Source organism: Macaca fascicularis, chromosome 2 (assembly GCF_037993035.2).
Source record: "Macaca fascicularis isolate 582-1 chromosome 2, T2T-MFA8v1.1".
Classification (NCBI taxonomy): domain Eukaryota; kingdom Metazoa; phylum Chordata; class Mammalia; order Primates; family Cercopithecidae; genus Macaca; species Macaca fascicularis.
This window is the reverse complement of record NC_088376.1, coordinates 129,810,786-129,882,874: the sequence shown is the minus strand read 5'-3', so window position 1 is coordinate 129,882,874 and position 72,089 is coordinate 129,810,786. Positions and strand designations below refer to the sequence as shown.

Below are 72,089 nucleotides of genomic sequence, written 5' to 3'. Positions count from 1 at the left end.
AGGCTGATAGGAGCTATGCTCAAGTTACTGCACTTCAGCCTGGGTGACAGAGAGACCCCATCTGTGAAAAAACAACAACAAAACTCAAAGATAGATAGATAGATAATCTCCTAATGGTTCTGTTTCTCTGAAGAACTGTGACTAATACAGATTACCCCTGTCCTTTCCAGTCATCCTTCATCTTTGGGCTTGTCATAGTCCAACATGGCAGCCACAGTTTCTGGTGTCTCAACCACATTCAAGGGCAGGAAGCAGAAGGTAGCCAGGGAAGCAAAAAAGGTTGGGGAGCTTAATGAAGGACACTCTGCATGTCTGAAAATAATTTTTTCTCAGATGCCTCCTCCAGAGATTTCCTCTTATATTTCATTGCCCAGAACTGGGTCATAAGTCCTTGCCCTCCCCTGTGTACTTCCTGATGGGACACTGACAGTGACAGTGACAGCAGGATTCTGGCTTTCCTACCCTCTGTCATTAAACACCAGCTAGGAAGAAGGAGCCTCTTGGTACTGGGAAGCATCCAAGAGTGTCTGCCACCGCAGCTTACGTGGAGGAAGCCATAGCTGGGTTGGGTCTTAAACAGTGATGAAAAGGACATTTATTAGATTGTCTCCCCAGTGTAAGTAGGAGCTGCCCAAACCATATAGTATGTTCCCATTCTCTGGGGATACATTGTAATAGATTTTAATAGATCCTGCCAAATTACCGTTTTCTTTTGTTTGTTCCTCTCTAGGGGCGTTTCTCGCTTTCTTCCTTTTATTGAAGCTAATTGTGTAAGCATCTCACTCCTGCTGTGCTGTCCGTTTGACATTGTTAATTCTCTGTGCTTAGTTTCCTGTGTTAGTCAAGATCCCACTTATTGTATTAGAGTTTAACACCAAGTATTATTAAACATGTCTTAGAAAACTGAAAAGGCAAAAAAGGAGCCCAGAGTATTACACGGGAAGTAATCGCAGGAAGCTGCTACCACCCCAGCTGTTGGAGGAACAAAGAGGTCAGGATTGTTAAAACTTAACGGAAAACCTTAAAAGAGAAATGAGGGTAGAAACGGGGAGAGAAGGTAAAAGGCTTGGGAGAGGGACCCGACAATGCTGGATCTCGGACTTTTGAGGAGGGGATACCTGCTGGTGCCAGCATCTCTGAGAGAGTTTGATGCACCTGGTTCTGATAGTGGGAAAAACTGCAACTTGGAACGAGCTACTGCTCCTGGAACCAAGGACTTGCCAGCTTTAAACCCCTGATGCTGGAGAGATCCCGACTGCAACAGCAAGCCAGACCAAGAGGGATGAGTCCCTTTCCTCTCCACCTGCAAGCTCCCTCTAGTGCCCCCTATTGGTGACCTAACAAAGAGCAGCTGGCAAAACAGAAATTAGGTTTGTTGGTATCAGCTGCAGCATCACGTGATGGCAGAGGATGGAAGATTTAGAGCTAAGAGCTCCAAACAGCACAGCCTTTATTATTATTATCACATCCTTATTAAGTAGAAGTAATAATAGAAGTTACCTCATAGTGTTATTCTGAGGGTTAAATGATGTAAACCATGAGAAGTAAACAGCTGAGTACCTACAGCCTAATAAGCACTCAGGAAGTATTAGCAGATGTTTTGGTTTTGTTGTTGTTGTTTTGTTTTTTGCTATACTGTATTCTTCTTTTATTTCATGCATGCAAATTTAAGTTTATTAAGTCAATCAGTAGTGCTACAACTACAGACATATAGCTATACTGACAATTTTTAATATGTGGTTCACTTTTAATAGTAAACATCTCAGTATAATATTAGTTCAGAAATTTAATTGTTAGACGTTAGCTAAAATGGATCTTTTTCTGAAACAGTGCTGCCAGATTTTAAAAAATTAATAGACATTGCGTAGAACAGTTTGGAATTAACATAAAAATTGAAGAGGTAGTGCTAAAAGTTCTCATATTACTTTTACACTATTTTTTTAAACTGCATCCTTTTAAACATTTCAACTTTTATTTTAGATTCAGGGGTACATATACAGGTTTGTTACCTAGGTATATTGCATAATGCTAAGGTTTGGGTCACTCAGATAGTGAACATAGTACCCAGTAGATAGTTTTTCAGTCCTTGTCTTCCTCCCTCTCTCCTGTCAATAGATACTTGTAGTACTCAGTATCAATTGTTCATGTGTATGTCCCTGGCCCAGTGTTTAGCTTCCACTTATGAGAGCATGTTATATTTGGTTTTCTGTTACTGCATTAATCTCTTAGGATAATGGCTCCAGCTTGTATCCATGTTGCTGCAAAGGTCATTATTTCATTCTTTTTTATGGCCATGAGGTATTCCATGGTGTATATGTACCATATTTTCTTTATCCAGTCCACCACTGATGGGCACCCAGGTTGATTCCATATGTCTTTGTTATTGTGAATAGCGCTGTGATTAACATACGAGAGCATGTCTTTCTTATAGAATGATTTCTTTTCCTTTGGGCATATACCCAGTAGTGGGATTGCTGGGTCGAATGGTGGTTCTAGTTTTAGTCCTTTGAGAAATCTCCAAACTGCTTTCCTGTTAGTAGATGTTATCACTATTTATTCAACAATTATTTCTTGTGTGCCTACTACGTGCCAGGCACAGATCTAAGCCTTGAGAATACAGTGGTGATTCAGATAGATGAGGTCACTGGCCTTGTGGAACTTGCATTCTGGTTAGGGGTGGTCTGTAGTAAACAAAATCATTTCAGAAAGTGATAGGTGGTGAGGAGAGAATAAAACAGTCCTGCAGCTGAGAGATGCAGAGAAGAAAGTAGCTAAACTTCAGACAACAATGAAAAGACAAGCCACAGACTGGGAGAAACTATATATGAAACACATAACTGATAAAGGACTTGTATCTAGAACAGTCATGTGCCACTTAACAAGGGGGCTACATCTGAGAAACAGGCTGCTAGGCGGTTTTGTCAATGTGCAGGCATCGTAGGGTGCACTTCCACAAACCTACATGGTATAGCCTGCTACACACCAAGGCTATATGGTATAGCCCATTGTTCCTTGGCTCAAACCTGTACAGCATGTTACTATCCTGAATACCCTAGACAACTGTAACACAATGGTAAGCATTTGTGTACCTGAACACACCTAAAGATAGAAAAGACACACTAAAACTATAGTATAAAGGAGAAACAATGGTACACCTGTATCGTGCACTTACCATGAAAGGAGCTTGCAGGACTAAAGTTTCTCTGGATGAGTCAGTGAGTGAGCGGTGAATGAATGTGAAGGCCTCGGACATGACTGTACACTTTGTACACTGTAGACTTTATAAACACCGCACACTAAGGCTACACTAAACTTATTTAAAATGTTTTTCATTCTTCAGTAATAAATTAACCTTAGCTTACTGTAACCTTTTGGCTTTTTGTAAAGCTATACAAAGATATTTTCTTTCTTTATATCCTTATTCTATAAGCTTTTTTTCTATTTTAAAAACTACATTTGTACTCTTTAAATTTTTTTTAATTAAAGACTAAGACACAAACACACCCTAGGCCTACCCAGGGTCAAGATCATCAATATCATTGTCTTCCACCTCCACATCTTGTCCCCCTGGAAGGTCTTCAGTGGCAATAACATGCAGGGAGCTGTCATCTCCTGTGATGACAATGCCTTCTGGAATACCTCCTGAAGGACCTGCCTGAAAGTGTTTCACAGTTAAATTTTTTTAAAGTAGGAGTATACTCTAAAATAATAATAAAAAGTATAGTATATTAAATATATAAACCAGTAACATAGTCATTTATTATCAAGTATTATGTACTGCACTTAATTTTATGTGCTAGACTTTATACAAGTGGTAGCTCAGTAGCTTTGTTTACACCAGCCTCACCACAAACACATGAACAATGCACTGCACTACAATGCTAGGATGGCCATGACCTAACTAGGCAATAGGAATTCTTCAGCTTCATTATATTCTTACCGGACCACCATCGTATAGGCAGTCCATCATTGACTGAAATGTTGTCATGTGGCACATGACTATATATAAAGAACTGTCAAAACTCAATCATAAGAAAACAATCCAGTTTAAAAATGGGCAAAAGGTTTGAAGAGACACTGCATCAAAGCAGATCTACAGATGGCAAATAAGCCCATAAAAAGAGGCACAACTCTATTAGACATTAGGGAAATGAAATAAAAACCACAATGAGATTCCACCACACAGGTACTGAAGTGCCTTTTTAAAAAGCTGACAATACTGCTGACAAGGATACAGAGCAACTGGAACTCTCGTATATGTGGATGGGAATGCAAAATGGCACAGCCACTTTGGCAAACACTTTGGCAGTTTTCTAGAAAGTTACACATACACTAACAGTATGACCCAGCCATTCCTGTCCTAGGGAAGAATAGTTTTACATATTCATTATTTTTTAATCTATATATACATTTTCCCCTTACTCTTCCCCTCATTTAAGCAGATAGCCGGTTCTGGGCTTGGGAGCCCCAACTAAATTTTGTGGCAGAGCAGAAAGCAGGGTAGCCTATCTTTTTAAGGGCAGAGGCAAAGAGGGTAGCAGTTGAGAGTAGGCTTGAAGAGGCATGAAGAAGAGTCCTATGGGGCCAGCAGGAACAAGGACCAGGGTTCAACTTCCTGGCAGCACCCTGAGAAGATGGCAGAATCCCAGAGAAAAATGGCTCCATGGAACATCTCAGGCAACACAGCAAAGGAGTTCTAGTCCTCAAACTTCACATCAAAGCATCCACAATCTTTGGAACCAGCCTCCGTGGATGACGACAATGGTAAAGCTTTGTGGCTATCTGGCTATGTGACCTTGGAAAAAGTCACTTAATATCTCTAAGCCTCAGTTTTCAAAATCAGTGGAGAGGAGGAGGTGAACCATACACCCGGAGCTGCCACGAATGGTTGGGCAAACCATGCTTTGCAAGCACGGTGGCTCACACCTGTATTCCCAGCACTTTGGGAGGCTGACGCAGGCGGATCACTTGAGGTCAGGAGTTGAAGACCAGCCTGGCCAACATGGTGGAACCCCATCTCTACTAAAAATACAAAAACTAGCCAGGCGTGGTTGCGTATGACTATAATCTCAGCTACTTGGGAGGTTGAGGCAGGAGAATCACTTGAACCTGGGAGGCAGAGGTTGCAGTGAGCCGAGATAGTGCCACTGCACCACAACAGAGTGAGACTCTGTCTCAAAAAAAAAAAAAAAAAAAAAAAAAAAAAAAAGAATGCCCAGTCAAGGGAGCACAGAAAAAAACAAGCCCAGAAGTCCAGCCCATCCTCTACTCATCAGTCCTGTGTTCTGGGACACACAAATTTCATTATAAGAAAGTTGTTACCATGTCAGGTACAACCTCCAGGCACCCTAAAGATACCTGCAAAGTAAGACTATTTCCTTTTTTTCCCCACCCTAATTTCTTGATACAACAAATGAACAGGGAGATTTGTCCAGTCAATAGCAAATGAAATTGGATAGTAATCCACCTTCAGGTCTCTGGTTAGCAGGCCTTGAGGGAAACAGAGGCTACAGGGGAGTTTCAGGTCCAGCCAACGGGTCTTCAGAAAAATACGCTCTTTTAGTTCTGTTTCTGAAAACCACACTGACGGTCTCAAGCTGTGGGGATCGGGGAACTGTTGTTGCCTCCTTCCAGAAGGCCTCCTCCCTCACTTGGAGAAACAGTTCTGAAGTTGCAGCAACGCGGCTCAGCTGGGGTTTCTCAGAAGCCCGGCATTCACCCATGACTGAGTCCTGACGGAGCGCTCTGTAGGGAAGCCAGGCAGCGAACACATCCTGGGGAAATCATTGTCCTGCCCCCTGCTTGGCCACGGAAGGCGGACACCCGGTTTCAATGTTGTCTTTGTTACCAGCTCCAGTAGGCGCTCTGATGTGCATTTTAATGAAAATGGGACACCTGCGGCAGCTCTCTCGGATCAACAGCAAGGAGGGAGAAGCCCCAGATATGGACCGGAGTCCGGGGGATCCCCTTTCAAAAGGCAGCCGGGCATTCCAGAGAGGCTGGGAAGAAACGTCCCTTTATCTGCATCGGGCCAGGGCCCTGCCCCGGGGGCCCCCTGGCGTGTCGCCGGGACCCTCAGCAGCGTGTCCACCGCTTCCTCCCGGCCCCCTTGCGGGGCTCCCAGGAGCAGCCGTAGGAGCGCCCTGGGGTATTTTTTCTATCTTCTGGCTTGAGCTACACGAGGCAGTTGAATTAGAGTCATTACTGTAATTTAATTTCTCCAAATTCAGAGCTATTTTCTTTCCAAATATATCGGGGGCCGGCAAACGTTCAAAGAATTGGAGAAACCATTCCAAATTCAGAAAGGTTAAAAGGAAGACCAGTCATAGGGTGAACACTACTACTAATATCATATTTCATAATAATTATATATTATGCAACTGAATGTATTATATGGCATGTAACATATATTATTACTTATGACAATGTATAGTAATAATCCCATAAAGATATATCATCATTATCATAGTATGTTATATATTGTGTATAGACACATAATGTGTCTAATATTCCACCCTAATTTATTGATACAACAAATGAACAGGGAGATTTGTCCAGCCAGTAGCAAATGAAATTGGATAGTAATCCACCTTCGTGTCTCTGGTTAGCAGGTCTTGAGGGAAACTAAGGCTACAGGGGAGTTTCAGGTCCAGCCAACGTGTCTCCAGGAAAATATGCCCCTTTCCTTCTGTTTCTGAAAACCACACTGACTGTCTCAAGTTGTGGGGATCGGGGTCCTGTCTATATTATGTATAGATACAATGTGACTTCTTTCACTGAGCATAATGTTTCCAAAATTCATCTATGTTGGAACATGTATCAGTACTTCATCTTTTTGATAGCTGCATGGTAGTCATTGTATGGACATACCACATTTTGTTTATCCACTCATCACTTAATAGACATTTGAGTTGTTTACACTTTGGGGCTATTATGAATAATGCTGCTATAAGTACTTATGAGCAAGTTTTTATATGGATGTATGCTTCTGTTTCTCTTAAACATACTGTGTTTCACCCCATTTTACAGATGAGGAAATTGAGGTTCAGAGATGCTATGTAACTTGCCCAAGGTCACACAGCGTGTGAAGGCTCTGAGACTCAAACTTAGCTCTGTGTGATGCTCTTAGTTACTCTGCTCTGTTGCCCTCCATTTTATCAAAGGTTAGTATGTGGAGGGCAGAGACTCCTATCCCTCCTGGGTCTCTCAAGAGATACTGAAGAAAAACAAAGCAGGAAGAGTTTCTGCTGGAGCTGAGAATGAACCTGCTCCTGTTAAGGGTAGTTAGTTAAGCCTGGAAGTGATTGCCAAGAAAGTAGTGAATTCCCTTTTGGGGATGAAAGATCCTCTGTGGGGTGGTTCAGACACAGCAGGGATGCCTCACTCCCAGGAATGGGGTTTGGCTCAAGCCTGTCCAAATGGCAGCCCTCATTCTGCATCAGGTGTCCAAATGGTATGAGAGGGGCCAGGCTGCATTTCAGGCCTCCCTCACTGCTTCTCACCCTCACCCCACCCCAACCACCCCAGCCCCCCAAGCCTGTGTCCAGGGTCTTGTCTCTATACAAGGTCCCCCAAACCTCCTTCCCATACAGCTGGAGCCCTGACCTGCCCCACCTTCCAGTTCCCTCCCACTGTGGAGGCAACAAAGGGAGATGGCCAAGGTCCAGCTAAACCAGGGCTAGGGTTGGGTGTTGGTGGGGGAGAAAGGTGATGGAGTGCAGGGAGGGAGGGATGAGTGGGAGGGCCCAAAAGGGCCCAGAAGCCTCAGATTACCCAGGGCAGGACAGGGAATCGGGAGAGAAGCCACAGTGCCTCCTCAGGGGAGATGCTGTTTATCAGAGCACATGATTATAAAATGAGACCTCTGTGCCTATGTGGCTGATGAAACCAGTGCCGTTTGAAATATTTCAACAGAGCATGGGGTTTTAAAAAAAACAGTCCTACCATAAACATCCTGAATCCTAAAATTGTAGTTGTACCCGTCATAGAAAAAGCAAAATCTACAGGTTTTTTTTGTTTTTGTTTTTGTTTTTTGGTGTAGGGGTGATGTGGACCTAGTCATGAAATGTGGTAGAAACCATTTCAGTTTTTTTGTTTTTGTTTTTTTGTTTTTTTGTTTTTTTTGAGACGGAGTCTTTTTTGTTTGTTTGTTTTTTTGAGACGGAGTCTTGCTCTGTCGCCCAGGCTGGAGTGCAGTGGCCGGATCTCAACTCACTGCAAGCTCCGCCTCCCGGGTTCACGCCATTCTCCCGTCTCAGCCTCCCAAGTAGCTGGGACTACAGGCGCCCGTCACCTCGCCCGGCTAGTTTTTTGTATTTTTTAGTAGAGACGGGGTTTCACCGTGTTAGCCAGGATGGTCTTGATCTCCTGACCTCGTGATCTGCCCGTCTCGGCCTCCCAAAGTGCTGGGATTACAGGCTTGAGCCCATTTCAGTTTTAAAGTCAGTGACAGCACCTGTCCCCCCACTGGCTATATGACCCTGAGCAATTTTCTTAACCTTGCAGATCCTCAATTGTTTTCACACATAAAATGGGAATAACAGCAATACCTGCCTTTTACAGTTTCTGGCGCATGATCAAATGGACCTATGCAGCTTTCCCCAGTGTATGTTCTTAGCAACCACACTTCTATAGGTTATTGTAATGTGAGGAGCACAGAAGGCCCACAGGCTGGTGATTTGGGCGAGTAGTCATTTAAACCAAGCTAAATAGCTTCCATTCTGACACTACTCTCCGAGCATTTAATATTGACCTTCATCAAGAATATTGAAGAAGGATGCCATTGTGTTGCATTTTGCAAATCTAACCACAGAAATCTTGATATAACATCCAATGTAGAGATTGAAAGCCAGTGGTCCACGGGCCAAATCTGGTCCACAGATGTGAAGTTTTTTTGGCCAGCACAGTGTTGCCTTCAAAAGTTTCCCGTATTTAAATATAGTGAGATTTCACACATACATCACAAGATTTCACATAAAAATTAACTTTCAGCTTCTCTTGAAAAACCTAAAGATTAGAACAAGCTGCGTCCTCATTTTCACGCGGTGACACTTAACCATAGTGGATGATCCACCCAGGCATCCAGTTTGCCACTCCGAGGGTCTAGTACTGCTCAAATGCTGAGATAAGACATGTAAAAGGGTGAGTTTTGGCCGGGCATGGTGGCTTACGTCTGTAATCCCAGCACTTTGGGAGGCTGAGTCAGGTGAATTCCTTGAGCTCAGGAGTTCGCGATCAGCCTGGGCAACATGGTGAGACCCCATCTCTATAAAAAATAAAAAAATGTGCCAGGTATGGTGGCACGTGTGTGTAGTCCTAGCTACTCAGGAGGCCGATGTGGAAGGATTGCTTGAGCCTGGGAGGCAGAGGTTGCAGCAAGCCGAAATCGTACCACTGCACTCCAGCCTGGGTGACAGAGTGAGACTCTGTCTCAAAAAAAAAAAGAAAAAAAAAAAAAAAGGGTGAGTTTTATCTACACACCCCTGCATTTAAAAATTGTTGAATATCTGCTTTTTATATCATAGTCATGCATTATTGAACATGATATGTACATTATAAAGAATAATTTAACCAAGAATAATTTAACAAGATGAGATGAAAAATAAGCATAAATCAGAAGTTTTACTCTTCACGCTTCACCCTTTAGAGGCCACTGGTACAGCTCCTCATACAGAGTTGGGGCTCATTAAATTATTATAGTTACATGTAATTCTTGGTTGATGGGATCTGAGGATGTCCAACTTCCCCATTAAAATGAAAAGCTAAGCCTGCGACCACCACCCCTGCTGCTGACACTGAACTTGGGTCTTGTGTTTTGGCACTCATCAGTCCTTACAAGGAGATTGTGGATTGAGTGCTATTTGGCTTTTAGTTTGCCCTGGAGGGTATTTTTTTCTTTCTTTTAACTATGCCCAGTAGCATAAACAATAGTTTTTTGAACCCAGGCCGTGCCTGAAATACTAATTTAGGCAAACGCCAATCTAAACAAACAAACAAAAAATAGGTTCACCATATTTTTTTCTTTCAAATATTAGTGAAGTGCGTGCTTTAGCCAGAAAGAGCCAGGAGAAAATTATACAATTTAAAGGGACTCTTCGAGTCTCGAAGCAGCCACACTCCATTATAGTTCCCAAGGGAGTAATATAATAGTAAATAGTAACCGCTTGTGAAGTCGTCTGAGAGTTTTGGATGAAAGACCATGCAGAAACATGAAAAAGTGTTATTTAGTGTGCCAGTTTCAGGGTTAAATGTTGGATGTTTCAACCTTATCCCCTACCAAATTTTCAAAATAGCAAGCAGCAGTGTGACTGGCAATATTAGATTTTCCTCCTCTTAAAACCTAGTAATGAAGCCAAGGGAAGCAATTATGACTGGGCAGTGAAGCCTTCCCCTCCCCACCTTGCACCAGAACATTTTCAGTGCAGCTTCGGGGGCCTCCCAAAGACTGAGGGAATCCCGGTTTCTTGGGATCCTGCTGTAGCTGCAGCCCATGCTAAGACTTTGGGTGCCACTGCTTTGATAAGTTGAAAAAGCAGGCATTGCATGCTTCCTATGACATGGAACCTGTCAACAGGATAGCCTCATGGTCGAGACTTTCGGCTCTGAAGTCACCCCTGTGTTCCAATTTTCACCCTACCACTTGTCAGCTGGATGACCAGAGCAAGTGATTCAACATCTCCAGGCCTCCATTTTTTTTTTTTTTTTTTTTTTTTGAGACGGAGTCTCGCTCTGTCGCCCAGGCTGGAGTGCAGTGGCCGGATGTCAGCTCACTGCAAGCTCCGCCTCCCGGGTTTACGCCATTCTCCTGCCTCAGCCTCCCGAGTAGCTGGGACTACAGGCGCCCGCCACCTCGCCCGGCTAGTTTTTTGTATTTTTTAATAGAGACGGGGTTTCACCGTGTTAGACAGGATGGTCTCGATATCCTGACCTCGTGATCCGCCCATCTCGGTCTCCCAAAGTGCTGGGATTACAGGCTTGAGCCACCGCGCCCGGCCTCAGGCCTCCATTTTCACAGCTGTAAAATGATTACAATCATAGTACCTCACTTGTGGAGTTTAAAAGAGAGAATGTATGTAGAGTGCTTGGCAAAGTAGTCAGGCGCATGAAAAGTACCCAGTATGTATCCCTTCATGTGTTGCAAACCAGCCGTTTCTCTTGCTCTTCTGCTCTCAGGATCAGAAATCTAGTTGTCCTCGTTTAATTCTTTGAAGTTCCTATTTTTCAGCTACTTTGACCCATGTTTCAGCAGCTTTGATCCATTTATTTAGCTGCTCTGTCTCCTTTATTTAAGCAGGGAGTTAGAAAATGTTTTCCATAAGGGGCCAAATGGAAAATGTTTTCACCTTTGTATTCCATACAGTCCCTGTTGCAACTACTCAACTCCGCCTTTGTAGCTAAAAAGCAGCTAGGGTCAACAAGTAAATCAATGGGTATGGCTATGTTCTAATAAAACTTTATTTACCAAAACAGGTAGCAGTAGGATTTGGCTGATTTAAGCTCTGTTTCTCCCCGAAATACGCCAAAAGCAGTCAGGAGGCCACTTGAGAGAACCAAGTGTTCAGCACATTTTCTTCCAAAGGAACCAGGGAAATAAGAGTAACTTGTGTGAAATTTTTTTTAAAGGGAGAAATTGAGACCTCTCTCCCAGCAAAAAAGTCACCTAGACTCTCTGCAGAGCAGAACAGTCTCCAAGTGGAAAGACAGGGGCCGTTGGGGCAGGGAAAGTGAAAGTGATGTTTGGTGCACATCAGACACCAAACTCTTAGACTCTGCTCACAGGGCTCCATGCTCCTGGCATATGGTGCTACATTCCCCAGTGTTCAAAATCCCTGGCAGATGGAGGAGACATCTGCAAGTGTCTGCATCAACAGGAGCTTTGAAAGGGTTCCAGAACAATCCCCTCAAAACGCTCTTGGTTTTGCTATATGGAGAAGGTGCCAGACATTCCCAGAAGCCTGCTGAAATCTTTAAGAAATGGGCATTTGAGAAAAATACTTCCTAGTATTTGTTTGTGTCCCTCTCTAATAACCCTATACCTTTGACTTCCTCCGACATTATCTGCATAGGGCAAATATCTTCTCAAATCATCAGTTCCCCGTGATGGAAATCATTTATGCCTGCTCTGTTTCCATTTTTCTCTGAAGGAGAAAAATCTTTTCTCGCTGCTCCCCACAACCTGCCCCCTTCAAGCTCTTGAGTAGAGAAAGAAATACTTTCACAGGATGAACCAGACAGCTTCTCCTTAGAAGTGGCACTACCTCCAGTGCTCTTCTTTTCATCTGCCCTGCCTTTGAGACCAGAAAACATCTGGAAGTGCCGAGTGCCTGGTGTGTCACAGATCCCTGAAATGGGATCTTCATGTTTGGGGAAGGATCTCCAAAATGAAGTAAGGCTTCTCTACCTCCCTCCCACCTTTGGTCCCCGTTGATCTCCCCCACTAACCCTCAACATCTGGCATAGGTCAGGTTTTTGGTGTCACTCTTCTGACACTCCAGAAGGTATCTCTGTGGTGGCATGCAGGGCACAGGCTCTTGGTGGTTTGCTTACTTGTGTGTGACTCTTGGAAGGGTCCCTGTGGTACTAAGCTGATAATGGAACTGGGATTCCGCCTTGAGTGGAGATGTTTATTTTCCAACTCTCCTAACTGGGGTAGATGTTTGATTAAAAGATGACGGGTCCCCATGGGAGCATGGATTCCGGTTTATCTGATGTGAGCTCAGGTAATAATCAAGCTGAGAAATTTCCAGAAGTTTATATGCCCACCCTCTGGGCTGCCCAGACAAAAGCTCTGCTTCTGCACACAAAAATGATAATAATAGAAGCAATTTTCCATAATCAAGAGGTTTTCAGACTTGAGTGTGCATTAGAATAATCCAGAATGTATCTGGAATAGAAGAAAGACAAAAGAAAGTCACTAGGCCCACCTTTGTTAGGACTGGGGGAGAGCCTGAGGAACCCCATCTTCAATATGTACTCTGTCCACCCTCTCACTCACCTAGGTCATCTTAATGTGGTGAGTTAGGAACCACAGTTAGAGACGTGCTTGCTTTACCTGAGGATGGGGAAAACGACAGGCTAACTCTGAGACCTGATTCTTTAGACCTCAAGTGGGTATTAATGGCCTGTGTTGTAAGGATGGTTCTTGCCAAAACCTAACAACTCCCAAAACTTCCTCAAGGAAACTAACATAGGAGGAATCTAAAGACACAAAGAAACTTGAACCAGATGGCTTGAGAATCTTCCTCTATCTTTCAAATTCATCAAACCACACAGTGTCCAAAGCATTTTCACATACATTATCTCATTTTTATTAGAGTTTCTTGATTCCTGGAGTCCGTGGACTCACAGGAATATGTGAATCAATTTCAGGGAGACTAAACTTAGATGAGAACTTTTTTTTTCCCACTGAACTCTAACTAAAACTTAGCATTTTTTAAAATTATGAACATAAGTAACAAGTCACAGTCCTGGCAGTACCTGTGACTTTGACTTTGTCACCAAATGAAATCAGATACTTTCATATCACATCACTACTGTTGTAGATACCTCAAAGTATCATTTAGACTCATCACCAGCTTGAAAACACTGTGGTTTTTAGACTCACTGCTAAATCTTCTTATTTAATGCACTAATAGAAATTTATTTTTATATTAATTGATTTAATACTTTGATAATTGTGTTTTAATACAATTGGTTTTGCTGGCAGTCCTATATATTTTATTTATTTAAAAACACAATTCTGAGAAGGGATTTTAAAAAAATAATTTAAAATCCCTCATCAGATTATTACAATTATTTCTTGAAGATGGCCAAGTACTTGCTATTATCCTCTCTCCAAAGATGAGGAAGCTTAGGCAAATCTCAACTGACATGTCCAAGATGGTAAAACTAGTGGGTGACAGGGCCTGAACTCAAATTAGGTCCTCAGGGTTCCTTACTGACCAGTTAGCTCTGTGGGAGGGAACCACAGCCCCTTTCGGTGCAGTAGCCAGCACATGGAGCAATAGGGAAGAAAAAAACATTGAGAAATTCTTGCATCTGGGGAAGGCTTTAGAGTAATCACCGGAACAGCCGGAGGATGAGCTGCAGCAAAGAGCCGGGCCTGTCACGCTGGGGTATGGTGATTAATTGGTGCGGGGGAACACAGCCAAGAGCAGAGAAGCCACACCAGGCCACCATCCATTTGTCCATGCCCTGGGGTCAGAAATGGAGCAAATGGAATCTTTTATAAGAGAGGAAAGGGTGGAATGTAGCCATGGGGGAGTTCTGCAAGGAATTCACAGGTGCTTTCTTATTGCATTTCCCCTTCCCTAAGGACCTCTGTGTGTGCAGTTAGCAACAGAGAGAAGGGGTGGGGGTGTGGCTGGGCTGGGCTCTGCAATCTCTCACGCACCCCTCCTCCAGCTCTGTGAGCTATGGTACTTTCAATTGAAATAGCAGAAACCATGTTCAAGTCACAGGGAGCTGGGTCACTGGGAAACTCATTGAATTCTTTAGATAATTTCAATAGGTGGACATGGTGGGCCTTGGGTTTTTGAGGCAGTCATTTCAGTAGGGTCACTCTAATCTGGGCCATGAGCAGACCTCTTCCCCACTCTGTAAGTCACCCCATCACAGTGATTCTGCAGATTCCAGTTCACGAGCAATTCTGCCAACTTTCCTTTCTCTTGAAGGAAGCAAGCAAGCTACAGAGGTTGGTTCAGTTCATTTCTTCCCATTGAAATGCTGGCAAGAGCATGTTGGTAATTGATATTCAGAAGCATTATTGATGTGGAGGCACAGCTGCTGTGGATCAGGAGGTCATTGTTTTCCCTAACATTTATTTGAATTATGAAATGATAGAAGATTTGGGAAAGTTTTTTTAAAAAAACAAAAATAAAAATCACTTTTAATCTTACCCAGGAAAGCCAGTATTACTATTTTGGTGCGTTTTTTTCTGGACAGACATGCAGAGAGGCAACCTCCCTATGCCCATAATGTTTAGAAAGCAGGCAAGTACAACCATTAGATCTATTTTTAAAATTCTCATTAGTAGGCTATAATGAACACAGAGTCCTACTACGTTGCCTTTTGTGCCAGGCCAAATCAGGTTACAGATTTATTTTATTTTATTTTGAGATGGAGTCTCGCTCTGTCGCCCAGGCTGCAGTGCAGTGGCGCAATCTCGGCTCACTGAAACCTCCACCTCCTGGCTTCAAGCTGATTCTCCTGCCTCAGCCTCCAGAGTAGCTGGGATTACAGGTGCATGCCACCACACCCGGCTGATTTTTGTATTCTTAGTAGAGACGGAGTTTCACCATGTTGGCCAGGCTGGTCTCAAACTCCTGACCTCAGGTGATTCACCCACCTTGGCCTCCCAAAGTGTTGGATTACAGGCGTGAGCCACTGCATCCAGCCAGGTTCACAGATGTTATAGGAGGTCTTCCTTCTTTCTGTTTCCCCTCTCTTCCTCTGCTCGCCTCTCCATAGCTTCTCAACTTCATCTTCTATCCTGCAAACTGTTATTGTCAGAGACTTAGTAACAGAGCACAAATTCTAACCTAGATCCTCTAATTTGGGAGCCCTTATCTGCAGCAGACCATATTTTCCCTGTAGTCAGCAGTTTCCTCCAAGGGACCAGGACCAGGCGAAGGGTTTCAGATTCTTTGGATGAGAAAAGGTACGAGACTAATAATCCCTTCCCTTTTATTCCAGTATCAGTCATCTCTTACAGTGTAATCTAACTTATTATTATGCTAAAGGACCCTTCGTTCCCACTAGAGAAAGGAAAAGATGGAAGTGGGTGGTGAGAACAGAGCATCCCCCAGCTACATTATATAATAAAACCTGACTTTTTAGGCAGTTAACATGTGCCAAGTACTATTCTAATTGTTTGATATGTACCTCACTGAATCTTCACATCAATACTATGAGGAAATTGAGGTACAGGGAGTTCAAGTCTTTACTAGCCCAAGGTCATACTCACCCAAGGTTAGCAAGTAGCACAGCAAGAATTCCAACCCGGGCCAGCTCACCCTGAGAGCCCCTATCTTGGCATATTGTCTTTTCCAAAGATGGCGGCATCAAAACATATATCTCATCCCACATGACATTTTACAAAGTATTGTGACACCTCTTCATCCAGCAGGGAGTCTGTTTCCTCTCTTTGAACCTGGGTAGACTCTGCTAACTGTCTTGACCAAGAGTTTGAAGGAAGTGACACTGTGTGACTTCCAAGGACAGATTATAAAAGGCAATAAGATTTCAGCCCAGCTCTCCTCTGTCTTCAAACGCTTCCCTTTTAGAATCTAGCCACCATGTTGTAAGGAAGCTCAGGCCACACAGAGAGGCCCTACAAGGTGTGTTCTGGCTGACAGCCCCAATGAGGCTTCCAATCAAGAGCCAGCATCAACCAACAGAAAAGTGAGTAAATGGGCTTTTAGATGATTCCAGGCTCTAGTTTTTGAGTCTTTCCCCTGAGGCTCTAGACACTAGCGAGCAGACACAAGCTGAAGTTACTATGCCCTGTTTGAATTCCTTATCTACAAAAATTATGAGAGATAATAAAGGATTACCATTGCTCGAAACCACTAGGTTTTGGACTAATTTGTTACATAGCCAGAGTATGGGAATGGTGCTCCTAACTATTACAGTAAGACTAGCATACGCTCTCAGCAGCTCTCCATCCCCACCTTTATCCTGGCTGGCTCAGGCATCACCAAGCTTAAGGTTGCCATGAGAGAAATTTTGCATAGATTTTTCTTGGTCCAACTCCTTCCAGGGAATTAGTCCCATTAGACTTTTTATTGTTTAAGTCTTTGCATTTTCATTAGTCTTCACAGGTCTTTTCTTGGGGAATGAGAAGAGGTTGCCTCAGAGCCTGCAAGCCAAATGCCATTTTAAGACAGATGTTAAATTGGCCTCTATTAGGAAAGTGTAGCCCTTCCTTCAATAATTGTTGAGTAAGGACTTACTGAGACCAGTGCTGGGCTTTGTCCAAGTGAGTTTTTCAGGCAAGAGGAAAGCTGTACAATAATATTCTTTTTATAAAAAGTAGAAATGTGCCAGGTGCTTAAAAACTTGACCATTAGATCTTCTCTATGCTGCCCTGTTCTGAAAAGAGAAAAAGAAAGATGGAGGTGGTAGGTGGGGAATTAGCAAACCAAAAGAAAAATGTAAAGGCCCAAGAACCAGGTGAGAGCAATCTGCTAATGTTAAACTGGATTGCAGGAGATTCAGAATGTTTATTTCAAGGCTTTGGACTGTAAGCTTGTTCCCCAGCCCCCACCCCAGTTCCAGAGCTTTCGTACATCTTTAGAGTTTTGTCATTAGATATAAGTAAGGTTCACTTCTTTTAGCCCTCTGCTCAGATTTCTTTATGAAATGTTGATAGGTGATGATATACTTTCAATGGTTTTGTGGGGAAATAGGGAGTAAAGGTGGTAGCAGATAATCTTCTCCCACTAACATAAGGAAAATCTGTGTGCCAGTTTCACATGGATTTTAATGCCCAAATTGGCACCTCTAGGTGTACATCTATTTGTTTATTTTATATCCCAGGTTGGACAGTTGTACTCCCTGATAAGTTACCTCCTGAAATCCTGTATATGGCTCTGTATACATATTCCTACACCCTCACAGTTCATAAGACTGGAGGGGAGGGGAAGAGGACAACTAGAAAAAGAAAGCAGACCAAAATTAAATGCATAAATACCCTGGTTTAAGTTTTTAAAGATTCAGTATCACTGTACTAGCTCAGGGTCCCAATAGGGGCAGATGGCACACACAAAATAAGATAATTTGAGGAGGAGGTTTTATTTGCGAAGAGTCTGTTTACAGTGGTGTGAGTGTAGGAAACCACAGGGGATAGTGCATAAACTGGGTACTGGCACTAGTGAAGTTGTCATCACCCATAGGCCTGAAGGGGACACGGAGGCTACCAGGACTTAAAAAAGAGTCACATAGAACAGGCTGCTTTGACCTTCTGTCAAGATATAGTTGAGAAAAGAGGGAACCTGGGGAATGAGTAGTACCCTGATCTTACTATCTTCTCTCCCTTTTATCTTCTGGAACTTTCCTTCGGCCACCTACCTGAAAGCCAGAGGGCCAGGAGGCTATTGAACTAACACATAGAAATAGTTCCTGGGGCAGACAGCAGGATATGGAGGGAGAGTGGAGCCTGGGGGCTAAAAGGGAACAATCCAGTACAATTGCCACCCCATACATAGAAAAGGTTTTTCAAAACCAGAGAATGCTTGCTTGGAGACAGCGCTAAACACTATTAAGAATGCCTAAAAAGTACAAATGCAACTTTAAACCAAATATAGATTCTAGAAAGACATTTACAAGAGCCCAAGGTTTATCACTCATCCCTTGGCTCAAATATAATTGAGTACTCTGGGTGTGTAGCAATAAACTCCATTCTGATTTATCTCCGTGTGGTTGATCTTCACAGTGATAGCAACTACTCTATAAAGTCCTGGGCATTGTGCCTCGGTAAGTGATCGTTTTAAGATATAAGTCCAATAAAATTTCTTTTCTCTTAACCACCCTCCCTCATGGCTTGGAATAAAAATTATAGTCTTTACAATGGCTTACAAGACCCTTGATAATAAGCCCCTGGCTATTTCTCTGTACTTACCACTACTGCTATTCTCTCTCTTGCCTTCTTGACTCCAGCCACACTAGTTCAAACACATTCATTATAATCTGCCCCTGGGCCTTTGCACTTGTTTTCACCATTCTTTCCCAAATACAATGTGACTCACTCCCTCACTTTCATGGGTATTCAAATGCCACCTTTAGAGAAGCCTATCTGACAACACTGTATACAATAGTAACTATAACAAATGTCTTTCCAAAAATGGCCATACCAATATTTCTGGTCCCACATCATGTTTTGGAAACTTGCACTTGCCATTAACAGGTGGAGTCTGTCTTCCTTCCCCTGGGGAAAGACTTGCAACTATCTCAACAAGTAGAATGTGGTATAAATAATGCTGTGGACTTCCGAAACTAGGTCATAGAAGGTGATATGGCTTCTTTCTGATGCTCTCTTTTTTGGGAAATTGGCTCTTGGAACTCACCCACCATTTTGTAAAGACGCCAAGGCCACATGAACAGACCGCACCTAGATCTTTCCTTCATCAACCCTCGCTAAGGTCTCAGGAATAGCCAGCATCAATCAGCAGACATGGAAGTGAGTGAGCCATCAAGTGGTTCCAGCCCACAGCCTTCAAGCAACCCCAGCCAAGGCCAATGGAGTAGACAGAAGCTATCTCTACCAAGACCTATCTGTGTTACAGATTCATGAGTGAAATAAATGAATATTTATGCCACCGTTTTCTGGAGTAATTTGTATACAGCCATAGCATTGGATCATATTTTTTGTGTCAAAGTAAGATGTGGTGGCAATAAAAAACCATGTGAGAGTGGCTTTGGGACAAAGTAGTGGGCAGAAAAGAACTCTAAGGAGAGTGTTAGTGAAAGTCTAAAGGATCTTAAAGAGGCTGTTAGAGGAAGCCTCATAACCCTTGATGAAGCTGTTAATTAGGGCTTAACTAAAAGTGAGGAAAATGTTATTGGAAACTGGGAGAAAGGAAATCCTTGTTAGTAGTGGGAGAAAGTTTAGCAACACTGTTCCCACAATAATTGAGAAAATCGAAGACATACCTAATTAATCAGATGATCTAGCTAAAGAAGTTTCAGGCAGAATACTAAAAGTGCCTCTTGGCTTCTTCACATTGTCTATACTAAATACGAGAGGAAAAAGATGACCTTTTATAAAAGGAATTATTTACTCTTCAAGTAAAATTTAGAGAAAATATAGGAACCAGGACTTGCAGTGTTCAAAAATAAACTCTTATTTAATCCCAGCCTCTCTAATATTCTGAAATTAAGAGAGGGCTTCCGAGCAAAGATTAAAGATTATACCCATAATATTATTTGTTAAAACCTCAGAAATACCTAGGGCAGTGCCTCAAGAACTGTTTAGTTCAGACGAAGGGACCTATAAAGATCGTCAAGAAGTGCTTCATAGATTTTCTCTGTTAACCACTAGAACTCTTAAGAATTTAAGGAGTCCTTCTGCAGCTTTATAGCAAGCCCAAGGTGGAAAATCTTTGCAAGATTTGTGGATGTAGCTTTTGTCTGATGGAGTGTATCAGAAATCAATTCATAAGAAATCCACAAGGTTTTTAAAATAATTATATCAGCTTACACAAAAAAGATGCTTTAATCAACATTTTACATGCAGGAAGCTGACTGAGAAAACTATTCAACTGCAAAATGGGCCACTTTTTATGGAGAAGGAAAGAGGATATGGAGGGCATAACGCAGAGCCACAGTGAATTATATACAGGCAGTAGGACTGTACCCTCACCAAGGAACTGGCAACAGGAACCCGGCTGGATTTCAAAATGGTTACAGATTCCTGAGTGCCTCCTGTTTCGCCTTTTTTGAAAAGGATGCTCGATGGTAGTTATGCTTGTTTCACCATTACATGTTGCATCTCTAGGGAACAAGCAAATTGTTCCTTTTTTTTTTCTTCTTTTTTTTTTTTTTTTTTTTGAGGCAGAGTTTCACTCTTGTCCCCCAGGCTGGAGTGCAATGGCACAATCTCGGCTCACTGCAACCTCCGCCTCCCAGGTCCAAGTGATTCTCCTGCCTCAGGCTCCCAAGTAGCTGGGATTACAGGTGCTCACCATCACACCCAGCTAATTTTTATTTTTTTTTTAAATGGAGTCTTGCTCTGTCACCCAAGCTGGAGTGCAGTGGCGCAATCCCGGCTCACTGCAAGGTCTGCCTGCCGGTTTCATGCCATTCTCCTGCCTCAGCCTCCCGAGTAGCTGGGATTACAGGCGCCCGCCACCATGCCCAGCTAATTTTTAAAAAATTTTTAGTAGAGACAGGGTTTCACCACATTGGCCAGACTCGTCTCGAACTCCTGACCTCAGGGGATCCACCCATCTCAGCCTCCCAAAATGCCGGGATTACAGGAGTGAGCCCCCACGCCCGGCTGCAAATTATTTCTGGAGGTGACAAATCTTAAGATAAACAAGAACTGTCTCCAGAAGCTCTCTTTGAGGAACCAAGCTTAAGGAGCTTCAGGTGGACGTGAACGTGATCTTACTGGCAAGATCTTAGACTGTGAGCCTGAGCTTTGCAGACTGTAGGGGAGAAGGTAGGGGTTTTCTTTTGCATATGACAAGGACATAAATTACTGTGGCCAGAGGATAGGCAGTAGCAAAGTGTATTTTCCAAGAATAGCCACAGAAGTATTTCTGGAGCCGCATACTTTGCCAGAAGCCTGCCACTTGCCATTAAGAGGTGGGGTCTATTTCTCCTCCCTTTGGACAGAACTTGAGAAACATGACACCCATAGAAAAGCAATGATAAACTGCTGTTGAAATGCTTAAAAGAACACTGAAATAAATGAAGAAATATTTATGGATAGGATGCCTCAATGTTATACAAATGTAAATTATCCCCAAATTATAAATTCAAAAATTTTGAGTACCATTTTAACAGGACTTTTCGTAGAACAAACCGAGCTCATCCTAAAGTTCATTCATCCTAAAGGAAACCGCTACGTAAAGTCAGGGCAGTCACAAATAAGAAGAAAGTGGGATGTGGAGGGAGATATTTGCACTGGCAAATAATAAGATTATACAGCTAGAGTAATAAAAACATTGTGGAATTAGGACACAGATAGATAGATCAACAAAACAGACTTGAGAATCTGGAGATATTCCCTTGGACATATGCATACTTGATTTATGATAAATGTGGCCATACAGAGCAGTAGGGAAATGGCAATCTTTTCAATAAATAGTGTTGGGACATTTGGGTATCCATAAGGAAAAAATTTAAATACAAATTCTCTATTCTAATTCCAGGTGGATTTTAGAACTAACTGTAGGTAAAATTATAACATTTTCAGGATATTATATAGAAGGATGTATGAATGACTTCGAGGTAGGGAAGCATTTCCTAAACAATACACAAAATGCACTAATTATAAAGAGACTGATTAAATTGACTACACTAAAATTCAGAACTTCCAGTCATCCAAGGACACCAAAAATAAGATGCAGAGAAGCTCACTGACTAGGAGGAAATATTTGCAATGTATATGAAAACCCACAAATAATTATCATCCAAGACATATAAATAATCCCTTTTCATCACTAGGAATTAGGAAAATGCAAATTGAAACAAAGATAAAATACTATTCAGAGCCCTCAGGTTGGCAAAAAATTTTAGTCTGTCCACACCAAATGTGGGCAAGAATGTAGAAGAAAGAGAAATTTCAAATATGCTAATGGATTATAAATAGGTCTTTAAAGAGCAACTTGGCAGTCTCTAATAAAGTTGAAGCTGCACATGGTATATAACCTAGTATTTCTACTTCTAGGCATGTACCTTATGATAAATTTCTGCATACATGCACAAATTTTCATGTTCAAGAATATCTTGTAGAGGCATTGTTTGTTATAAGAAAACACTGGAAACAATCTACATGTTCATCGACTGGAAAATGGAAAAACAAATTTTGGTTTGTTCATATAGTGGAATGTTTTATAGCAGTTAAGATGAGGGAGCATTTAGCTACATATAAACATGGATAAGTCTCTATAATATCAAGTAAAAAATCAAGTTGCAGACTGATGTAAACAGAATAATCCACTTCTATAAAGTTTAAAGACATTCAAAGCAATACTATAGTTTGTGATACCATCTGTGTAAGTAAAAGTATTAAAACATCCTTAAGAATGACAAAAATAAAATCCAGGAGAAAAACAAAGTCCATCTGGGAAACAAAGGGAATAGGAATGGAAGAAGTAAAAGAGAGTTTCAAGCATATTTGTGTTATTTTGTTTCTTTAAAAGGAAAAGGGGTGCCATCTCAAAATGTTACGATTTCATCAAGTTTTGCTGTGGGTAAGTGAGCACTCCATATATCATTATCCTTTTCTGCTGACATACTTTTTCAAAGAGCTTAATGGGAGTCATAAGCTTCATTGAGTTCATATGGCTTGTGGTCTTATGTGTGGATCTAGTAATACATTTGTTATATAACTTCTGCAGACAATATTCTAAAGGTATGTATGAAATTCTGTTCATATTGTACTCTAAAGTCAAGTCTACACATTGTCAGCAAAGCTCTTCCATTTTAGTTAAAATGAACAATCGGTTATTCTCCCTTTCCTGACAGAGGAGTTTCTTTGAAATTTATCATCAGAAAATCCACTCAACAACCAGTTCAATCTCCATAAGAAAGATAGGATGTAATCAAACTCTCCCCTAAACTGTCTAAAGACCAGAATGAAAAGAAGATCTCAGCATATCCACTGTGGTTACTAGGCCATATTAAACATCAATTTTTGATTTTCCACAATGAGAAGAAAGGTTGAATCATCAAAGATGACTATGGGGGCTTGCACTAAGAGTCTACAAAGTCTTCATTATTGGAAAGTTTCTAAGAGGTTAGTCCTTCTCCCTGGCTGCTTCTACATCTGGATTTGCCTCACCGTTTTAAGAATAAGAGTAGTACAGGATTGGACGTGATTATCAGGAAACAATAGCAAGTAGATAGCTTTGTTTTATGTTATTTCTTTCTTTCTTTGTTTTTTCATTTGTAGATGCAAAGCCGGAAGATATACTCTTTGGTTGTATTCTCTAAAAGCAAACCCTTAGGAAAGGATTTAGGTGAAAGCAATTCATCTGGGGAGGAAATCCCAGGCAAGACAATGAAGAAGTCGGAGAATGAGACTAGGAAATGAGGAAAAGTAATGTAGAAAATGTGAATGAGCAGGTTGCTGCTGTGGGCATCGGGGGCTCATTTGTGTAGAAGACTCTTTGAGAGACTGCATAGAACAATCCTTACATTCGGCCAGACAAAGTATAAGGAAGCAGGGGTATTTATCCACCAATTCATGATTTGATGGCTATTCTTGGGGATTTAACTCTGCACTCCAGGCCTGGCCCTCCTGCATGCTAGCCATGCAGGATCCTATGGGCCATAGAAAGACCTCAGGCTGAGTTCAGAAGCCAGCTGCATGCAAAGGAATGGTATAAAAATTTCAGATGGCATCCTGCATGGGCCAAAGGAATCTGCCAACAACATCTGTCAAAGCTATCTACAATAGAGTATGTTGTATCATGTTTTCCCAAGCATGAGACAAGTACCGCCAGTGGTTCAGGAGATGATTTTAGATGGTTCTGGGTCATGGAATTAAATAACATTGAATTACATGGTCGGGGAGTTCTTTTCTTTTCACTTCTCTCTCATTCCTTCTGACTATCCAAGGACAACCTCTCTTTTTGCTACTAATTATGGCTTTATTATACCTCCAATCCTTGCAAGCTTCCAGTTTAAGCAGAGAGTCAGACTTGGGCCCTGGATGTTTACTGACAACCACATTTGGCTGCAATGTGCTGACACGTTCCTCTTTTCATTGTATTTATTTTTCCAATCACCTTCAACCTATGGCAAGTGATATTATTTCTTCATTACCAGCAACAATGCAAAGTTAGCTTTTTGAATAAATTTATTTCATCTTTTAAGCCAGTCAATTTAAAGAATAATATTGAGCAAATAATAGAACCACAAAGATGGTATGAAATGCTAAATTTGGGGAAATTCCATGAGCTCACGAGCTACGTGTTATGATGGAAATTTTGGGGAGATCACCTAACCCCTCTAAGCTTGACCCTCCCTAATGTTGCAACCCTTCATTGGGTTGTTGGGAAAATTCAAATGGGATATTTGTCAGGCAACAAGCCCTCCACCTGGAAGTAATACAAAATCAGTAGATGTTAGTTCTCTGTTCTTGAAATGTTTATAAGAAAATATAGGTATTTTTAAAAATAGACCCTAGGGAGTTTATTAATCAGATATCAGGACACTATTAATCAGATATTTATCAGGTTTAATGTGATTTTCTTTAGAAAAGCTCCTTTCCCATCATTTTTTCCCATCATAAGAAACTAGGTACTGCCAGCTGGGCATAGTGGCTCGTGCCTGTAATCCCAGCACTTTGGGAGGCCAAAGCGAGCAGATCACTTGAAGTCAGGAGTTCAAGACCAGCCTGGCCAACATGGAGAAACCCCATCTCTACTAAAAATACAAAAATTAGCCAGGCGTGGTGGCAAGTACCTGTAAGCTACTCGGGAGGCTGAGGCAGGAGAATTGCTTGAACCTGGGAGGCAGAGGTTGCCGCAGTGAACCAAGATCATACCACTGCACTCCAGCCTGGACAACAGAGTGAAACTGTCTCAAAAAAAAAAAAAAAAAAAGAAAAAGAAAAAAGAAAAAGAAAAAGAAAGTACTGCCATTACTGGGTCCTTTTGATCTGTTTGGAACTGCTTATTGTGGTTGGGAAGATGACATTGTACATTGGAAAGCCTACACATAACTGGAGTAGTGGTGTAGTCACCACTTAAGTCTTGCTGTAGCATATTAATGCATGCATTTTGGTTGTAATTCTTGAAATGAACCACAGTGTTTAAAACTGTTTTTTCTATGACTTTTTCTCTCAACAGAGGAAGAAGTCACATTTTTAAAATCCAAATAGAAGAGCAAGGGGCGCCCTAAGAGCCTTCCTCTGGTGCCAGAAGGGAGGACTTTTCAGTAGAGAAAAATTCATCATTTCGGAAGTCTTGAGATTTGTTCTGAGAACGTAGTTTGTCTCCGTGTTTTTCAAACGGCAAAAATGTCAATTCAGAATACAATGTGATGTTTCTTTCATGGGGGGTATAAAAACTACATGCAAGTCTCCAAAGTATGAGTTGTTATTGTCAGGTTTGTTTCTTGTTAGAATGTTTCAGTTTGAGGTTTTGGCTTTTTAATGCTGTTGCCTCCTAACAGGGACGTATTGAAGGTCTGGCATTGTGTCTAGAATCCCTTACCTGCTGGCAGGATTTTCAGGAATGTTATCTTCAGTCATTCAAAGGGATGCAATTCCTTTAATGAATATGCCACCTATGGTGAGTAAAGGAAAGGTGGCTCTCAGGGAAAGTGAGGAGCTGAATGCTAGGGTGAGGAGAGGATGTAAATAACCGAGTCCTATCTGGCCTTAGGTTATTCTTGAAATTAATCAAATTCCACCATGTGGTAGACTCTTGAGCAGAAGAGATCAGCAATTTCCAAGAACATAAGAGAAAAAGTCTTGGAGCTTGCGTTCTAGTACGGGATTTTAACCTCTTCTTGTGCCATGGACTCCCATGGCAGTTTCATACAGTCTATAGATCCTTTCTTAAAACAATATTTTCAAATGCGTAAAATAAAATATGTAGAATTCAAAGAAAACAAATTATATTCAAATTCAGTAACTTGCCACACTGTGCTTGACCTGTGTGACTGTGCAGTCTGTTAGCAATGTTAAAGAGCATACTTCAGTAATTATTTCAACCATCAAATATATTTGAATGTTTATTCTTAGCCTGCACACTATCCTTGTTGTAAAATGCCATGTGCCCTTATGGAGAATTAAGAATTCTCATTTGAACTGCCCAGTCTTACTTCAGTTTAAACAAACAATAGACACAACTCATTCCTTCAATGTATTGATAAACATTGTAAGTAGGAAATACTAAAAAGCAATGAGGTGTCTGGGTCACTATCACCAACACAATTTGGTGACTGAATGACAACCAGGCATAGAGCTGCGCTCTAATCTGCCAGCTGCACCTCATGAGGATCTCTAAAAAGGAAGGCTGCAGTCACACGCCATCTACCTGCATGTGCCTAACGACTACCACAATTTCAAAGCAATCAGCACAATTTATATTTCAAGGTATTGTCAACAATTGTAATGTCATAGGAAACACATCTGCGACTTCTTGTTGATAACAGGTCACAGGCACTGCTAAGTCATGAAGTTTTCCATCTCTACTCATAATTAAAGGAAATGCTCAATTTCAGTTAGAAGATAGTCAAAACAATGATACGATTATTTTCCTAGCCAAAGACCTCCTGAAATCCCAGGTTAACTCCAGGTAAATGCCCCTTGTGGAGAAGTTGATAGTAAATAAATAACGTACAAGGTGGTGGTAAATGTAATATAGGAAAATAACGCAAAGGGGGATAGAGAGAGCCACGTGTGGGTGGTGGTAAATGTAATATAGGAAAATAACGCAAAGGGGAATAGAGAGAGCCAAGTGTGGGGAGAGGGAGCAATAGACAGGGAGCAATTTTCTTGAGCAATGTTTGTGAATGATGAGAGTAGGTGGAATTCAGTACAAAGTGGAAAAATCCATCCTAGAAAAGAACAGGAATGGTTTATCCATAGTAACAGGACAGAAGTAATAGCACAGAGCAAAAACATAGGTGAGTAAATATTTTCTCAGTCAAACTGGACTCACGGTCTTCAGCTAACAGTGACAAGCAGGGAATGCATGTTGGCAAGAGAGGAAGGTATTAACTAGTTGTCTAGGTTACTCCTCTTGGGGGAAAATGGTCTGGTGTGATGGCATGAGCTGCAAAGCTTGGGGAGAGAAGAATGACCAGGAAGAGGCAACAAGCAAGGAGGATACCTGTACCCTCCAGGTCCAGCAGCTGTGAAAAAAGCAGCCACATTCGAGAGGGTTGTCCGGGAAGCAGCATCCTTAAGGGAGAATCAGTTTTCAGTTGGAGCAAGAAGGTGAAAGGACATTCAGAGAAGAGGTGGAAGATGTGGGGGCTTTGCTGAGAACACACCATGAGTTCCAGGGGCACAGAAGAGTTTACTTGTAGGGGAGGGGTGGGCAGGACCCAGATGATAATAGCTATTCTGTGGTTAGTGAGCTTCATATGGTGTCTCTGACAGAGAATGATATACGGGATATGATGAAATTAGTCCTGATGGTTCTTCAGGCCGGTGCAGTGGTGAGCTTGTTCATATTGTTGGGAGAAATTGGGGCTTGCTGGGGCACCTATAGCTCTCTGAAAAGGTCTGGTTTGAATTCCTGCCAGCAGCCTGGCTATCCTCTCAGCTTCTTGGTTACAAGAGCAAGTAATTTCACTTCATCTTTTTTTCAATATTATATCATGAATCGTTTCAACATACAGCAGTCTAAAGACGTTTTCAGTGAATACTTAAAGGCTATCTTTTATATTTTGCCATACTTTCATGATCATATATCTATCCATATATCCATCCTTCTCTCAGTCCATCAATTCAACTTATTTTTGATACATTTCAAAGTAAATTGCATGCAGTTTACCGTATATAAAATGGAATCCTTCTCAGCAATAAAAAGGAATGAGCTCCATGTAACAGCATGGATGCATTTGAAAATTATTATGCTATATTATTAGGAGATATACCTAGTGTAAATGATGAGTTAATGGGTGCAGCACACCAACATGGCACATGTATACATATGTAATAAATCTGCATGTTGTGCACATGTATCCTAGAACTTAAAGTATAATAAAAAATAAATTTTTTTAAAAATGAAGGCAAAATAAAGACTAATAATTCAAGAAAAAAATTATATGCTATATGCTATTGTGCTTCAGATGGTGTGTCTGACAAGAATACTACAGCATCCACATCACTAACTAAATACTTTAGCATCCATGTTATTAAGTGGAGATCAATATTTATTTATAATTTTATCTTTTGAAGTAAAATTTGTATGCCATGAAATGCACAAAACTTAGTTGCAATTTGCTAACATTTTTGTTTTTGTTTTTGAGACAGTGTCTCTCTCTGTTGCCCAGGCTGGAGTGCAGTGGCAAGATCACAGCTCACTGCATCATCAGCCTCCCAGGCTCAAGTGATCCTCCTGCCTCAGCCTCCCAAGTAGCTGGGACTACAGGTGTACACCATCATGCTTGGCTAATTCTTTAAAATTTTTTTGAAGAGACAGGGTCTAGTGCCTAAACTGGTCTTGAACTCCTGGGCTCAAGCAATCCTCCTACCTTGGCCTCTCAAAGTGCTAGGATTACAGGTGTGAGCCACTACACCGGGCCGACAAGTTTCTACGTTTTGACAAATGTATACATCTATGTAACCCAAACCCCTACAAAGATATAGAACATTACCGTCACCTTGGAATGTTTCTTCTTGATCATCCCCCATCCGAAACCTCTAGAGGCAACTACTTTTCCAATATTTTTCCACATAGTTTTGTCCATTTTTAAATTTCATATGTGTGGAATCACATAGTATGTATTTTTTGTGTAAGGTTTCTCTTAGCATAATAGTTTTTGGATTCGTTCATATTGTTACATGTAGCTTATTTCTTTTTGTTGCTGAGAAGTATTCCATTTATGAAGAGACTACAGTTCAGCTGTTCTTCTACTGATAGATACCTGGGATGTTTCCAGTTTTTGTGTTCTATGAAGAAAACTGCTATGAAGATTCTTGTATAAGTCTTTTGTGGACATGTGTTTTTATTTCTCTTGGGTAGATACCTACAGATGAAATGGGCCAGTGGTTAAATCTTTTTATTTCTAAAGACTAGTGTGAGTTGAGTTTTCTGTTGCTTATATGCCAATACACACTCCATAGATGAATTACCATAATCCACACTATCCCTAAAGTGGACTGGGTCTTCAGTGGGTGCCCCTAATGCCAATTCCCTTATTAAGAACAGTATTTACTATGTGTTCTTGACACATTATCCTCTTAACAAATGCAGAAGGTTTTTATTTTTCTTTTCTCTTTTTTAACCAGGCTAGCCCCAATATGAACCACAGAACTCTGTCCTTATAAATCTCCAGGGTTCTGAATTTTCCTACCACCGAAGAGGCTGCTTTAAGGTAAAAGACCTAGCTTGAAGAAACTGAATTATTTTAAATATGTTTATATTTATACACACATATATCCACATATATTTACATATGTGTATAGTTACATATATGTAGAGATATTATCTACATTTGTGTATATTTACATACATGTCAATATACATACACATAAATATACACACATATCTGTGTATTTATATACACATACATACATGCACACACCAAATCCTCGAATGTCATTTAGTTCGATGTCATTTAGTTAGGATGTCAATAAGAAAATATCACATCCCAGCCAGGGCCACTGTGTCGGGTCTACACATTCTCGTTTCTGTGTAGGTTTTCTCCGGGCCCTCCAGTTTCCTCCCACATCCCAAACCTGTACATGTTAGGTTAAGTGGCATATCTACACTCCCAGTGTGGGTGTGTGAGTGTGGGTGTGTGAGTGTGCCCCACAATGGGAGGGCAACCTGTCCAGAGTGGGTTTCTGTCATTTGCTCTGAGCTGCCAGGATGGGCTCTGGCCACCCAAGACCCTCAACTGGAATAAGTGGGTAAATCATTATCTTACTTGTTTTTATGAATCTTTCCTAAATGTATGTATAACTCACATTTATTTCAATGTTTAATATCAGAGGTGTCTTGGTCTTTATTTAGAAGTTTGGTGATGTTTTTGTGACCAGAAATATGCTGTAGAAACTTAATTCTTGTTTACCAATTGGCCTATGATAAAATTATCTCAAGTCATTTCCTAAGAACCTATCAATGATATGAACGGAAGACTTACCATATATTTGTTGAGACCCTTCTGTGTACCCTGCACAATGACACTGTTCTAGGCATGTGGGATTTATCAGTGAACACAGCAGACAAAAATTGCTTCTCTTATGGAGTTTCCATTCTGGCATATGGGAGAAAAACAATGGCGTGAAAATAATTAGGTAACATAATATTTCTAAGTACTTTGGAAAATAATAAGCACACCACAGTAGGGCAGTCAGGAGTGCTGGGAGGACTGGAAAGGCAGGTTGCAGTGTTAAACAGAGTCAGGGAAGGCCTCACTGAAACGTGAGCTGTTAGAGATAAAGGAGTGGGCCATGTGGATATCTGGGGGCAGAGGGAACTGCTAAAGCAAAGGCTCTGAGGCAGGCACATCCCTGGTATGCTCAAGAAACAGCAAGGATAAGCGGGGGTGCAGGGGCGGGAATCCATAGATGAGGTCAGAATGCACAAGGTCAGGAGTTTTGAGTCTTGAAGTCCCTGTAAGGACTTTAGCTTTTACCCTGAGTGAAATAGGGAGCCATCACAGAGTCACAAAATTTAGAACTGAGAAAAGGGCATCTCACTGTTGACACATGCTAGGAATTTCATTCTGTAAATTCATTCTCAGATACTATATTTTTGAACTAAAATGCAGAGATAGCCTGAACTCATTGTTTCCAAAACCAGATAAGAAAACTTGAATCTCTCCTAGAGGAATAGTAACAGCAGAAAAGAAAAATGGGAGCATGAGCCAAGACCAAGATATCAATCTTCACAACTGCAACTCAAGAAAGGGGGACTAGGCTCACCTGAAGACGTTCTTCATGTTCTTGGAAAAGATTTCAAATGGACTGAAGCAACCTTGCTCCAGGATCCCTTGGGGCTTGGAATTCGCCCAGACTTGGTATTTGTAGGCCCCGAAACACTGACTGGGACTTCCCACAATACACTTGATGTTGATTAATGATAAAAGGCCTCCCTGTTCTGTTCCTCTGAGTATAGGAAAACCCCTATCTCTGGAGATCTGATCTGCTGGCTGGAAGAGTTATTCTTTATTATACTGCAGACCCTCAAGTGGTAAAAGATTCCAGCTCTCATGGAGACCTAGATTGGAGAATCTAACCCAAGGGCTAGCCAATGGCAGTCACGTCACCAAATCCGTACTGTTTGAGTCCAGCTGTTAAACCGGAATGGTTCCTTCTCAAATTGGTTACAAGGCTACCATCTTCATGATGGAACCAACTCACCCAAAGGATGGGAAACAAACTTCCCAAGAAAGGCACTCACTACCTCTCCAATCACGTCACTCTTAATTCAGGGCCAGAAGATCCAGCACAAACTTCTTTTATATGCAGGGGAGGTAAAACCTGCCATTGAAAGCAGGTTAAAAAAATACATATGTATATATAAGTACTATTTTGGATTACTGGGCTGGCAAGATGGCCTAATAGGAACAGCTCAGGTCTGCAGTTCCCAGGGAGATCAACACAGAAGGCTGGTGATTTCTGCATTTCCAACTGAGGTGCCCAGCTCATCTCATTGGGACTGGTTAGACGGTGGGTGCAGCCCACGGGGGGGCGAGCCAAAACAGGGTGGGGTGTCACCTTACTTGGGAAGTGCAAGGGGTTGGGGAACTCCCTCCCCTAGACAAGGGAAACCACGAGGGACTGTGCTGTGAGGAACAGTGCACTCCGGCCCAGATACTATGTTTTTCCCATGGTCTTCACAACCCACAGACCAGGAGATTCCTTTGGTGCCTACACCACCACGGCCCTGGGTTTCAAGCACAAACCTGGGTGGCCGTTTGGGCAGACACCAAGCTGGCTGCAAGAATTAGTTTTCATAACCCAGTGGTGCCTGCAATGCCAGCGAAACAAAACTGTTCACTCCCCTGGAAAGGTGTTGGAAGCCAAGGAGCCAAGTGGTCTAGTTCAGCAGATCCCACCCCCATGGAGCCTAGCCAGCTAAGATCCACCGGCTTGAAATTCTCACTGCCAGCACAGCAGTCTGAAGTCAACCTGGCATGTTGGAGCTTGATGGGGGGAGATACGCCTGCCATTACTGAGGCTTGAGTAGGCAGTTTTCCCCTCACAGTGCAAACAAAGCCACTGGGAAATTCGTACTGGACAGAGCCCACTGCAGCGTGGCAAAGCTGCTGTAGCCAGACTGCCTCTCTAGATTCCTCCTCTCTGGGAAGGGCATCCCTGAAAGAAAGGCAGGCGCTCCAGTCAGGCACTTATAGATAAAACTCCCATCTCCCTGGCACAGAGCACCTGGGGGAAGAGGCAGCTCTAGGTGCAGCTTCAGCAGACTTAAATGTTCCTGCCTGCTGGCTCTGAAGAGAGCAGTGGATCTCCAAGCATAGTGCTCAAGCTCTGCTAGGGGACAGACTGCCTCCTCAAGTGGGTCCCTGACCCCCGTGCTTCCTAACTTGGAGACACCTCCCAGCAGGAGTCGACAGACACCTCGTACAGGAGAACTCTGGCTGGCATCTGGTGGGTGCCACTCTGGGACAAAGCTTCCAGAAGTAGAAACAGGCAGCAATCTTTGCTGTTCTGCAGCTTCTGCTGGTGATACCCAGGCAAACAGGGTCTGGAGTGGATCTCCAGCAAACTCCAGCAGATCCGCAGCAGAGGGGCCTGAATGTTAGAAGGAAAATTAACAAACAGAAAGGAATAACATCAACATCAACAAAAAAGACGTCCACACAAAAACCCCATCCAAAGGTTACCAACATCAAAGACCAAAGGTAGGTAAATTCATGAAGATAAGGAAAAACCAGCGCAAAAAGGCTGAAAATTCCAAAAACCAGAATGGCTCTTCTCCTCCAAAGGATCACACCTCCTCACTAGCAAGGGAACAAAACTGGACGGAGAATAAGTTTGACAAACTAACCAAAGTAGGCTTCAGAAGGTGGATAATAACAAACTCCTCTGAGCTAAAGGAGCATGTTCTAACCCAATGCAGGGAAGCTAAAAACCTTGGGAAAAGGTTAGAGGAATTGCTAAGTAGAATAACCAGTTTAGAGAAGAACATAAATGACCTGATGGAGCTGAAAAACACAGCATGAGAACTCCATGAAGCATACACAAGTACCAATAGCAGAATCGATCAAGTGGAAGAAAGCATATCAGAGATTGAAGATCAACTTAATGAAATAAAGCATGAAGACAAGATTAGAGAAAAAAGAATGAAAAAGAACAAACAAAGCCTCCAAGAAATATGGGACTATGTGAAAAGGCCAAACCTACATTTGATTTGTGTACCTGAAAGTGACAGGAAGAATAGAAACAAGTGGGAAAACACTCTTCAGGATATTATTCAGGAGAACTTCCCCAACCTAGCATGACAGGACAACATTCAAATTCAGGAAATACAAAGAACACCACAAAGATACTCCTCGAGAAGAGCAACCCCAAAACACATAATTGTCAGATTCACCAGGTTGAAATGACAAGAAATATGTTAAGGGCAGTCAGAAAGTTGGGTTACCCTCAAAGGGAAGCCCATCAGACTAACAGCAGATCTCTCTGCAGAAACCCTACAAGGCAGAAGAGAGTGGGGACCAATATTCAACATTCATAAAAGAATTTTCAACCCAGAATTTCATATCCAGCCAAACTAAGCTTCATACGTGAAGGAGAAATAAAATCCTTTACAGAGAAGCAAATGCTGGAAATTTTGTCACCACCAGACCTGCCTTACAAGAGCTCCTGAATGAAGCACTAAACATGGAAAGGAACAACCGGTACCAGCCACTGTAAAAACATGCCAAATGGTAAAGACCATCAACGCTATGAAGAAATTGCATCAACTAATGGGGAAAATAACCAGCTAACATCATAATGACAAGATCAAATTTAAACATAGCAATATTAACCTTAAATGTAAATGGGCTAAATATCCCAGTTAAAAGACACAGACTGGCATATTGAATAAAGAATCAAGACCCATCAGTGTGCTGCATTCAGGAGACCCATCTCACATGCAAAGACACATATAGGCTCAAAATAAATGGATGGAGGAATGTTTACCAAGCAAATGGAAAGCAAAAAAAAAAAAAGCAGGGGTTGCAATCCTAGTCTGTGATAAAACAGACTTTAAACCAACAAAGATAAAAAAAAAGACAAAGAAAACCATTACATAATGGGAAAAGGATCAATGCAAGAAGAGCTAACTATCCTAAATATATATGCACCCAATACAGGAGCACCCATATTCATAAAGCAAGTTCTTAGAGACCTACAAAGAGAATTAGACTCCCACACAGTATCAGTGGGAGACTTTAACACCCCACTGTCAATATTAGATCAATGAGACAGAAAATTAACAATGATATTTAGGACTTGAACTCAGCTCTGGACCAAGTGAACCTGATACACATCTACAGAACTCTCCACCCCAAATCAATAGAATACAAATTCTTCTCAGCACATCACACTTAGTCTAAAATTGACCACATAATTGGAAGTATACCACTCCTCAGCAAATGCAAAAGAACGAAAATCATAACAAACAGTCTCTCAGACTACAGTGCAATAAAATTAGAACTCAGGATTAAGAAACTCACTCAAAACTGCACAACTACATGGAAACTGAACAACCTGGTCCTGCATGACTATTGGGTAAATAACAAAATTAGGCAAAAATAAATAAGTTCTTTGGAACCAATGAGAACAAACACAATGTACCAGAATCTCTGGGACACAGCTAAAGCACGGTTTAGAGGGAAATTTATAGCACTAATTGCCCACAGGACTAAGTGGAAAAGATCTAAAATCAACACCCTAACATCACAATTAAAAGAAGTAGAGAAGCAAAAACAAAAAATTCAAAAGCTACCAAAAGACAAGCAATAACTAAGATCAGGGCAGAACAGGAGATAGAGACATGAAAAACCCTGAAAAAAATCAATGAATCCAGGGGCAGGTTTTTTGAAAACGTCAACAAAATAGATAGACCACTAGCCAGACTATTAAAGAAGAAAAGAGAGAAGAATCAAATAGACACAATAAAAATGAAAAAGGGGATATCACCACTGATGCCACAGAAATACAAACTACCGTCAGAGAATACTATAAACACCTCTATGCAAATAGACAATCTAGAAGAAACTGATAAATTATTGGACACATACACCTCCCAAGACTAAGCCAGGAAGAAGTTGAATTCCTGAATATACCAATAACAAGTTCTGAAACTGAGGCAGCAATTAATAGCCTACCAACCAAAAAAAAAAAAAAAAAAATCCAGGACCAGACGGATTGACAGCTGAATTCTACCGGATGTACAAAGAGGAACTGGTACCATTCCTTCTGAAATTTTCCAATCAATTGAAAAAGAGGGACTCCTCCCTAACTCATTTTATGAGGCCAGCATCATTCTGACACCAAAAATGGGAAGAGACACAACAAAAAAAAGAAACTTTCAGGCCAGTATCCCTGATGAACATCAATGCAACAATCCTCAATAAAATACTGGCAAACCAAATCCAGCAGCACATCAAGACGATTATCCACCATGATCAAGTCAGCTTCATCCCTGGGATGCAAGGCTGGTTCAACATACACAAATCAATGAACTTAATCCATCACATAAACAGAACCAATGACAAAAACCACATGATTATCTCAATAGATGTAGAAAAGGCCTTTGATAAAATTCAACAGCCCTTCATGCTAAAAACTCTCCATAAAACTAGATATTGATGGAACATATCTCAAAATAATAAGAGCTATTAATGACAAACCCACAGCTGATATCATACTGGATGGGCAAAAGCTGGAAGCATTCCCTTTGAAAACTGGCACAAAACAAAGATGCCCTCTGTCACCACTCCTATTCAACATAGTATTGGAAGTTCTGGCCAGGACAATCAGGCAAGAGAAACAAATAAAGGTATTAAAATAGGAAGAGAGGAAGTCAAATTGTCTCTGTTTGCAGAAGACATGATCGTATATTTAGAAAATCCCATCATCTCAGCCCAAAAACTCCTTAAGCTGATAAGCAACTTCAGCCGAGTCTCAGGATACAAAATCAATGTGCAAAAATCACAAGCATTCCTATACACCAATAATAGACAACGTCTATTATTGAGAGCCAAATCATGTGTGAACTCCCATTCATAATTGCTACAAAGAGAATAACATACCTAGGAATACAACTTACAAGGGATATGAAGGACCTCTTCAAGGAGAACTACAAACCACTGCTCAACGAAATAAGAGAGGACACAAATGGAAAAACATTCCATGCTCATGGATAGAAAGAATCAATATCGTGAAAATGGCCATACTGCCCAAAGTAATTTATAGATTCAATGCTATCCCCGTCAAGCTAGCTTTGACTTTCTTCACAGAATTAGAAAAAACTACTTTAAATTTCATATGGAAACAAAAAAGAGCCCATATAGCCAAAACAATCCTGAGTGAAAAGAACAAAGCTGGAGGCATTGTGCTACTTGACTTCAAACTATACTACAAGGCTACAGTAACCAAAACAGCATGGTACTGGTACCAAAACAGGTATGTAGACCAATGAAACAGAACAGAGGCCTCAGAAATAACGCCACACATCTACAACCATCTGATCTTTGACAAACCTGACAAAAGCAATAGAGAAGGATTCCCTATTTAATAAATGGCATTGGGAAAATTGGCTAGCTGTATGCAGAAAACTGAAACTGGACCCCTTCTTTACACCTTATACAAAAATTAACTCAAGGTCAATAAAAGGCTTAAATGTAAGACCTAAAACCTTGAAAACCCTAGAAGAAAACCTAGGCAATACCATTCAGGACATAGGCATGGGCAAAGTCTTCATGACTAAAACACCAAAAGGAATAACAACAAAAGCCAACATTGACAAATGGGATCTAATTAAACTAAGGACCTTCTGCCCAGCAAAAGAAACTATCATCAGAGTGGACAGGCAACTTACAGAATGGGAGAAAAATTTTGCAATCTATCCATCTGACAAAGGGCTAATATCCAGAATCTACAAGGAACTTAAATTTAGAAGAAGAAAACAACCCCATCAAAAAATGGGTGAAGGATACGAACAGACACTTCTCAAAAGAAGACCTTTATGTGGCCAACAACTGTATGAAAAAAAGTCCATCATCACTGGTCATTAGGGAAATGCAAATCAAAACCACAATGAGATACCATCTCATGCCAGTTAGAATGACAATCATTAGAAAGTCAGGAAACAACAGATGCTGGAGAGGATGTAGAGAAATAGGAATGCTTTTACGCTGTTTGTGGGAGTGTAAATTAGTTCAACCATTATGGAAGACAGTATGGCAATTTCTTAAGGATCTAGAACCAGAAATACCATTTGACCCAGCAATCCCATTACTGGGTATATACCCAAAGGATTATAAATCATTCTACTATAAAGACGCATGAACACGTATGTTTATTGCAGCACTCTTCACAATAGCAAAGACTTGGAACCAACCCAAATGCCCATCAATGACAGACTGGATAGAGAAAATGTGGCACATATATACCATGGAATACTATGCAGCCATAAAAAAGGATGAGTTCGTATCCTTTGCAGGGACATGGATGAAGCTGGAAACCATCATTCTCAGCAAACTAACACAAGAACAGAAAACCAAACACTGCATGTTCTTACTCATAAGTGGGAGTGGGACAATGAGAACATGTGGACACAGGGAGGGGAACATCACACACTGGGGCCTGTCAGGGGGTGGGAGGCTAGGGGAGGGACAGCATTAGGAGAAATACCTAATCTAGATGATGGGTTGAAGGGTGCAACAAACCACCATAGCACATGTATACCTATGTAACAAACCTGCACTTTCTGCACATGTATCCCAGAACTTAAAGTATAATAATAATTTTTAAAAAGTACTATTTTGGAAGGAGGTTGAAGAGGGATTGCCCAATACTTGGAATACATTTTAAGATCGAGTCCCATCATCTATACAGAAAATTGTATGTAGTCCATTCCCGGAGGCACTGTGATGAAATCTCCTGTGGAGTAAACAAAAAGAGAATAAGCATCAAGACCCAACAAGACTGACTCAACCGGAATCAGAAGAGGACTGGCAAGCTCACAACAAAATCATAATACTGGTCACAAAATCCTCCCTAAGGCTGCCAGTTTCCAGAAGTGTAGCCAGAGCAAATCAGCATGCTGAAAGACAAGTATGAGAGGCTCAGACAATGAGACTTTTTTTTAAGGCACAGCACATTCTATAGCTCACCTAGAGAGGTGCCGCAGATGGTGAGAAAAATGGAGGTCTTCTTCTGCAGAGAGAGTAAGACGTGAAAAAGATTGCAAACCCCAGGGTGATTTAAGAGTACACTCATTGTCTTTTGATTTTTTAAAAAAGTATTGAATTAGGCCCCTGTTAGCTAAAGATTTACAGACCCAGGCCAAATTCCAACAGTCTCAACTCTTTCCAGCCAGCTCCAGGAAGCTGCTGTACAAATTTTTGGGAAGGGAGCCTAAAGAGCTGGAACCACCTGGTTTCAGGGTTACTTGGGGGCATCGAGTTTGCTTGACCTGGTTCATTAAGGGCCATAAAATAATAACCAATTTTTCTAATCTGAGCCTTGTTACTGAATAATAAGTTGCCTATTTTATTCCTGCCCTGGGTAAGGAAAGCTCCATTTGTCTTGTTCATCCCTGAAATGAGAATTGCCTACTTTCTGATATGATCCACTGACAGAAACATTGTCTTAATAAATTTTTCTGAGGAATTTCCCAGACCACAGTGAAGTATGAAAACCAAGACTCTGGAAGCCAGCTGGGGTGCAACAGACCCAGGGTCCAAGGATTTCCCAAAAGTTATCTCTTTCACTCAAGTTGGTGGGAGAGTTTCAGGGCCAAGGGAAGTCATCACATTGCCCGACAACCAAGGAGGGCCCTGTCATCGTCTTCAGCAGAGAGACTGACAGCATCGCTCTTGGATCTGCTAGTCATTTTTTGGAATCCCCCTAGAACTTAGAACAAATTGGAGAGCTGAGTGTCTTCAGAAAACCTTTGCAGAGTGAAAGTCTGTAAACCAAAGTTGCTGGTTTTGATTTGAGGCCTGTGCCAAACACACACCCTCCTAAGCTGACAGGATCAACCTAGCCATCAGCCCCCAAAACACAAACACCCAAAGAAAACAAAGATTCCAGATCCTGAGAATACCTCTACATTTAACTGCAACCTTTACCACCTTTGGTAAGATAAACAACTCAGACAGGGCTTCAAGTGACCTTTTAATCACAATAAGGGGGCTGCACAGGGCCCTCTGGCGATTGTAATTGGGCTCACTTGGAACAAAAGGCAACCTTGACCACAAGCAGAGTAAAATCAGACAGGGGCACAACCTCTGCCCGTGCTCTGTACACTCCCAGCTTTTTCTTTATATATTTTTATTGCTGATTTAGATTTTTAGCACTTGACTCCAAGATAAGAGCTCATGCAGCCTAGTGTTATCAGTCTGCTTTTTTGGGAAAAAAAATGGCATTCTGTTTATTTTATTTAAACTATATTGGCCAGGCATGGTGGCTCACGCCTGTAATCCCAGCACTTTGGGAGGCAGAGGTGGGCAGATCACCTGAGGTCAGGAGTTCAAGACCAGCCTGGACAACATGGTGAATCCCTGTCTCTACTAAATATACAAAAATCATCTGGGCGTGATGGCATGCACCTGTAATCCCAGCCACTCAGGAGGCTGAGGCAGAAGAATTGCTTGAACCTGGGAGGTGGAGGTTGCAGTGAGCCGAGATCGCAATGCTGCACTCCAGCCTGGGCAACAGAGTGAGACTCTTGTCTCAAAAGCAAAACAAAACAAAACAAAACAAAACAAAAACTTTTTACTGAAAATCAAGCAGAAGAGAGAGACGGAGCAGGAAGAGAAGAATGGAATCATCCTGAACACTTCTTAATCGCAACGAGCATCATTTATTTTCTCAACATGTGATTCATAGGATTTCATAAGGCATCTAATCCACCCTTCTCATTTTACGTGTGAGGAAATTGAGGGCCAAAATAACTTGTCTAAGGTCGCACATGTTTATGAGTGCAAACATAATGTTAAAACTTATTCCTAGCTACTGATTAGCTTATTATTATTCAATTTCCTGCTCGTTCTTTCCATGAGAGTTGATTAGCATCCAAAAATTTGTGTTTAAGGAAAAGCCTGGCTTGTTACTACCAAAAAGAAGGGGAAACTCAATTGGACCAGCCATTTTCTGTCTGTCACAGCCTGGGAAAGCTGTTGCACCAAGCCCTGGTAAACAATGCCACCTCGGGTAACCAGATAGCCCTGAGGGTCACAGTTGCAAGACTCAGGACACTAACCTCACTTCCACTTTACTCTCTGTGCTTGGAAAAGAAAACTCTAGAATTAGCTATCCCACTGTCTTACTAAGACATGTTTTTTGGTTTTTTTTGTTTTTTAACCTGCAAGGATTCCTTGCTCTTGCAGAAGTTAGACATTTAAGTTAAAAAACCAGTCCCCAATGGTGAAACCCTCTCTCTACGAAAAATACAAAAAAATTAGTCAGGTGCAGTGGTTCACCTGTAATCCCAGCTGCTCACGAGGCTGAGGTGGGAGAATCTCTTGAGTCCAGGAGTTGGGGGTTGCAGTGAGCCGAGATCATACCACTGCACTCCAGCCTGGGCCACAAAGTGAGACCCTGTCTCAAAAAAAAAAAAAAAAAAAAAAAGTCAGTTTCCGGAATATGCAATCGTGGTGTTCTAATTTCATGCAAAGAGCAGGTCTTTAGTTATCTGAGTATGTGGTTCTCATTTTCCTTGACTGGACTACTGGGAAATTCAGAGGCCACAATGACATGAAAACACTATTTACATGTAGCGTGTTGTTGTTATTACAGCAATTTATCAGCCTTGCATGTAACTGGACAAATCTTCCTTCACATGGTCTGAATTAGTGTTTTTAAAACTTTTCCTTTGGAGAAATCTCTTCAACTTCCTATTTCAATTCACCAAATAGTTTCTATGTGATAGAATCAACATCATGTATATTTGGTGTTTCTTACTTTAAACTGAATTTTAGATTCTGTTCTTTATACATAGATTGAAGAGAATCGTTGATTCACTTCAGGGTTCCTCAGCCTCAGCACTGTTGACATTTGGGGTTGGATAATTATTTGTTGAATGGGACTGTCCTGTGGATTATAAGATTTTCAGTGGCATTCTTGCCCTCCACCCATTGGATGCCAGTAGCACCTCCCCTCCCAGTGTAACACCAAAAATGCCTCCAGACATTCCATGTGTCTTCTAGGGTGCAAAATCACCCCTAGTTAAGAACCGCTGGCTGAGTGTGGTGGCTCATTCCTGAAATCCCAGCACTTTCGGAGGCCCAGGCCAGCAGATCACTTGAGCTCACGAGTTTGAGACCAGCCTGGGCAACATAGTGAGACCCCATTTCTACAAAACATACCAAAATATTAGTTGGGCATGGTGATGTGCACCTGTAGTCCCAGTTACTCAGGAGGCTGAGGTGAGAGGATGGCTTGAGCCCAGTAAGCAGAGATTGCAGTGAACCAAGATTACACCACTGCACTCCAGCCTGGACGACAGAGCCAGATCTTGTCAAAACAAAACAAAACAAAGCAAAAAAATACTGATGTAACTTATTCAGAAAGTGACCCCGGTAGAACATAAGCCCCAGGAGAGCAGGAACTGTCAGTTTTGTTCGTCACCGTATCAAGCACATGTTAGACGTTTTTTAGAAAAAGCATTTGTTGATTGAATGAAAGACACAATGTGGTGTTGAAGGGAAAGCCTTGGATTTAGAGTCCTTGCACATTGACTGCCACTCCCTAGCTGTGCCACTTGTCAAAACCCCTTTATCTCTTTGAATCTTAGCATATTGGAGAAATAAGCTTGGAATAATACACATTGAAGACAATAATACATATTGGAGAAAACCATCTTTACCTTAACTTTACTATCTTGTGAATTTCAAACACATTTGTGTGAAGATGTTCAGAACCTGTGAAATGACCTTCAGATCTGAAAGATAATGGAGGACAAATGCCTTGGAGTGGATGCTGAACTTGAGAGTAAAACCTGAGTCCACCTAAAACAAGGTTCTTTCTTGCTCTGTCACCAAACACTCTAACCCAGACTCTGTTTTGCCTTGAGTTAGGTAAAGATAGAGGAAGGAAATGGAGCTGGATCTAACAGCTCCAGAAAACCAGAGGGCTGTGTCATGACTGAATAGTGACACAGGGCCTGTTTGTGATTTCTTTCACAACATAGACTGTTCTATAATAACCTAGAGGAAAATAATGTGTTCCTAAACAAGATGGCACAGTAGCAGGTAGGAATTCAGAACCTTTCACACTACAAGACTATGGTTTCCCTATTCCTTGACCTTATAGACAAACTGAGAGAAAAGTTATGTGTATGTGTGTATGTGCATGTATAAACGTAAAATTTGCCTGTATTCTCATTCTCCCTCTTAAGTGGCCAGTTTTGCTGGAGGCCTAAGCACATCACCAATCCACTTCTTAGAGAGTCCAGAATAATGATGGAGAGTAGATGAAGAGCCTCCAGGGGCCAGGTTTCATGAGGAAGGAGAGGGGATATATAGGTTACATCTGTGTATGAGTGGGATGCTCTCCGAAGATGTACAGGAGCCTTCCTTAGGAAGCCCATCTTGTAACACTTGGCCATTGATGCCCCCAGAGGTACCTGGAGCTAGATGCTAATGATTGGGAAGGTGATTGTCTGTGGTACCACGTTACCAGTTCTACAGGAACTAGAATCAGCTGCCGTGAGGGTTCGCACCTCAACTGTGCTATGAACAATTTTTTTTGGCTATGGGTAAGGCACTTGGCTTTTGTAGGCCTCAAGTTTCTCACCCAAAAAAGGGGAATAATATTATTGATCCTGTCTAACTTGGAGTGAAGGGCAAATTCCGTGAAGAACTTAGCACTTTTTTTTTTTAGCACTTCTAATTGGTTGTTCTATTAGAGATCCCCAGAGAAACAGAACCAGTAGGGTGTGGTTGTGTGTGTGGGGGGGGTTGCGTGCATGTGTGTGTGTGTATGTGTGTGTAAAGAGAGAGAAAAAAATTTAAGGAATTAGCTCATGTAACAGCTGGCAATGCTGAAATCTGTGGAACGGGCTCAAAATTCCAGCAAGAGTTGTCATGGCAGTCCTGCATTTGAAAGCAGTCTAGAAGCAAAATTCCATCTTCCTCGGAGAATCTCAGTCTTTTCTCCTAAGACCTTCAAATGATTGACTGATGGAGACCCACTTACATTATGGATTGTAGTTTGCTTTACTCAAAGTAGATTTAAATCTACTGATTTAAATGCTCATCACATCTGATATATACCTTCACAGCAACATCTAGACTGATGTTTGACCAAACACCTGGGCACCATAGCCTAGTCAAGTTGACACATAAGATTAACCATCACAGTTGTGAAAATATAGTTGACCTTTGAACAAAACAGGTTTGAGCTGTGTGGGTCCACTTACATGTGGATTTTCTTCCACCTCTGCTACCCCTAAGACAGCAAGACCAACTCTTCTTCTTCCTCCTCAACATGAAAGCAAGGAAGACAAAGAGTTTTTTGATGATTCACTTCCACTTAATGAAGAGTAAATGTATTTTCTCTTCCTTAGGATTTTCTTAATAGCATTTTCTTTTCGCTAGCTTATTTATTGTAAGAATACACTACATAATACATATAACATGTGAAATATATGTTAATTGTTTTTTATATCAGTAAAGCTTCCAGTCAACAGAAAGCAAGTTAAGTTTTTAGGGTAGTCAAAAGTTGTACTTGGATTTTTGACTACAGGGTGGGCTGGGGCCCCAACCCCCATATTGTTCAAGGGTCAACTATAACTAACTGCACAAACTACTTTTTTAAATTGATCATTAGCATTTTCTATCTTACAAAAGTAATGCACACTTATAGCAAAAAGTCGAACATTGCTGAAACATATCAATTCTTATTACTATCTTATGATTAATAGCCATTATTTGTATAATTATAATTTAAGTATTAAATAATAATTTACTAATTTAATAGCAATCACCATTTACTGGGTCCTTCCTACCTTACTACTGTGCTGAATGACTACTGTGAAATGGTTCATTCAATCCTTATAATACCTGTATCAGGTGGGGACTGTTACTATCCCTATGTCAGAGACAAGAAAACTGAACATTAGAGAGGTTAATTAAGTGGCCCAAAGTCACCCAGTTAGTAAGTAGCAGAGCTGGAATTCAATCCTGGATTGAATCCTGATCTTAAAACTCAACTCTTAACCTTTTTTACTTTTTAGCTTCCTAATTTTTTTCTTTATTACTTATCTTTTAAAATTTTTCTCTTTAGACATACAATGCATTCTCACTCTAAAGAAGTCAAACATTAGAAGTGAACATCCTACCTGTTCCCATCCCTAGGGTAACTACTGTGAGTTCGATGCCTATATATGGAAATTCATTTCTATGCTTATATTACCATAAATTTGAAGAGCATGAATCACCATGCAACTGCAGGTTAGCAGCTGTAGTATCCAAGTTGAGATTACCCAAGAGTGGTAACAAAGCAAGGTTTTGCAACGGTGTTTACAAACCAGTCCTAGATAGCAGCCTGTTCATGCCCACATGTCATCGGAGCCTGATTGCTACCTGACTTCTGGTTCAGTGCTTCTCCATGTCTCCTTCTGCCCCTGTAGCCAAGACCTGTCATATTCATTATTATTCAAGGCTTCCAAGTGAAACATAACACTACTACCAAAACATACCACTTTCCAAGTTGAACTTCTAATATTCCATAATCTCTCTCTCTTTCTCTCTCTCTCTCTGGTCTTTGTATGCTACTTCTTCTTCCTCTGAATTTTATTGGGCTAAATTTAGTGATGCATGTGTTTCTGCCATGGCGAGTACTGATTTGTGCAGCCAGAGCCTTCCTTTTGTGTGATCAGCAAAATACGCCAGCCCCAGGTGTGAATGACCTGGCCAAAAAGGGAGAAACAGAAAGATGGTCTACAGTGGCATTTTATCTTTCTTTGTCTCCAGTATTTCCCAAACTTCAGTCATTTATCTATTACCTTCACTATTTTAGCCATGTTTTCGTGCCACTGCTACTATTATTTACTATTTTTAAGTCAATTCACTGTTTTAACTTAAAGTTGCCTTAAAACTTCTATCAGTGACATAAATGAAAAGCCCCCATCACTTGCTATAAGTAGAAGGTAACTGTAAAATAATAACTATTATTTAAGTGTATTAAATAACATATTTTTCCTAGTTTGGGAAATATTGGTTTAATTGTCTAGAGATTCCACAGTGTTCAATTATTAGTGGAATCTCTGGATTCTGAAGATATCCACCAGACAGATAAGCTTTAAAGAAAGCAGTCAAAAGTGCAGACTTTGCTAGGCTCCCCGAACTAGAGTTTGGTGGAACAGAAAAATTGACCCAACACACTGACAATGCTTGGTAGTCTGTAGATCTAGATGTGCACACATTTAGAACAATAGACTCTTAGAGCTGTGAACGCATCGTAATCTAACCTCACCACAGAACTTGACTTTCCACTTCGACCAGGGCCATCTTGTCTGCTCTTTGCTGTACATGTGACTGGCAGAGAGAGAAGGGACGATGAACATGATTGGCATAACTGCCAGCATCTACATTTGCAGCTTGATTTCACAGACTGCTTTTTATTATGGAGGACTCCAATACCCTCACTATCTGCCTAAGTAATTTCTTCTTAACTCCTATTACCACTCCCAGTATAGAAGCTTCAGGATAATCCAGCATCTCACATGGCATTAAGCTGCCATGAGTGTGAGGGAACACTCCTAGAGAATCGAAAGTGGGGACTGCAGATCTCTTAAGACCTGCCTCATTCTCTTGATCAAAACTAGTCACAGAGCCAGCCAAGATTCAAGGTCAGGGGAAACCTGTCCCAGCTCTCAAAGGGAGGCAAAGAATCTATAGCCCTCTGTCCCACCACTCTTGGGTTCAAACCCCAGCTCCGCTACATATTAGGTATTTTGTCTCAGACAAATTGTTTAATCTCAGTTCTCTCATTAGCAAGATGCAAGTAATAATATTTACCCCCATTAGATTGTTGTAAGGATTAAATAAGATAAGTGTGTAAAGTGATTAGCACAGTGCCAGTAAGATAGTAAGCGTTCAGCAAATCCTAACCGTTTCCTTCCCTATCTCAAGAGCAGAATGTCCTCCAGTGTTATGAGGCTCCATAACCTCAACCTTGAGAACCATGATCCTGGGATGGAATATTCAAGCGTAATAAAACATTATCTGCCAAATGTTAAGCAAAAGGGAAATGCCCTCAGATATCAGTCTTCCAGCCATCCCAGACTCAACCTGTGTCCAAGCCAAAACAGAGGCTGTGAATTGAAAGGTTTATCTTTGAAAGCAAACCTTTAAACATTCTGAAGGCCTGTGTGAAAACAGAACCAAGGAGCCAGGCCATAGTTGTTTTGAATCTGACCTTCCAATGGTCATTTCATTGATCAGTATGTTTATTCCAGTTCTTAAATCTGCTTTGTGTCTTAAATAGAATGAATACCAAAGATACTCTCTCTGCTTGCATTCAAGGCCCAGTAATTTAATTAAACTGGGCTATTTATTAAATATTATACTCGAAATGTTTTCCTGGTAAAGAAATGTGTCCTACGCACTAGTAGTTCTCAACAGAAGATGATGTTTGCACACAAAACCCCTCCCCCTGCAGGGGAAATTTGGCAGTGTGAAAGATTTTTGGTTGTCCCAACTCGGGAGAGGGGGTGGTACCACCAGCACCTAGTAGGTAGAGGGCAGGAATGCCACAAATCATCTTACAATGCACAGAACAGCCCCCCACAACAGAGAATTCAGTGGCCCAAAATGTCAACAGTGCTGATGTTGAAAAACCCTGGTCTAGGACATCATGGTGATGCAATTTGCTTAAGAACTGACATAAAATTGAGTGAGGACAGGCTAACTTGGAATCCCCTCTAGCCATTTAGTGATTGAAGGACCAAATGGACTTTGTCTATCAGGCAAAATCCTTTATGTGGACTTAAAAGCATAGGGGAAGGGGTGGGAGTTGTATTGTGGGAGGTAGCTGCTTCCAATTAAGCACATACTCCAAAAGTGCTTTCTTTTCAACAATTTTAAGGTGGTTTGTTAGATAATGATGAAATTTGGGGAAAACAGTATGAAAACAAATCCAGGCAACAGGTGAAGATGATAACCAAAGGTGGCACCCTTTTCATGAACTTGCTGCCCCCCAACCCAGCTTGATTCTGCTCCCAGGAGTGACCACCCTACTGCATGCTAGAGGCCAAGCGTACTTCTGTAAGCACCCAGAGAAAATGCCAGAATCCTCCAGCACCTCCAAGATCCTGGCAGGAAACTGGATGGTTATTGGCTATTGAATGAATGAAAAAGCAAAGGAATAGGTTAACCAGTCACTCAGCCAAATGAGCAAACAAGTAATGTATTAATTTTTGTCATAACAAACCAGCACTTCAATTTTTTAAGGGATACCTAAAGCAAAAGCATAGAATTAAGATTTAAAGGTCTTGGTTGGGGGCGGAGCAAGATGGCCAAATAGGAACAGCTCCAGTCTCCAACTCCCAGCGCGAGCGGCACAGAAGACCGGCGATTTCTGCATTTTCAACTGAGGTACTGGGTTCATCTCACTGGGGAGTGCCGGACGATCGGTGCTGGTCAGCTGCTGCAGCCCGACCAGCGAGAGCTGAAGCAGGGCGAGGCATTGCCTCACCTGGGAAGCGCAAGGGGGAAGGGAATCCCTTTTCCTAGCCAGGGGAACTGAGACACACAACACCTGGAAAATCGGGTAACTCCCACCCCAATACTGCGCTTTAAGCAAACAGGCACACCAGGAGATCATATCCCACACCTGGCCGGGAGGGTCCCACACCCACAGAGCCTCCCTCATTGCTAGCACAGCAGTCTGTGATCTACGGGCAAGGCAGCAGCGAGGCTGGGGGAGGGGCGCCCGCCATTGCTGAGGCTTAAGTAGGTAAACAAAGCTGCTGGGAAGCTCGAACTGGGTGGAGCTCACAGCAGCTCAAGGAAACCTGCCTGTCTCTGTAGACTCCACCTCTGGGGACAGGGCAATAGCAAACACAGCCGAAACCTCTGCAGACGCAAACGACTCTGTCTGACAGCTTTGAAGAGAGCAGTGGATCTCCCAACACGGAGGTTGAGATCTGAGAAGGGACAGACTCCCTGCTCAAGTGGGTCCCTGACCCCTGAGTAGCCTAACTGGGAGACATCCCCCACTAGGGGCAGTCTGACACCCCACACCTCACAGGGTGGAGTACACCCCTGAGAGGAAGCTTCCCAAGCAAGAATCAGACAGGTACACTCGCTGTTCAGAAATATTCTATCTTCTGCAGCCTCTGCTGCTGATACCCAGGCAAACAGGGTCCGGAGTGGACCTCAAGCAATCTCCAACAGACCTACAGCTGAGGGTCCTGGCTGTTAGAAGGAAAACTATCAAACAGGAAGGACACCTACACAAAAACCCCATCAGTACATCACCATCATCAGAGACCAGAGGCAGATAAAACCACAAAGATGGGGAAAAAGCAGGGCAGAAAAGCTGGAAATTCAAAAAATAAGAGCGCATCTCCCCCGGCAAAGGAGCGCAGCTCATCGCCAGCAACGGATCAAAGCTGGACGGAGAATGACTTTGATGAGATGAGAGAAGAAGGCTTCAGTCCATCAAATTTCTCAGAGCTAAAGGAGGAATTACGTACCCAGTGCAAAGAAACTAAAAATCTTGAAAAAAAAGTGGAAGAATTGATGGCTAGAGTAATTAATGCAGAGAAGGTCATAAACGAAATGAAAGAGATGAAAACCATGACACGAGAAATACGTGACAAATGCACAAGCTTCAGTAACCGACTCGATCAACTGGAAGAAAGAGTATCTGCGATTAAGGATCAAATGAATGAAATGAAGCGAGAAGAGAAACCAAAAGAAAAAAGAAGAAAAAGAAATGAACAAAGCCTGCAAGAAGTATGGGATTATGTAAAAAGACCAAATCTACGTCTGATTGGGGTGCCTGAAAGTGAGGGGGAAAATGGAACCAAGTTGGAAAATACTCTTCAGGATATCATCCAGGAGAACTTCCCCAACCTAGTAGGGCAGGCCAACATTCAAATCCAGGAAATACAGAGAACGCCACAAAGATACTCCTCGAGAAGAGCAACTCCAAGACACATAATTGCCAGATTCACCAAAGTTGAAATGAAGGAAAAAATCTTAAGGGCAGCCAGAGAGAAAGGTCGGGTTACCCACAAAGGGAAGCCCATCAGACTAACAGCAGATCTCTCGGCAGAAACTCTCCAAGCCAGAAGAGAGTGGGGGCCAATATTCAACATTCTTAAAGAAAAGAATTTTAAACCCAGAATTTCATATGCAGCCAAACTAAGTTTCATAAGTGAAGGAGAAATAAAATCCTTTACAGATAAGCAAATGCTTAGAGATTTTGTCACCACCAGGCCTGCCTTACAAGAGACCCTGAAGGAAGCACTAAACATGGAAAGGAACAACCGGTACCAGCCATTGCAAAAACATGCCAAAATGTAAAGACCATCGAGGCTAGGAAGAAACTGCATCAACTAACGAGCAAAATAACCAGTTAATATCATAATGGCAGGATCAGGTTCACACATAACAATCTTAACCTTAAATGTAAATGGACTAAATGCTCCAATTAAGAGACACAGACTGGCAAACTGGATAAAGAGTCAAGACCCATCAGTCTGCTGTATTCAGGAGACCCATCTCACACGCAGAGACATACATAGGCTCAAAATAAAGGGATGGAGGAAGATTTACCAAGCAAATGGAGAACAAAAAAAAGCGGGGGTTGCAATACTAGTCTCTGATAAAACAGACTTTAAACCATCAAAGATCAAAAGAGACAAAGAAGGCCATTACATAATGGTAAAGGGATCAATTCAACAGGAAGAGCTAACTATCCTAAATATATATGCACCCAATACAGGAGCACCCAGATTCATCAAGCAAGTCCTTAGAGACTTACAAAGAGACTTAGACTCCCATACAATAATAATGGGAGACTTCAACACTCCACTGTCAACATTAGACAGATCAACGAGACAGAAAGTTAACAAGGATATCCAGGAATTGAACTCATCTCTGCAGCAAGCAGACCTAATAGACATCTATAGAACTCTCCACCCCAAATCAACAGAATATACATTCTTCTCAGCACCACATCGTACTTACTCCAAAGTCGACCACGTAATTGGAAGTAAAGCACTCCTCAGCAAATGTACAAGAACAGAAATTATAACAAACTGTCTCTCAGACCACAGTGCAATCAAACTAGAACTCAGGACTAAGAAACTCAATCAAAACCGCTCAACTACATGGAAACTGAACAACCTGCTCCTGAATGACTACTGGGTACATAACGAAATGAAGGCAGAAATAAAGATGTTCTTTGAAACCAATGAGAACAAAGATACAACATACCAGAATCTCTGGGACACATTTAAAGCAGTGTGTAGAGGGAAATTTATAGCACTAAATGCCCACAAGAGAAAGCAGGAAAGATCTAAAATTGACACTCTAACATTGCAATTAAAAGAACTAGAGAAGCAAGAGCAAACACATTCGAAAGCTAGCAGAAGGCAAGAAATAACTAAGATCAGAGCAGAACTGAAGGAGATAGAGAGACAAAAAACTCTCCAAAAAATCAATGAATCCAGGAGTTGGTTTTTTGAAAAGATCAACAAAATTGACAGACCACTAGCAAGACTAATAAAGAAGAAAAGAGAGAAGAATCAAATCGACGCAATTAAAAATGATAAAGGGGATATCACCACCGACCCCATAGAAATACAAAGTACCATCAGAGAATACTATAAACACCTCTATGCAAATAAACTGGAAAATCTAGAAGAAATGGATAGTTTCCTGGACACTTACACTCTTCCAAGACTAAACCAGGAAGAAGTTGAATCCCTGAATAGACCAATAGCAGGCTCTGAAATTGAGGCAATAATTAATAGCCTACCAACCAAAAAAAGTCCAGGACCAGATGGATTCACAGCTGAATTCTACCAGAGGTATAAGGAGGAGTTGGTACCATTCCTTCTGAAACTATTCCAATCAATAGAAAAAGAGGGAATCCTCCCTAACTCATTTTATGAGGCCAACATCATCCTGATACCAAAGCCTGGCAGAGACACAACAAAAAAAGAGAATTTTAGACCAATATCCCTGATGAACATCGATGCAAAAATCCTCAATAAAATACTGGCAAACCGGATTCAGCAACACATCAAAAAGCTTATCCACCATGATCAAGTGGGCTTCATCCCTGGGATGCAAGGCTGGTTCAACATTCGCAAATCAATAAACATAATCCAGCATATAAACAGAACCAAAGACAAGAACCACATGATTATCTCAATAGATGCAGAAAAGGCTTTTGACAAAATACAACAGCCCTTCATGCTAAAAATGCTCAATAAATTCGGTATTGATGGAACGTACCTCAAAATAATAAGAGCTATTTATAACAAACCCACAGCCAATATCATACTGAATGGGCAAAAACTGGAAAAATTCCCTTTGAAAACTGGCACAAGACAGGGATGCCCTCTCTCACCACTCCTATTCAACATAGTGTTGGTAGTTCTGGCTAGGGCAATCAGGCAAGAGAAAGAAATCAAGGGTATTCAGTTAGGAAAAGAAGAAGTCAAATTGTCCCTGTTTGCAGATGACATGATTGTATATTTAGAAAACCCCATTGTCTCAGCCCAAAATCTCCTTAAGCTGATAAGCAACTTCAGCAAAGTCTCAGGATACAAAATTAATGTGCAAAAATCACAAGCATTCTTATACACCAGTAACAGACAAACAGAGAGCCAAATCATGAATGAACTTCCATTCACAATTGCTTCAAAGAGAATAAAATACCTAGGAATCCAACTTACAAGGGATGTAAAGGACCTCTTCAAGGAGAACTACAAACCACTGCTCAGTGAAATAAAAGAGGACACAAACAAATGGAAGAACATACCATGCTCATGGATAGGAAGAATCAATATAGTGAAAATGGCCACACTGCCCAAGGTAATTTATAGATTCAATGCCATCCCCATCAAGCTACCAATGAGTTTCTTCACAGAATTGGAAAAAACTGCTTTAAAGTTCATATGGAACCAAAAAAGAGCCTGCATCTCCAAGACAATCCTAAGTCAAAAGGACAAAGCTGGAGGCATCACGCTACCTGACTTCAAACTATACTACAAGGCTACAGTAACCAAAACAGCATGGTACTGGTACCAAAACAGAGATATAGACCAATGGAACAGAACAGAGTCCTCAGAAATAATACCACACATCTACAGCCATCTGATCTTTGACAAACCTGAGAGAAACAAGAAATGGGGAAAGGATTCCCTATTTAATAAATGGTGCTGGGAAAATTGGCTAGCCATAAGTAGAAAGCTGAAACTGGATCCTTTCCTTACTCCTTATACAAACATTAATTCAAGATGGATTAGAGACTTAAATGTTAGACCTAATACCATAAAAATCCTAGAGGAAAACCTAGGTAGTACCATTCAGGACATAGGCATGGGCAAAGACTTCATGTCTAAAACACCAAAAGCAACGGCAGCAAAAGCCAAAATTGACAAATGGGATCTCATTAAACTAAAGAGCTTCTGCACAGCAAAAGAAACTACCATCAGAGTGAACAGGCAACCTACAGAATGGGAGAAAATTTTTGCAATCTGCTCATCTGACAAAGGGCTAATATCCAGAACCTACAAAGAACTCAAACAAATTTACAAGAAAAAAACAAACAACCCCATCAAAAAGTGGGCAAAGGATATGAACAGATATTTCTCAAAAGAAGACATTCATACAGCCAACAGACACATGAAAAAATGCTCATCATCACTGGCCATCAGAGAAATGCAAATCAAAACCACCATGAGATACCATCTCACACCAGTTAGAATGGCGATCATTAAAAAGTCAGGAAACAACAGGTGCTGGAGAGGATGTGGAGAAATAGGAACACTTTTACACTGTTGGTGGGATTGTAAACTAGTTCAACCATTATGGAAAACAGTATGGCGATTCCTCAAGGATCTAGAACTAGATGTACCATATGACCCAGCCATCCCATTACTGGGTATATACCCAAAGGATTATAAATTATGCTGCTACAAAGACACATGCACACGTATGTTTATTGCAGCACTATTCACAATAGCAAAGACTTGGAATCAACCCAAATGTCCATCAGTGACAGATTGGATTAAGAAAATGTGGCACATATACACCATGGAATACTATGCAGCCATCAAAAAGGATGAGTTTGTGTCCTTTGTAGGAACATGGATGCAGCTGGAAACCATCATTCTTAGCAAACTATCACAAGAACAGAAAACCAAACACCGCATATTCTCACTCATAGGTGGGAACTGAACAATGAGATCACTTGGACTCAGGAAGGGGAACATCACATACCAGGGCCTATCATGGGGAGGGGGGCGGGGGGAGGGATTGCATTGGGAGTTATACCTGATGTAAATGACGAGTTGATGGGTGCAGCACACCAACATGGCACAAGTATGCATATGTAACAAACCTGCACGTTATGCACATGTACCCTACAACTTAAAGTATAATAATAATAAATTAATTTAAAAAAAAAAAAGAAAAACAATTTTGAGGTTATTGAAATAAGAAATGACCAACGATTATGCTGCAAAAGTATAGTTAAATATTTGTGTAAGAGGGTCTGGAAAATTAATAAAATACTATATACTTGTTCTGAAAAAAAAAAAAGAATTAAGATTTAAAATTTTGAAAAAGACTAAGTATGATTTGATAAATATCTTCAAGTAAAATTCTGAAAAAACCCAGCTTTTATTGGGGAAATACCCTGCAGCAATGAGAATAAATGTACTGATTCATACAACAATGTGGATGAATTTCACAGATGTCATGGTGAGCAAACGAAGAGAGACACAAAAGAAAACATATTGCATGGATCCCAGCACTTTGGGAGGCTGAGGTGGACGGATCACAAGGTCAGGAGATTGAGACCATCCCAGCTGACACAGTGAAACCCCGTCTCTACTAAAAATACAAAAAATTAGCCAGGTGTGGTGGTGGGCACCTGTAGTCCTAGCTACTCAGGAGGCTGAGGCAGAAGAATGTTGTGAACCCAGGAGGCGGAGCTTGCAGTGAGCCGAGATGGCGCCACTGCACTCCAGCCTGGGCAACAGAGCGAGACTCTATCTCAAAAAAAAAAAAGAAAGAAAGAAAACATACCGCGTGGCTACATTTATGTAAAGCACGGTTTCTTGAGGTTGGCATTAGTGGTATTTGGGACCAGGTGATTCTTTGTTGTAAAGGGCTGTGCTGTGCATCATAGGATGTTTACTGGTACCCCTGGCCTCACTAGAGGCTAGTAGCACCCACTCTACAGTAGTGACAGCCAACAATGTCTCCAGAGATTGCCAAATGCCCAGGGGCAGGGTGAGATGACCCTGGGTTAAGTACCCCGATACAAAGTAACCTATGGTGTCAGAAGAGTGGATAGTGCCAGGGAGGGGGCTCAAGGGGAATTTCTGGACTACTAATAATACATTTTTATCTTGGTGCTAGCTAATTTTGTGTTTTCACTTAGTTAAAATCTTATTGAACAAAATACTTACATTCTGTGTACTTTGTGTGTATAAAGTTTATTTGGAAGAAAAAGAACAGCGCTCTAAGAACAGGGAAAAGAAATTTCAACAGCTGATGGGGCAAAGGGTTTGTGCTGGTAAAAGAATTTGTACACTATTCCAACATTTTCCAATAATACAGGTTTATGTCTCAACACTTGTTGCTGTTTCTGAAGTTTATGTAAGATTTTACAAAATGTAGCTTGGACAAGAAATTTCTCAGCTCATCTTTAGAGAGAAAAGTCATGGAAAAATAAAAATGTGTGATCTACAAAGTTCTGGACCCGCGTGTCCTCTGGCCAGCCCCTAAACTTGGCAGCCAGCCCCTAAGGTGGAGTTTCAAACACATTTACAGATTACATTGTTGAGATTATCATGAAAGGGTTCCGTTTGTCAAAGTCCCCTTCCTTGCTATGGTAACTGTCAGGTTCTTGGGCTGCTACTGTCCCACTGTTCTCACAGTGAGTCATTGCTGTGACTGCACACACATACACACACACACACACACACACACACACACATCCTTCTTTGAAATGTCTCTCTAGATACACTGGGACCCTTTAAATTTGTCAGGGCCCAAAAATCCTATTGAAATGACCTCTGAGGGCCTCATTGGGTTCTTTCCTTGTACAGGAATTTTGCTTTATCTAATATCTTTTTAAATAAATAGACCAGTGGCTGGAACTTTGAAATATTTTAGCTCTTTGGGGATTATCTTTGCAAAGTGGTGATTGTAACTTAACCTATCTGATATCTAAGTCATTCTATTTTAACATCTCTGCTAAGGGAAAAGCAAAGACCAAAGACATGGTGCTGAATGGTTTGGAATATACTTGGGACATTATTTTTCTGGAATTCCCTAAAGGGAAATTCTCTCAACTTTTCCACCCTTTATTTTATTCATTTGCAAACTCGGTTCTGTAACTTGGTGCCTGACCCAGGATTTCAATGAGCTCCAAGATGTACATAAACAGAAATGTATGAACCAATGTACTTGGAAGGTTAACGGTTTTGATTAGTTGATGAAAAGCCACAGTATAAGTTATTCTTGCAGAGACAGAAACTAGACCGTACATGTTCTGAACCCATTATATCTAATGTCCCCCAGGTTCTTAGCTGTGTTTCTGGAAAACAACCATCAACGTGGCCACAGTGTCTTGCTCTGGGCTTCCAGGAGATGGCATAAAATCTGGTCTTTTTTTTCCTTGAGGCATAAAGCTGTCTCTTTTTGTTAATTTTAATTGTTTTAGGGAAACAGGTGGTTTTTTGTTACATGGATGAGTTCTTTAGGTGGTAATTTCGGAGATTTTGGTGCACCCGTCACCTGAGGAGTGTACACTGTACCCAATGTATAGGCTTTTATCCCTCACCCCTCTTCCCATCCTTCCCCCCGACTCCCCAAAGTCCATTATGTGGTATACATACACCTTGGGGATACTACTCACTTCTTTTTTAAGGACAAAAGAGATCCAAATTTATGGAACCAGTGGGAAGTTGGGTGAAAGAACCATGCCCCAGAGTTGTCTATCACAAAGAGAAAAGATGGTATTTTCTGACGTAACACAAAATTGTGGCCTACGAAGAGCAGAAAGGTGATGGGAAATGTATCCCTAGACTACTTCCTCCTTTGGATCAAAAGATGCATTGCACTAGTGAGATTGCAGTTGTTAGCCTATCTTTTAGCATGGGTTTGCAAACTACTGCCAAGAGGGCCAAATCCATCCATGCTCATTCATTTATGTATTGTCTGTGGATATCTGGTCTTGTACAGAGAAAGCTTGACAATCCTGTGAAATTTTATTTTACCTATAATTTGTATTAATGTTTAGTTGTCGGAATTTTGTCATCTTCATTTTTAGTTTTTACTCTTAAAGAGTAAGGCAGACAGATCACCTGAGGTCAGGAGTTTGAGACCAGCCTGGCCAACATGGTGAAACCCTGTCTCTACTAAAAATACAAAAATTAGCCAGGCATGCTGGCAGGAGCCTGTAGTGCCAGCTACTCGGGAGGCCAACGCAGGGGAATCACTTGAACCCGGAAGGCAGAGGTTGCAGTGAGCCGAGATCGTGCCACTGCACTCCAGTCTGGGCAACAAGAGCGAAACTCCATCTCAAAAAAAAAAAAAAAAAAAAAAAGAATAAAACCTCCTGAGATATATCTGCTGCTGGTAAAGTTCCTCGTGTAATACACTTGTGGCAGTGTGGAATTTTGTCCCCTCTCACCACTTTCTCTTCCTCTCTCCCTCCCTCCCTCTTTCCCTCTCCCTCTCTATCTTGTCCCACTTCATTCTCTCTTTTCCAATATCCCACCCCTTTCTACCTACCACTCTACATCCCCAGTAACGAGAAAACTTTTTTTTTCCAAAGCAGCGTCTTGCTCTGTCACCCAGGATTGAGTGCAGTGGCATGATCTATCACTGCAATTGCCACCTCCTGGGTTCAAGCGATTCTTCCACCTCAGCCTCCCCAGTAGCTGTGATTATAGGTGTGCACCACCATGCTTGGCTAATTTTTGTGTTTTTAACAGAGACAGGGTTTCACCATATTGGCCAGGCTGGTCTTGAACTGCTGACTTCAAGTGATCTTCCAGCCTCAACCTCCCAAAGTGCTGGGTTTACTGGTGTGAGCCATCGTGCCCAGCCAAGAGAAAGGGTTTTTTGATAAGACGGAAAATAAAAATAAAGACATGGCAACATCATAATACATCAGCATGTTTAAGTAAAAGATGATTCTTACAGGCCACAGATACATCTGTCTTAGAAGACTCAGTCTAAAGACTCTGAAAGACACAGAGCGGTGTGAATCTGGAATATCTTGGGTGGGCCCGAGAATCTACAATTTCCACAAACCTATTATAGTCGGCACCTGCCCCAGAGGTTAAGCTAGGTCCTCAAACTCTTCTGTTCATGGACCAGCTTCTATTCCCCTCCTTCCCTGTGTGTGATGCCAGCAAGGTTTGTGCTTGGAGGGCAAAACAATTCATTCTTCCTATCAATTGCCTTGAATCTGCTCTGCCCTGGCCCCTTGTTTCTCAAGGAATATAGATCTTTTACAGGGCCTGTTCTAACCTTCACAGAGTTAGAACAAGTGGCCGTTCAGAATGCATGGAAATGTAGTATCAAGCTTAGATGTGCTTTCTGCTGAGCTATGCAAGGAATGGGAGGCTCAGGCACATGGTTATCATAATGGCAAAAATTTTATGGATTAGAACCATGTGTGCAAGGATTTAATACCTGGAGGCAATTAAGACTGTGATAGTTCTAGACAAAAAGCATTAAAATTCTGCAAACCACTCACCCCTTTTTATAAGGGAAAGCTCAGTGCAAACAAGCTATTTCCCCAAGATCTATTATATAATTGAGGGCTCTTTGAACTCTCAATTTATAAAGAAATGGCCTCTACTCTGATACCAAGGTCCTTTTCTAGAATCCATAGGTGGTGCTAGCTCCTTATCTTTCTAACTTGCTAGGCAAAAGACCCTCATCTTACCACTTCCCCAGGAAAGTTAAACAAAACTACCTTTCTGGTACCCCTGTTGATAATTATTTGAACATACTTTTCTTTGAGGACTTATCAAAATTGTGTTATAATTGCATGTTTACAGTCCCTGTCCCCAGCAAGACTGGGAGCTCTTTGAGGACAATCACTTCTGCAACTTTGTCACCTCACTTCACACCATGCCTGGTACCCACCCTGGTTGATGTTAAATGGATGCATCAATGAGTTTATTATCAGAAAAAGAAGAAAAGCTGCTTATTGTTTGGGGGATCAGGGATAGGACCCAGGATGAAGTGGGTAAGCCAGCTAACTGCGAGAATTCTCTTGCAGCCAGGCAGGAGAGATGGAGACCATTCTCCCAGTCGCGGGGTGGGACGGGGTGGTGGAGGATACACAGACGCTTGAAATTTTGCTTGTGTGGCAGTGGCTTTGGGCCAAAGTATTGCACTTTTTGCAAACTCAGCCCCATCAACAGACATTTTCTGGAGCAAAGCTCTCTGCTCAGATCCTTCTCGCCACTCTGGCTACATTTGTCCCAATCACGTCACTCTGTGGGTTGAAAAAAAATGCAAGACCTTGGGGAAGATGAAAGGACATCTTTAGACAAGATGGCTCACATCTCATCCTCCTAAGGGCCATGAGGGGTACATGTATTTCACTGTAGACCCCCTTTCCCCCGTGAGCACCAAAACTCACATCAAGTTACGTTGGTATAGTGCTGGTGATCTTTAAAGGACACTGTATTTTCAAATGAACACATGGGAGAAAATGTTCTCTTCCTGTTGCAGCCTGGTCCTTTTTCCCTAGTCCCATGGCAGCGTTACTGAGCCGCAGTCGTTCCCATCTGTTGTGCAGCTGCTGAGTCAAAGAAAGAGACTGGGATATTTTCTCGCATTGGGGCTGCATCAGGCCTGAGTTGCTTATCCATTGCTTTTGGCACTCATTTTTGTAAGCACTCAAGCCTATTTTCAAGTAAGCCCCTGAGATTTCTTTTTTCAAAGAATAACATTCTCTACATTCCCATCTTTGTTTGGGCATAAAAATGGGAGCGTTCCCTTTGTCTCTACGCCTAGCATTTTTGCACAATTTAACAAATGTCTGTTGAGCACCTACCACATGGCCAGACGCTACACTATGGGATGTAGGAAGTCTGATGCTGGAGAGAATATGATCTTTGCCTTCAGAGAGTTTGTGACCTATCAAAAGGGCCGTAACAGTGAATAACTCATTATAGTGCAATAAAACATGTACATATGATATCAAAGTACCAAAGTGCTACAGAAGATAGAATAATTAATTATATTTAGGAGTGGCAGGGAAGGCTTCTTTCTGAAGGTTAACTCAAGTTGGGATTTTAGGGGATGACTAGGAGTTTATCGAGCAAAGACAATAATGACAACAATATATAATTAGATGTTTTATTATAGAATGTAATTTCTATCTATATTCAATACCACTTACGGAGCATGTATTATGTGACCAGCATTCTGCTGAGAGATTTACAAACATTGTCTTATTTATTTCTCAGAATAATTATTAATAACAAATTTATTTCTAATACTTGCTATGCAGCAGGCATTGACCTAAGCACTTTATAAATAGACAAAGAAGAAATGAGATGAATCTCTGGACTTTTCTTCACAACCTTGTGGATCACTATTCTGAGAATCACCAAGAGAGAAATATTCAGCATTTTCCCAGTGTTTATATATTTCTACAATGTTTAACTGGTTAGTACATGGAAGGGGAGAGGGAAAGATGTCAGGTGATGGCAAAAGAAAAATCTTTATTCCCAGGCCTAACCCTCAATTTATCCCCAAATATATAGATTTTTATTGCTATGACTTGGAAATATTTTTTTTATTTAGGAAAAGAGGATTTATGATTAAAATATCACCCAGAAAAGTCAAGTTTTAGAAAAAAAGATGTCCTCTTTTCCACCTTAGTAAAGATCTATAATCAACTTTCTCATGATCTTTATCCACACTGCCTAGAGTCCCTCTGGGAAGAGTCTGCTACTATCAAGCCATATTTATGCAGGCTCTTTGGTTCTCATCTGAAACAGAGCTTTGGAACCATCATTATTCTGTAGCTGATCTCCAAGACAATCTAGAGTTGGCTTTGGAGTTAGTTGTCTTTGGTATATAAGTTGACTTTCACCACTAAATCTAAGAAATCTGTATTTGTATTGACACAAATTAGGAATACTGATTGGAATAATGAAACAATGAGGAAAATTTTTCACATGGTGACAGTTACTGATTTCCCATATAAAACTACTCTTTCTGGTTTTCTGTCTTCTTAATCCAACTTTAGAGTACAAAAATGAAGTGATATGAAACTGACTTCGTGCTACAGAAATAGGACAATTCCATGAGAGACAATAGTTACTCAACTGACTGATGTCCTACATCTGTCCATTGATTTGTCACAACTTGGGAACCGTGAAGTTAAAATATTCCAGTGTTCAGTGACCAACCCAGCCAAAATCCTGCCAACAGGGTGCCCTTCCTAGAAACTCCATGGTACCCTCAGAAAAGCCCTTTAATATTCAACAGGCTCCTCCCAGATGAGCAAACTCTTCTTCAAACTGAGGGTGCTTTGGTCTTAGTGCCTGCCAACCAGTCTCTTCGGAGAAGCTGCAGCCCTCAGGATGGAAAGCTCCTAACTCATTTCCCAGAGCTCAGCACTGTGAAATGAAGTCAGAAATCTCCATAGTGTCAATAGCCACAAAAATAAGCCTTGCACAGAGAATCCTGGGTCCAGATCACCTATTCAGAGACCAAGTCACTCTTTAGAGTAAGTCAAAGTGTTTTGCTGGCGTGGTTGAAAAAGAAATGGCAGTATACAGATATACCCCTGTTCTCTGTTCATCAAAGACTCTTCCCCATGTCTCTACCTAAAGGAGAAAAACAAGGGCAGGAGAAATAGATATTCAAAAGACAGAGCACACATGACTTTAAAAAATCATTCCCTGGCTTTGGTTTCAGCTCCCCATTTTGGTCTTTCATGCATTACCATTTCCTCTCTTTTCTGCCAGATTGTTATGTACATCTAAATCTTAGATTAACAATTCCAAGAATTTTGAGGACATTTGAGTGCCCACAGCTATGGCTTACATGCATCCTTAGATTCATGACTCATAGTTCTGTGGTTCCCCAGGAAGTGCATCACTGAGAGAGAAAGGCTTTGGGAGCTAATGTTCTAAATATTAATTGAGGTTCTTAAATGTGAGCTCTCATTGCAGGCTCCAGACTCCCCCTGGAATGAAATTACATTGAACATTTAACATTTTTCAGAGTTCACCTTCTACTTTAAAGAAGAGGAAGAAAATTGTTTTGGCAATGCAGATGTCTATTAGTATACACATTAAGAATAATAAAACCATGGGTTTTTTGTTTTTTTTTTTTTTTTTTAAAAAAGGATGCAGAAAACAGCTCCCAGAGAAGTAATTTTTCAATTTCCTTGATTTGTTTAGTGGGAAATTGCTCTTCAATTTATTATAATTTGAAAAGACAATGAATTCTTCATTTGGAATTAAAGTAGAAATGACTGAAATGCATCTTGCTTGTCTCAGAATTTACAACCTGTTTGGATAAAGCATTTTGAGTCATGGATCATGGTTAAAACCCAAGACTTAGAAGGCTGGTAATGCATTCCACATGGTTTCTCCTAAATGATAATTATAGCTCATTCTGAACTACAAATTATATACACTAAAATGTTAATTTAATTTAGGGTAACTGATTTTTTCCCTAAAAGCAGGTGTAATCGGAATTACATTGTCTAAATATTGTCAGTAATGCTAGACATGATGAATTGGTGTAACCAAATTATTTCTGAATTTGACTTTATTTTGCGGATTTTCCTTGCAAATGTTCAGCCTGGTACGCATTCTCTGTGATTTATCCTGAACAGATCAAACATTAATGAAGAAAATCAAAACAAATGCCTCTAGCAGGCTCTCCAATATGGCTGTCGGAAATAGACTATCTAGGAGAGAAGAAAAGAGGATAAAAACTGCAAACCAGCTTCCATGTGACTTCTTAGAATTTCAGGATCAGTCAGCATAAAAACAGAAACATTAATGATTATTGAAGTTGAAATTAACTGCAACCTCTGACGGAAAAGTACTTACTTATGAACTTTCAGTTAGTTTCTATAATGAAATATGGCAATGAATTAGCCATGATAACCTGGAAAAATAGGCTTAACGAGGAAAGCGGCTCATCTTTGGAAGGCGTGTTCTTCACATATTTATTTCAGTGAATCCTCCTATTCCCACCCCACCAAAAAACACTGCCTCTTCACAAAGCCATCACTGATTACAGGTAAAGGCAAATAGTTTGGAAAATTTTTAATTAGTCAAAATGTTCAAGGTGTCAGGAGGCTTAGAAACCATTCAAGTTCAGATACACTCAAAAGTTAGTATTCAGAAGGGAGGCAGACTATACCATGAGTCATGGTTAGGGGCTGTGGCACTGTGGCTCCGTAGCCCAGGGATAGAACCTGGCTTCCCAAACTTACTATGCCCAAGACCTTGAGGAAGTTGTTCGATCAGTGTGAGCCTCAGTTTCTTCATCTGTCAAATGGGTATAATAACACATTATAGGTATGAAAACAAAGAAAGCTTATCATACAGTTTGGTACCTAGAAATAATTTCTACATCTTTGCTGGCCTTATTGTAGCAAAAACTTAGAATGTACTTTAAAAATGTAGATCTTCGGGCCTCCACCCTGATAGATTCCAATTTATTAAATGTTGATCAGGGCACAGATAGGCATTTTGACAAACATCCAAGGTGGTCTTGGCAAGAAATATGGATGTGGTTCAACTCCCTTGTTTGAAAAATGATAAAAATAAGTCCCAGAGGGTAAAATACCTTTCTCAAGGTCACACAGCTAGTTAGTGAACCACCTCATAGAGACCTCAGATCTCTCATCTCCCATCCCAGCAGGCTCTCCACCACAGCTGCTTGTGTTTATTGAGCCTTTAGGATGAATTTCTTTTTTCTTTTCTTTTTTTTTTTTTTTTTTTTTTTTTAGGACAGAGTCTTGCCCTGTCGCCCAGGCTGGAGTGCAATGACACTACCTCGGCTTACTGCAAGCTCCGCATCCCGGGTTCAAGCGATTCTCCTGCCTCAGCCTTCCAAGTAGCTGGGACTACAGATGCCCGCCACCACGCCCGGCTAATTTTTTGTATTTTTAGTAGAGTCAGGGTTTCATCGTGTTAGCCAGGATGGTCTCGATCTCCTGACCTCGTGATCCGCCCGCCTTGGCCTCCCAAAGTGCTGGGATTACAGGCGTGAGCCGCCGCACCCAGCCAGGATGAATTTCTTAACCAGAAGTTTACATTAGAAACATCTGAAGAGCCTTTTCAATGACTCACACTCAACCCCCAGCACAGCTCTGCTGAATCTGAAAACGAGTGGCAGATTTCAGACCTGAACCCAACTGCCCTGGCGTTCCATAGCACCAGGCGGCGGCTCGTGTTGGCATCCCATGCTCTTGTCAGGCTGGAGTGCACAATGCATAATTTAACTTGTCTTTGGGTCATTCTTCTCTCCTGACCACACTACTAGATCATGGTACTATACTAGAGACACAAGTTATTAAATGTATAATAAATATATTTTTGGTTTATTTCCCTTCTCTCTCAGTACAGAAATGCATTTTGCCATCCCTCCTCATTTCCCAAGAGCCTTTAATATACAGCTTTGGCTAAGACAGTGGTTCTTAACTGGGGGTGTTTTTGCCACCCAGAACATTTGGCAACATCCAGAAACATTTTGGGGTTACACGACTGGGAGGCAGTGTTACTGCCATCTAGTGAGTAGATGCCAGGGATACTGCTACACATCTACAATGCACAGGACAATCCCACAACAAAGAATTATATGGCCCAAAATGTCATTAGTGGCAAGTGGAAGAAGGGCTCAGATTGGGAGATTTGTTTTGGAGGGAGCTGAAAGAGACTTATAGAGGGGAAAAAACTCATGTGGGAATGAATGAGGGAAGAGAAGAGTAGGGCCTGACATTTGGGAGCGTCAAAGAGGTTCTGAAGAGGAAACGAAGAGTGGAGATTAGGAAGACAGAGATGGTGGGGCAGCCTCGAGGTGTGAGGGAGTCTGAAACTGAGGAAATGGTGCTTTAGGTTAGGAGTTGGATCCTCTTTAATATTCCTCAAGAAACACAAGTTTAGATGGGAATTACTTATGCTTTAGTATCTTTGAATGTGATATTGCCCTGGGACTGGGCCCATGGAATGCTGGCTGATATTACAGTTACAGAACAGTCCCTAGAATTGGATCCCTTTCCTGAAGATGATGAAAAACATCTTAAAGCGTCAAAACAATTTTCCTTTTTTTAATACTATTTAGGCCTTAGGTCAACACCATGCTTTTCAGTGAGAAGAAGGAAAAGGGAGGTGGGAGAAGCAGAGTCAAAGATCCAGAAAGGCTCTAGAAGCAGGTTCCTGGATTGGTTTTGGTCACCAACCAACCACATTGACCAAGAGCCATTAATTTTCATGGTGACCCTAGGAAACCAAATAACCATATAAACTGTAGGTAAAATTCTTAGGCTGGTAGGGGCAGAACATTCTGGAAATATTGACTGTGGGAAAGGATATCCCATCACAGATTTTTACCATAATGGCACCCAACTACTCATGCCACCCCATGTCCAGGCATTTCTGCAACATGACATCATCACTCTTTTCAACAATAGGCGGCTCCATTGTTCCACCCTCTTGAATCTGGGCTGCCCTTGCCACTTGTTTTGACCAATAGGATGTGGCAGAAGTGATGTTGTACAACTCCTGAACCCTGGGCCTTAAGAGACCTTGCAGCTTCTGCTGTCACCCTCCTAGAACCCTGAGACGTCCCTGCTGTCAAGAAGCCCAGTGTTGCCTATGGGAGGAAGAGAAGGCGTGTGGTGGAAAGCTGAGGCATCAATTACCAGACGCATAAATGAAGCCACTGGGCTGTCCAGCCTCAGTCAAACTGTCAAATGACTGTGGCTACACGAATGACCCCAGGCAAGACCAGCAGAAGAACCAGCCAGATTGCCAACCCAGCAAATGAGGAGACAATAATAAATCATTGCTGTTTGGGAGTGGTTGGTTTCTCAGCAATTGGTACCTAAAAAGTTCTCCCAATGTCCCCAGGAACAAATTGTGCAAAAAATAGCTCACACAGGTGGAGAAGGCAGCTGTGTCCTCCTCACCGTTTCTCTTTCTCCTAGGCCCACAGCTCAATCTGGGTCTCAGGTAGTCAAAACTCTGAGGTTAGTAAAATGTCTTTGGCCCATTTTTGGTTCTTGTTAAGCATTCTTCCTTTCCCTCCCAGGAGCTTCTGTCGTCCCCACAGCAACTTCTAAAATTCCAGGGCCACCATGGGGGTAGCTGGTGACCACCAACCTTCTACCAGGCAGGACACCATGTTCCAAGAGGGCCTCCTCTTCTGGCCCACAAAAACTTTTCTGCCTTAAATACCCTGCTCCCACCTCACAGTCACAGGGAAATTGGCTCAGATCTGTTGATTTACTAAGGTGTGAATGACCGATAAAATGTTTCAACAGTATTTATTAATGATGATATTGTGAGAATCCTGTGTACTTTAGGCATATACCACTGCTAAGTTTACACTGACCAGGTAATGGGGACACGGAAGGAAAAAGAATCAGAGCCTTGAAGGGATTTGCCTCAGGGCATGGAGCCAAGCAAGACAGGGCTCAAGTCTTTCAGACTCGGAAGAGTGTTTTTCCAGTGTTTAACATCGCCTGATCTATAGGTGTGACCTAGGACACCTAATTTCAGAAACTGTGCCAGGGAAAGGAAGAAGGTCACTGGAGCATGTTTAGTCATTCAGTAAATATTCATGCGCTCGCTGTCTGTAGGGCACCGTCTTAGCCAGAGAGCTATATATAAGAATCACTGATGATTTCTGAGCAAGTGAGCTCATGATGATATTCTAGTACCCTGGAAGATCATTCTACCTAGGTGAAGGGATTAGAATATCGGGTACGCAGTTAGCAGGCTACTTCAGTGCCTGAACAGGCAGGTTAGAAAGTTGAGAAGTTGTTGGCCGGGTGCAGTGGCTCATGCCTGTAATCCCAGCACTTTTGGAGGCCAAGGCAGGTGGATCACGAGGTCAGGAGATGGAGACCATCCTGGCTAACACGGTGAAACCCCGTCGTCTCTACTAAAAGTACAAAAAAAATTAGCCGGATGTAGTGGCGGGTACCTGTAGTCCCAGCTACTCAGGAGGCTGAGGCAGGAGAATGGCGTGAACCCAGGAGGCAGAGCTTGCAGTGAGCTGAGATCGCGCCACTGCACTCTAGCCTGGGTGACAGAGCGAGACTCCGTCTCAAAGAAAAAAAAAAAGTTGAGAAGTTGTTTGGGGGCAAAAATTCACAGAATCATAGTTATGTCTTGAGAGATGGGATTTACAACCTGCTCTCCCTGATGACATATAATAATAAGCCTTTGTTATGAACAGAGTCAGGCCAAGCTCTAGAATCAAACAGAAGTGGACTTGGATTCCTATTCCTTCAATAGCTGTATAACTTTGTCCAAAATGTTGTGCTTTCTAAATCTCAATTTCCCCATATGTAAAATGGGGCTCATAACGATACCAGCCTCGGAAGATGGTTGCGAGTATTGAGCATCATCACATAGGCAAAGTGCTACGTTTGTGCCTGGTTTATAAACATCCAGCAAGTGGTGGTTATTTTCATTGTTGCTCTGCTTGTATATGAACGTTTTCCCCACTTGCAAGCTTTTGCTCTGTGTCCATGTCCTCTTTCCTTTACCTCCATTGATGAGGTGTCATTGGGGTGCGTTTGAATGATTGGTCCGGCATTGCAGGGCCTTTGAGAAAACTCCATAAATATAATCTTGGGTGCTCCCAACTTCCATGCATTTTACCTATTGGTTTGACTGTGATTTTAAGAAGTCTTACTGAGTATCCAGCATTACCCTTGGGTCTGTATGACACATATTTTGATTTAAGCAACTCAATTATCTGAGAAACTCAGTACATCTCAGGTTCTGGAAATTTGCCTCAAGGGATTAACCAGTGTAATGGGGGAAGGTAGCAATCCTGTTCCCTCCCACTGCACACTCCTCTGAAATATCAAAGTTTTTCCCAGTGTTTGAATTGAGTCATATGTCAAGAAAAGCACATTGCATTCCTTTGACATAAGACAAATGCCATATGTTAAGTTTATTTTTAAATGGTGGATAAGAACGGGGAAACCATGTTCCAGTCTGAGAAAATATTGATGCTGTGGTGTTGGTGAGGCAGGTTATGGTTTAATTCTTACCTGTGGATTAAAGAATGAAAAATGAACCCACATCCACGGCCTGACATCTGTGTAAATGGTACGTAGGGATGGAGGCCTGTCTGCCTGCCTTATGTTCTTGGGATAAAGTAAATATTGAAAGGCTTGACATCTTTCCTAAGCCTAACAAAGTTGGCACAGCTGGGGCCCAGATGCACCGCAGGGTGGGTGGAAGGTCTTGGGTGGGGGAGACAAGGCAGAAGTGAGTCGATGCCTTGGAGTTTAGGGACATTGGAAGAAACAGTGGGAAAAGGCTGCTTTTACCCAGAATTGTCCTTATGCACAATTGGAAAGTGGATGAAGTTGGAGTTTGAGCTGTCCCTTGTTGTGCTGGACCCCTGTTAACCTCATCAACGATGGCATCATGTTCAAGAAGCCAAAGAGACATGGAGCCAGCAGATGAGACACAGAGTTTTATTAGTGGGAAACTTACACGCAGGGACGGTCCAGCGGCGGCAGACTGGGCAGAAGAACCACAACCACTTGCAAAAAGCATGCAGTTTATATAGCATTTTCAGTTAGCACCGTCTGCCTAACAGTTTCCACCTGACAACCTTCAATTAACCCAAAACAAAGGGCCCGGATCTCCTGTACAGCTTACATTCCACAGGATGGATCCAAGGGCTTCAAATGTGCCTCACAGACAAGGAACAAATCTCCCAGTTGGCCACTCCTGGATTCCTTAGCTGGGAACTCCAGACACACATTCAGGTGCCATACAGGGTCATTTTCAGGGTAAGCTTAAGCAAGTTATTGCCATCAGGTGTATCTGCCATACATCCCTCCACCCATCCCCTTTCTGGCCATCCTACCAACTCACTCCTCATTCTATATTCCACTCCCACCCTTCTCAATATTTACAGTCTCTCTTAATACAATCATGAGGGAAGTCTGGAAGTATCCCTTGAATCTAAAAATGCAGATGCCCTACACCTCATCTGTTTCCATCTCGGCATCATCCTACCTGCACCTTGACAAGGAGATTTGGTCTCATGTTTGTCACCACAAGCAATTGAAACAACTGGAATGTCTGGCAACAGATGAAATAAGGCATGGTAATTTTGTGTTGGTTCTGAGATATCTTGTTTGTAAAATGGTACTAATATTGGCTGCTTATTTCATGGAGTTCCTTGAAGATTAAATAAGAACAGTTCTTGGCAAACAGCAGTCTATAAATTTTAGCTACCAGTATGATTATTCTACTTTTTGCTACTACATGGAATACTGTGCAGCTGTTTGTTTTTTTTTTTAAAAAAAAGATCTATGTTCTTCTATAGTAACAATGATATTAAGGGCAAAAGAATGCAAACGAAAACAGTAAGCACAGTATACCATTTTTATTTTTATTCAAAACAGCACCAATTGCCTGCCAAGAACACACTTGCCCAGCTTATCTCATTTTTACCAGCCTCTCAGACATTCAAGAGGAACTTGAAAATAAAAAATGTACGGGAATAGCATTTATATGTTTAAAAAATTCTTCACAAAACAAAATTGTACAGTCTTGGGATATACATATGTGTATAAAAACATAAAAAACTCTCAGCAAAAATACAGATGAAACTCCTAAAGAAGTAAAGTGAGATCAGGCACGGTGGCTCACGCCTGTAATCCCAGCACTTTGGGAGGCCGAGGCAGGCGGATCGCTTGAGGTCAGGAGTTTGAGACCAGCCTGACCAACATGGTGAAACCCTGTCTCTACTAAAAATATAAAACTTAGCTGGGCATGGTGGCGTGCACCCATAGTCCCAGCTACATGGGAGGCTGAGGCAGGAGAATTGCTTGAACCCAGGAGACGGAGGTTACAGTGAGCTGAGATGGCACCACTGCACTCCAGCCTGGGCGACAAAGCAAGACTCCATCTCAAAAAAAAAAAAAAAAAAAAAAAAAAAAAGAAGAAGAAGAAAAGTGGATGAAATGTGGGGCTTTTTGTGTTTCTTTAATCTCTTAAAAAATTGAAGGGGTGTGGGTTGGGGTTAGAGGAAGGAATGATTTCAGTCTCATTCTTAATGGTTTTTGTTTTGTATAGGAGTATATACTTATATACCTGTTACTTGTGCCATCAAAAAATACTTCAAAGGAGAAGGAGCAACTCGTGCTCAGGTGTTCACTTTTAACCAAGTCAGGTGTTCGGTCTTGAGTAGGCATGACCTGAATCTTACAATCTCAGAAGAGGAGGGCCCCACAGTGACCTTCTAGAACAGGTGTGTGACCTACACGTGAGGGAACCGAGGCAACTAGCTTAAGGTCACATAGCAGAGGCAGTAGGGAGGGAAGAGGGGACAGAAGGAACAGGTGGCCAGCGTTGGGGTAGGGAGGAGTAGTTGGATAAAAACTAGCTAATGTTGCAGAGCAGCTAAGGTTAAGGGGGCCTGGAGGCTGGAAGAAAGGAAGATGAACTAGAAGGATGGTAAAAGGTTTTGTAGCTGAAGCACACAAAAGTAAAAATGTAGCATGCAAGTTTCTCAGGCTTTTCTCTTCCCACTGCTTACTGAGCTGAGTGGCTTCTGGGTTTGCCTGCTCGCCATCTAGGGCCTTTGGTGGTGTTAATGCTGGGAACAGCAGAAAGATAATTTTAAAAATCCAGAAAAGCTTGAAATCTTTACATTATAAAAGACCAAGACTCTCATGAAAGAAAATACCAGATCCAAAATGTCAAAAAATATCCAGAAAAATCTTGAAATCTTACATTAGAAAAGACTACGACCCTCATGAAAGAAAACACCAGATCCAAAATGTCAAAGGTCAGAAGTCAAGAAAGAACCATGCTAGAGGGAGTCTGGAAAGCGTGGAGATTTTAGGGAGATTTAACAAGAGTTGGCTGCACTCCAGAGACAATGGGATAAAAGGCAGAAAAGGGAACGTTATAACATTTCTGTGAGTTAAAAATGTAATCCCCTTTGCTCATTGTTTCTCGAGACTTCAGTAAAAATTTAAATTGTTCTTCGATATTTTCTGAATGTCAGACTTCATGCTGAATTGTAATGTATTGAATGGGACAGTAGACCAAGTTCCTAATGATGGCACTAAAAATTACCACTGCTGATGGAACTGGAAGGAGATAAACAACACTCTGAAATGCCAAGTTAGTATTAGGAGTATTAGAAACAGATCCTCTCTCCAAATTGTATCTCCCAACCATCTTCACTCCTTGCTCTCATCCCTTTGTTTCTCAGGCAAATATAAAAATGACATGGTGGTCATATAAAGTCCACAATTGAAACCACTTTTTTTCCAATGTGATTTTTAGAAAGGATTTCATAACAGCACCATTTGCCTACCAGGAACACGCTTACCAATTTTTGATTCTCATCTCCATAAGCCTCTGAGACTTTCACTGAAACTAGAAAATGGAAATATGTAAAAACAGCACATGTCAAATCATCGCAACTTGGAAGAATAAAATATTCTCTCTCTCTCTCTCTCTCTCTCACACACACACACACACACACACACACACACACACACACACACGAGGAAGGGGGAAAAAAACCAACACATGTCCTCCATTTGTGCTGGCAGAGTACCAGGTGGGGGTGTTTAGGGACTTACTAAATTTGGTGCCCTGTTGAAAGTGTAAGGTTTTTCTACTTTGTTACAAGCAGCCACTGCAGAGTGTTGGTTTATCCGCCCTTGGTGACCTCAGCCTGGTGAATGGGTTTTATGTACTGCATTTTCCAAACAGATCAGAATATGCATTGATGTTTATGTGCCAAAAATTACCTGGGTGGCACCTTCCTATAAGAATGGAAATGATTCTCCTGAATCCCGCACACGTTGAACGAAGAATAAACAACCTTATTGAAAGAGTCTACATGACCTGGAATGCTAAAAGCCTTTGGTTTGCTTGCTGTAGTGCAAAAATATGAGAAATATTTAATGTTTAAAAATACACAATGGTATCATAATTTTGCTGCAGGTTCAAAGGCAGCACAATATAACTTAGTGTATTTAAAATGTAATGTCATTGTATATTTTCAAAATGCAAACAGCAGAGAGTTTGATAAATAGCTAGAGAGCACCAGAC

The 72,089-nt window shown here is 41.5% G+C and overlaps 2 long non-coding RNA genes across 2 annotated transcripts in view; one reads left to right on the top strand and one right to left on the bottom strand.

Moving 5' to 3' along the window:
- Nucleotides 1-13,283: 13,283 nt before the first annotated feature.
- LOC135969528 (uncharacterized) lies at nucleotides 13,284-38,816 on the bottom strand. The gene is made up of 3 exons (XR_010584787.2): nucleotides 38,713-38,816; nucleotides 15,347-15,497; nucleotides 13,284-14,193 (listed from the first exon to the last, which is right to left on the bottom strand). It is a non-coding gene; the product is annotated as an uncharacterized lncRNA (long non-coding RNA).
- Nucleotides 38,817-68,663: 29,847 nt separating this feature from the next.
- Nucleotides 68,664-72,089, top strand: part of LOC123571694 (uncharacterized) — a 7,795-nt gene continuing 4,369 nt past the window's right edge. The window contains exon 1 of the long non-coding RNA XR_006695910.2: nucleotides 68,664-68,773. This is a non-coding gene — a long non-coding RNA (uncharacterized lncRNA). The remainder of the gene's footprint in view (nucleotides 68,774-72,089) is intronic.